Here is a 67306-nt window from a genome sequence, read left to right on the forward strand (position 1 = left end):
GTTTTGTAGAGATGTTTAGTTGAAAGCGTGAGTCAATTGAAGCTAGACTATCATGGAAAATCTGGAAGCACTGGACGGCCGTTTCGTCCTATTGTGGGACTTCTGAGCAGTGCGTATCCACGATCCTGCCCCGTGAGATTCGAACGCAGGACCTATCAGTCTCGCGCGCGAGCGCTTAACCTCTAGATCACTGAGCTGGCTGGAATCCAACGTTGTTAGTGTCTAACTTCAACTAACCCACGAAATTGAGCAACCATTCACCAATGTCTTCAATGAGTTGATATCTCCCAACAGACCTGGTTGAATTCCACTGGTCACCGCTTCTCACTAGAACTCCAGGAAATACATCTTGAAGTCAGTCACTAGTGAGCATATGCTTATTATCAGAGGAGGGTTTTGTGGAGATTTTTTAGTAATTTTATAGTTGAAAACATCAGGTTAAGCGCTCGCGCGCGAGACTGGTAGGTTATGGTTTCGAATCTTTCGAGGCGGGATCGTGGAAGTCAGAAGTCTCACAATAGGACGAAACGGCTGTCCAGTGCTTCCAGGTCTTTCATGGTGGTCTAGCTTCAATTGACTCATGATTTCTAATATAAAATTACTATCATTATTTTCAATATACTTTTTATTTCTTATACATATTTGTAATGACACTTGATTTTCACCTTGACACCAATAAGACGAATAGCTATCCTACTATAATGGTCTACAGGAGATATCAACACAACTCTGATCAGAATTTGAGCGTATCTCTATGTTAACAATCGACTATAGCAATAATAACAAACGAATAGGTAAATATATAACGCATCTAAAATTAAAAACACGAAGTTCAGCGAAAGGATCTCTTTTCAACAAATTTATTATCTCAACTATATGAAATTACTAAAATCTCCACAAAACTCCCTTCTGAAAATTTATTATCAACCTGTACAATTCACTTGGTATTGTTTGTTTGAATCTTCCCATTGATGTTTAGGACTGCAACTGGTCAGTCTCTTATTGGCATATATGCATACTGTTCGTATTGCCTCGATATAGCCTTAATTTACAAACATTTTAAGCGAAGATGGATAGTGGCTATCAGTGGAATCCAGGACGCGCGTTTCGTCCTATTTTGGACTCGTCAGCTGAATGTACCTACATCTCAGAGTTGATGTTCACTCTGGAACTCGAACCCAGTACCTTTCGCTTTAAATGCCATCGCTGAGTGCTTAACGCGATTGATAATAAATTAGTTGAAAAGATATCCCTTTGCTGAACTTCATGTTTTTAATCTTTAACTGAAACATCTATTACTAGTCTGACTAGGCAAATAATCAATTACTATCTTATTTATCCATACATCAATCTATTCAGTATAGTTCGAGAATGCCCCCAAATGCCCTGGTACGGCCGAGAGTGGGGAGAATCTACTCTCCTTCTCAAAATGCTCTCACATGGCCAGCGAATATATAGCCTCTGCCAGGGAAGTCCTACTCACTGCCTTCTCGTGGCGGGAGTGTTGTTTACGAAATTGAGAGGACGAAAAGCGAATGTCCGGCGCTTTAACCGGGTTGGTGGACACGGAGGGTCCACCTAGAGGAGTTGGAAAACCCTGATTCCAAACCAATGGTGCACATGGGCTCCAGTATCCTGATGGAACGAATGGCGGACGAACCTGTCATTGGTCAACGGCTACCATGGGACTGCATCTCCTCATGATGCTCCACTGCCTTGTGGATCAGACCTTTTGGTCAAAGGCTCGGGGTGTGGCCCCCTAAGAAAACCACCTGCTTCGGTTTGGGCACCCGGGCAGTATCACAGCCCACACACACAAATAGTGTGGCGCATATGTACCTGGTGCCCTTTTGTACCAATATATATGTGTTTAAATAAATAATAAAAGTTCGAGAATAATCATTAGTAAGTCATGCATTACGTAGATAAACTGTCCTCTTATTTAGTATTCGGATCTATATTGTATTCACTATTAAGATGACAGAACCATGTGATAGATCAATGATTTTGGTTATTACTGTAATACAAAACGAGAAAAAGCACGATTTTTTATTGTTTAAAAAAAGTATATATAGTTTTATTCAGAATTGTATATGTAAATTTCCAGTTTTGAATATGTCACATTTATGGAATTTTATACAGCTTCTACTGACCACCTTCTTGTGGCGGAGTTGTTGTTTACAAAATTGAGAAGACGAAAAGCGAATGTGCGGCTCTTTAACTGGGTTGATGGATATGGACGATCCATCTAGGGGAGTTGGAAAACCCTGATTCCAAACCAATGGTTCATATGGGCTCCAGGATTCTGAATGAATAAATGGTGTATGAACCAATTGTTGTTCACCGGCTACCATAAGATTGCATCTCCTGACGTCTCTTCACTGCCTTATGGATTAGACCTTTATGTTGAAGGCTTGAGGAGTCGCCCCCTACACAAACCACCTGATTCGGTTTGGAAACCCGTGCAGTATCGCAGCCTTCACACAAAGCAACGATAACTACCACTGAATTCGTTGTTATTGTATGTCGCATATGTATTTGTCGCCCCCTCGTACCAATGTTTATGTGTCCAAATAAATAAATAAATAATTCGAATGCAATATATATTCATGATTGCCATGTACAAAGGCGGTGTTCTTATAACTTGATTATCTTCCAATCTCAGTTTTGGTGTACATTTTAGATTTTCGATCCAAATGTAGAGCTGGGGATAAATTTCACGTTTTCAAATCATCTAAGTGTATTGTATTTAGTAATTATAGTTATGTTTTCGTTTATTTAGGGACTCAATTTTAGACTTTCGCGATGTTGCAATTTTTCTTCCATCATGACTAAGTGCGCTAAACTTTATACGTCCGTAGCATGATGAAGTGGTAGTTTCATCATAGGAAACTTGGTCTTTTTTCATAGAAGTCAGCAAAAATGACAGAAAACGAAACATATCCTCCATCACGGATTACGATAGTGTAAAAAAATAATTCCCGCTTCATTTTAGTTGGTTGCCAGGCACAAGGTTGAAATTTTATTATTTATTTATTTAAACACATAAATATTGGTACAAGGAAGCACCAGATACATATGCGCCGCACAAATCTCATTCGATTTGTGTGAGAGCTGTGATACTGCCCAGGTGCCCAAACTGAGGCAGGTGGTTTTCTTAAGGGGCCACACCCGGAGCCTCTGACCTAAAGGTCTGATCCACAAGACACTGGAGCATCGTGAAGAGATGCAGTCCCATGGTAGCCAGTGACCAACGATTGATTCATACGCAATTTGTTCCCTCAGGATACTGGAATCCATGTGCACCATTGGTTTGGAATGAGGGTTTTCCAACTCCCCTAGGTGAACTTTCCGTGTCCACTAACTCGGTTAAAGCGCCGGACATTCGCTTTTCGTCTTCTCAACTTCGTAAACAACAGTAGTGCCACGAGAAGGCAGTGAGTAGGACTTCCCTGGTAGAGGCTATATACGCGTGGCTGTGTGAGAGCATTTGGAGAGGGAGAGCGAACTCTCCCCACTCTCGACCGTACCAGGGCATTTGGGGGCCGAATAAGAGTATAGTTTATCCTCACCTAAATGTACATTTACAAGGAATTCTTTTCATAGCTATGATAATTATTGTCTGTGTCTTTAAATAAAGAACCGCTTGTTTTTCTTGTATTTCCATAGATGTTCACGTTCATATTTGTAATTTGGCTGCACAAACCGGTGTAACACGCTTTTTAGAAGAAAACAATCAATGGATGTACGTTATAACTGAATATATATACATAATTTTATCAGTATATATGTATTGATCAGTTTACTTATTTGTTGACTTTTTTGAATCAGTGTTTAAAGTTGAATTCAGTAATCAGTTTTAGAAGTGCATAGTGCTGAGGTTTATACATACTGTACTAGGTAAAGATTGTTGGTGAGGTGGTAAATCTTTATCAAGTGAAATGGTTATGACTCATGTTACGTATGCTAAACCACTAAATAACTCGACAGTCGATGTTGTCTGGTGTAAAAGCAGGTTTGAAGAAAGCTGTAGGTAGGCAAACTAAAGAGTGACAGTGGTCGCCCATCAAGTCATCGACAATTAGACTAAGTTATGTAGCTAGGTGCAGACTACCTAGTTTAGGTCCGTATGATCAACGTATTCAATGCTTAGAGACTTTAAACGATATGGCTTAGAACGATTTGTGCTAACATAGGCACATTCACTTTTTGTATCCACTTAGAACTTGAGTGCTAAAATCTTTCTACCTGCCATCCTTTCCTTTACTACCTGGAGATTCGTCTTGATAATTTTCTCTCATTGTGTTATTGTGGTACAATAATTTGAATCGATGGATATATGTGTCAAGTTCTGTGTTACACATGACATAATTAAAATTACATGAGTTTAAACGTTGATTTTTTTGAACTTTTGAACTAAAGTGAGGGCTTTATAGTCTCTTTTTTTAACATTGTAATCACTTCTGCTTTATAGTCTCTTTTTTTAACATTGTAATCACTTCTCACGAAAGTATATTTTTGTGTAATGATTATTTTATTTTGATTAGTATCTGATATATAGATTTTTAGTTAAGATAAGTATGGTATAAATGAAATATTTTCGATAGAAACACCAATTTATAAGCAAAGATGGATAGTGGCTAGCAGTGGAATCCAGGACGCGGGTTTCGTCCTATGTGGGACTCGTCAGCTGGATGTACCTGCATCTCAGAGTTGATGTTTACTTCCGGGACTGGAACCCAGTACCATTCGCTTGAAACGCCATCGCATTATCCACTTAGCTACTGAGTCCTGATAGCCACCTGCTTGTGCAATGGGGTGAAGTTCAAATTCACTTAGTATTGTTTGTTTGAATCTTCCCAAACAAACAATCCCAAGTGGCTATCAGAACTCAGTAGCTAAGTGGATAACGCGATGGCGTTTGAAGCGGACGGTACTGAGTTCGAGCCCCAGAGTGAACATCAACTCTGAGATGTAAGTACATTCGATTGACGAGTCCCAAATAGGACGAAGTGACGGGCTTCGTGGATTCCCTGCTAGCCACTATCCATCTTTTCTTATAATGCTTGTGAATTAAGGCTATATCGAGGCTATGGGCATATGCCAATAAGTGATTGATCAATTGCAGTCCCAAACATCTACAGAATCAATAAATCAGTTTATAATAACGAAAGATATCCATTTTGTCATTGAAAAAGTATATAAGAAAGATATTTTTGTACGCTCTGCATTATATGTGAACAACTCACCATATTATATTATTGTTAAATGGTTAGTTGAAACTTTACAACCAGGTAAAAATCAACTTAATGGGTAGACCATTGATGTATTGTTTGATTTTGTTGTTTCAGTATCGGGCGTCGATGTAACCGGGAAGAAGATGACTTTGTTAGATATTACCTCTCTTTTTACAAATATACTTGTGGAAGTATTGGATGGCCGTTTTGTCTTAGTATAGGACTCCTCAGCAGTGTGCATCCACGATCCCGCCTTAACTATTAAAATACTGAAATCTCCACAAAACCCCTTCTGATTATAATTATATGCTCACTAGTGACTGACTTCAAGATACATGTCATGGAGTTCTAGTGGGAAGCAGTGACCAGTGGAATTCAACCACGTGTGTTGTAGATATATCAACCCATTGAAGACATTGGTGAATGGTTGCTCAATTTCGTGGGTTAGTTGAAGTTAGACATTAACACCGTTGGATGCCGACCGGCTCAGTGGTCTAGTGGTTAAGCGCTCGCTCGTGAGACTGACAGGTCCTGCGTTCGAATCTCACGAGGCGGGATCGTGGATGCGCACTACCACTGAGGAGTCCCACAATATGACGAAACAGCCGTCCAGCGCTTCCAGGTATTCCATGATGATCTAACTTCAATTGACTCATGATCTCTACTTTATAATTATAAAACATACTATAGTTTCTTGTTTGAGATTTATTCGGTTTAGTAGTGTATCTCGTACTTAGATTTCTTAGTCTGTCGCGTAATACTTGAACACTCGAACGCCTGAACCCTCCCAAGTCACAAATCAGAAGACAAGTAGAAGGAATGTTATTCCAAATTGTGTCGATTGTGGTAGAAAATTGTCAGGTATTTATAGTTTTTAGTAGAAACGAAATCATTATTAGTTATCCAATCCGCACATAGGGAGTTTTCAGCATTGTCCAATAGAGAAGCTACACGTAGTGATTCTAGAATATTCTTCCAGGAGCTGATTGGATGGAATATGTCGGGCTCCTTCTAGGCTTCTTGGAGCTTCCTCGACTTCATCTGTGGACCATCCTCACAAGTAGTGACCTTTGACAGAATAAGTAACCTATCGTATTTGTTTATTATTTCAAATTTCTTTCTAAATCATACATCTTTTTTTTATTCATTCAATCTCTTTTTGTTTAGTTATAATAAAACAGAAGGTATAGAAACTAATTTCAATGTATTAAACACATCGAATTTCACCCATATTATATCAGAATTATCCACAGAAATGATCAATGAAAAATTATTATCATTTAAACAAATTGCTCAAATTGATTGTTTCCATGGTATCCATTTTCATTCAAATTGGCTATTTTGGAAAATCATTCATTTCAGTATTAAACCTTGTTTGTTTATTTATGAAAGAAAAACGTTTGTTAATTGATTTCAATTTGTATTAGAATTCGTTTTTTTTAAAATTTAGTCATAAACTATGAATGGTAATCAGGACCAATTATACTTTATAAGTATCAGTTCTCAAATGTCCTGGTATAGGTGAGGGTAGGGAAAGTCAGGTCTCTCTCTCTTAAAATGCCTTCACATGACCACGTGTATACAGTCACTGACAGGGAAGTCCTACTCATTAGCTTCTTACGGCGGGAGGAGGGGTGTCTTTACGAAATTGAGAGAATGAAGGGCGAATGTCCGGCACTTTAACCAGGTTGGTGGATATGGAGGATCGATTTATAGGAGTTGGAAAATCTTGATTCCAAACCAATGGTACACATGGGCTCTAGGATCCTGAGGAGAAACATAATGTATGAACCATTTATTGGTGACCGGCTACCATGGGACTGCATCTCCTAAAGTTGCTCCACTGCCTTATGGATTAGACCTTTAGGTTAAAGATACTGTGGTGTGGTCTACTTATATCCATATAAGTAGTATATGGTGTTGGTCCGACATAGAATGTATTTTGGCAGAAGACCGATGAGGAAAGAACTGAAACAAAGCGCAATCGGTAGGAAAATGCACGAACAATGGAATTAGAGAAGAAACAGTGAAGATCGAGACTGTTGGTTGTTAATTTGCAAATTGACTGTCCATTGTATGGTTTTTAGAATTCATTGAGATAGTCTGTAATGTTTGCTTAAATACATTCGATTGTCCCCAGTCGTGTTCTCATTCACAACAACACGGGGTATGGCCCCCTAAAAAAACCACCTGCTTCATTTTGGGCACCCAGGCAGTATCTTTTACCTTAACACAAATCATATGATTTATGTGGCACACATGTATTTGGTGCCTCCTTGTACCAATGTTTATGTTTAAGTAAATAAATAATTATCAGGGGCGTAGAAGCAGAAATCTTTATTTTGCATGGTTTTGGTACTACTTACATAGATTAACTTGTATGTGCTGCAAAACCAGACGATATTTTGACATACATTTACATTTTGAACTGACACAACTTAATAACCATTTGTAGTTTCGTATACTATGTTTTCAAAAAAGTGTTTTAGTCCTTCCTTATACATTGGGACGGTCGAGACCAGTCAGATTGGAGCACATCTAGCCCCTACACTCTGGATATTATTTCAGCTTCGCTTCTAAGACTGGACATCATCCTTTAAGGTCTACCGAGTCAACCTACTACGTTATTCTGCCCTCTTTTTTAAAGCTACTTATGTTGGAGGACTTGTGTCAGTTAAATCTGTGTACTTTGTTTCGCTAATTTAGGCAGAAAACACAGCAGTACAAAAATATTTGATCTCTTACTTTGGGTGTAAGTTAAGGGTGGCAACCTTACTATTTTATTTTCATTGCTCACTACTGTTCACAATCAATGCATAGACTATCCTCAGCCTTTGATTAAATTGCCTTCGCCCCCCCCCCACTATGTCCAGAGTTTACTAGGACAAGTTTCAGAGGGTTAATTAATTGAGTAGAAACTTCTAAAACTTCCCAATCTCCTGATTCTGTGGTTTTCCTCTCAATTTCAGCGTTTTAACTTATCACGCTGAGCTTTCCCTTTCCAATGGTGGTTTCTTCATCTACCTTCATGATGAATATTCGAGGTCTCAACAACAATATTATTAGTATTTTCCTCAGTAAAAAACACGTTTATAAACCTTTATTAAACCACCGTAGCATATTTCCACAAACTTTTTCTATTGAAGCTCCCCCGAAACTGATAAGATTTTTCCCCAAAATCAGGAGATTGGGTCGCTAGACTTCACAACTGTCTAAATACAATATCAAGCTACTTCGGAATAAACATACCCTTTATGAACGACTAATTACTTAGCTAGTTCTCCCTTAACTATTTATACATGTTAACAATTTTCATTCCATTAGGAAACTAACTGAGCTCAATGGCGATAATTTTAAAAACCATACTACTTACAAGTAGCAAGGGTCATTAAGTGGAAAGCTACGTGTTGACTTGGTGATTGATGACTAAATCAATTACTCGGTTTTTAAATGCAAGACTGTTCCGAGTTGGAATGATGAAGGTTGGTTTAGCTATGACAATTTTAGGTACATTAAATAAATGATCGTCCTGCTTTGCGCTTGACAACTCAGTAGTTGTACATTCTCCCTCGGACATGATGGGATTCGGACTCACTCTGGGATTCGTTTCTGAAACAGTCTCTACTGAATCACTGGAAGGATTAGGTACGACTATTAAATCGGTTAAATTACTGCTTATCAACGATTTGTGTAGCTCTTAACGTATGGATTTATTCAATGTGGAGAAATCTGTACGAAATTTATTTCTTCATCAATTATCACCATTATTGAAGAAAGTGAATGACTCATCAACGCTGAATTTAGTCTTCCTATAAATTTCGACTGATTCTGAATGAACCTCTCTTACATTTGTAACAATATATGCATTATTTCTGAAGTAATAGAGATCACTTTCTGCTGTTGAACTCTTCTTAAATTCTCAGACAACTGATGCGAATTCGAAATAATAGTTTAAAATCTCCTTGAAGCTATCTACTGAATACAGGATTATTCTCCTTCTTACTGCTTTGCCTAACATCAGAAGTTTAGTCTAGTGCTATTATTTCTTTTCTCGAAATTCCCGTCAACAATTTTGTCATGATTTGAGACACTAATCGGTATCATGTGCTAAAGTTACCAGTCGAAATTCTGAATACAATATTTTTTTCTCTCTAGTCTACTATTCTGGTTAAAACCTAGCATCCCAGAGTTGACCAATTATACGTTTCGGCCTGCAAGGTTAACCTTGAGTCAGTCCAAGCCACTTCTATGAATCCGGTGTTCATCTTGTTGTGCTAACGAGGTATGGCAACTTGGACTGATGCATATATATGCCTGGTCCTACGTTGTAGCTGACTGACTGAGTCCAAGCTACACTTTTATCGATGCGCCACCCAAAAGCTTTTTTCTGTCCTCTACATTGAGTCTGGGTCCTACCATAGGTATATTTCAATTATCCAGCTCAGTCAACAACTACCTCAACCACCTACTAACTTATATACACAGATTAGACTGTGTAGAACATCAAACAAGAAACCATACTTTAAATACAATTAGGCCGCAAATGGCAGGGAGTGAAGAGAACAGTACACAAATAGTTGCCAATAATTAAAGAATAGTAAAACTTATAAAGACAGTTAACAGGTCAACTGGAAGCTTACTATGGGAATATATAGATACAATGATACGATTATTTATTAGCTATACACTAAAAATATAAATAGTAATCCGAAAAATAGTTCCGACTTTCCCGATACTCAACCCGTCATAACAAGTCACAGGACTGACACAGTTCCTCGGGCATAGTGTGATATCTTTGATTAGGAGTTTACTAGTTAGAAATTGGGTATGCATACTCAAAAATAAACAAACACTCGAACCTTGCTCTGTAAACTAATTTACTGAAGGGTTACAAGTGTTTCGATTTATTAAGGGTTGCGTCCCAGTGACAGGAATTATAAGTGTAATAGAGAGTAATTTATGAGTTATCAAACTCATACGTACATTAGAAAAGCACGAAGTAAAATAAAGAATTTATTATCAAGCTGTATAACCGTACTTACATGAAATTAAGGCTTCATTTTATGACGAACACGACGATGATAAAACTAATATTATTATTGTAAAGGATAACAAAGTACGTTTGAGCAACTTCCACAAGATATTCGTGAATAAGTTAGCACATCGAGAAATGAGATAGATGGACCTAATTCCCTATCGTGGTTTACAAACATTGAAAGGGTGTTGAACGTCAATCAGGTCAACTTCCTCATAAAAATTTATAAGTATGGTAGTCCAATGTGATTTTTTGTAGAAGTTGAGACGCTTAATGACTACATTATGTCGGTTTCTCAGGCTTAGGTATGAAGTAATCTGTTAAAAAAGAACCTATGATGATCTCAACCCTTTATCAGATTTCTATACCGAAAATAAACTGGAAGTTCAAAGTGCAACGAAATAACAGTCCATTCAACCAAGTAGTTAGCGAACTAGTATCTATGGCGTGTGACTCTAGTGAACAAAGAATATCAAATGAGAATACTATGCTCCCAGAAGTATCAACTTACAACTCCTCGATTTACGTTTGTAAATGCTTTCAATATCAACGTGTTAGTGGGCCATGATAAAAGTATTAAACTTAAGATTAAGCCGACAAAACTAAACTAATATGAATACTAATTGGTGAAATCAAAACACTTAGTCAAGTATTTTCAATTTCTTTTTTAGAACATTGGGTACAGGTATATATTACAGTTTGTCCTTCATCTGCTGAGCGAGTTTGAAGTGTAACATAAGTCATTCTATCATTACCGCAATAGGCACATTCTTTTCTAATAGATGGTCCATCAAATGTTGATTGTGATGTACTGTTTTCAAATTGTGACTCCAAAGCCTCTTTTAAAGCAATTTCTGATCTTAAGATCTTTTTAGCCCCTCTAATCATCGATGGAAAGAATAAAGATGTAGATTCATACTCATCGTTATTAAATTGGCCTATTTTGCTAGATTTGGCTTCAGTATTGAAAGTTGCATCCATATTACTGAACCAATGCATACATGTAGAAGTTTTACATTTACGGCATACTAATAAATCATTAACTTCCAACTTATGTGGAAGAAGAGTTCCACAAACGTAACAAAAATATCGATGAATCCGTTCTAAGCCAAGAGGCGGACCAGAATGTTTCTGAAGCATACTTCTACAAGTAAAATGAAAAAAACTGCAAGTGATAAGTGACAACGTAATTGGTAGTTCAGAGGGATATGAAGACAGAGAACACCAATCGAACGTGACAGTTGTTGAATAATTCACGACATATGTGCATGCCAGTTGTGACTGAATGAAATAACGTTCTATGTTAAAATGGTGAACTTTTACATCGATTAAGACTTAAGTACGTCCAAAATTTCATTTGTAAATCTGATAGGTTATTTAAAAAAGGGGATTAGAAAATCGGCCGAAAGGGATTGGTTTATAGTCAATATAATGCAACGAATCCTGTGAACATAATGCAGAATAGCATTGGGTTAACTGAGATGGTAACAACGATGGTAATCACAATATTAATGATAATAATAGTCACGTGAAGATCACATGTACTAAGTAAAATTCCTCCAAGGTACTTGCACAAAAATGACAAGAAACTAATGTGAATTGAGAAGTATTACTTTTTCTGAATTCATGAGAATTCTGAAAGCATTACTAATAATAATGTTTACTATTTTTGAAAATGATGCTATTTCTAACTATTTCTGGTGTTTCAGAAATCTGGTCACCTTTAATGGGTCTGTTCATACTTGTATTGAGTCAAACCTCCATATATCATAGGAATATTTATTTCATGAATTTAATCTAGATCCCTACAAGTAAGGCTTCATTTTAAGAGATAGCACTTGTTTTTCAGTGTTACACTACTTTGGGTCAGAAATAAACTAGTCCTACAGCCGTTCTAGTAGATTATTGAGTCTAATTTGCAAAATCCTTTGGTGCAAATTCATGATTTGCATCTTCGTCGCCCAAAAGTTTTCATTTAATTACATGAATACCAGGTTAGTTACCTAAAGCACAAACGTTGGCTGTTGAGGACGTCAATCAAACACAGATCACAACCAGAACAGTTTGAAAACGATGAGTCCTTCTGAAGATAGTTTTGTTGTCTTTTGAAGTAACTTGTTTATCAAGTAAAGGTTGGTTTAATCGGTTCTAAGTCATATTTTACGTGGGGACCATATCTGAGGCTGAAATTCACAATTTCGGACTGGAGTGATTTAACTACTAAGCCACTTCCTTGATGATCATTTTAAGTAAATCCCTAAGTAGACATTGCATATGTGCATTGTTGAGTATTAGGATTGATTAATCATTCATAGACTCATCAGAAAAACACGAGCGCATTAATTTCAGAAAGTGTTGCCCCTACCTTTGCTTGGTGCTTATACTTCAACTAATTCATATTCGGTGGACAATAAGCCTATGGCTAGTTGCTCCCTGGGAGCCTTCCCACCTGTACTTTTGCGAGCAGTCTGCTTCGTGAGTGCCATGACTGTGAACAACTATGGACGACACGAGAGGAAACGAAGATGAGAAATGATGTAAATTATAGGCAGCTGACCATACCAGAGTTTAGTGTAGATAATAGTGAAGATGGATAGTGATATTTACTAAAGTGGCATGACATAGTTGTTAATGAACAGTCGTAAAATTCCAGACTATATTCTGTTCATGAGTCCCCAGAGCATGATTAGAAAACTAGTAGGAAAGAGAGCAGATTCTATATTGCTGTAAGTGATAATTCCATATATTGGGAATCCATAACCTGTGCAACTTAAACATCAACAGGAGGTTCAAATATAAGAGAACGACTAGGTAAATCAACACTTTTCACTTACTAATAGCTTATTTAGCAAAGTGTCACTTTAGCTTTGAAAACTATTACCAGTGTCAACCAGACCGTAGGGTTAGCTAACTAATAATCTTAATCCCTAACTTGGTTTTAAACCGGATGAGTGTTTTTGAGCTCACAAGGACATTTTTGAATCAACCATACGAAGGATCGATCTCCAATATCCAATATCTTTGTCACGCGCTTGTTTCTTGTTGTCTCCGTACGTTTCCAGGTGTTTGAAAATGTCCAATGGGTACTAGCCTAGCCAATCGACTGGACTAATTCTAGCCAGCTTAGTAGTTATTTGTGGGGCCATTTATCTCGTAATTTGGGTGCGCTTGTCTCAGATCAATAAGGTTTCTGATTACCAGAAGCTATTGTATTACTAGACTGGAGGTTAATTGATTACAATATGAAGAAAAATGGGATCAAAATTCAAGTGCTAAAAGACGATAATTTCAAGAATAAATAACTGGTATAAAGCTCCATTCTCACTATTTCTGTGACGTGCTAGTATAAACTGATCGTTCTCTTTGCATTCCTTCATGTTATGGTACTAATCATAGTCCTTATTACCATTCAATATGGGCAGTCTCGATACTTGACTCCACTAACCCCATGGAATTCGATTGTTAATTGGAAGTTGATATTCCTTGAGTACGAATAAATGTGTTTTTTCTAAGCCAGTGGGGTTGCTTATTGCATGTGTTCGAGGGACGGCAAGCTATGGATGAATATGTGGTTCAAGTAGTTCAGATAGTTCAAATGATTGTGGAAAGAATAGAAGAAGCTCTCGCTTGACAGACTTCTGTGCCTAATCTCAGAGGATAACCTACTCCTTTATGTTAGGACCCAGATGTGCTTGACAAAGTAAAGAGAAATATTTGTAGTCCGTGGTGAAATGCTGTCCCGAGTCATCAAGAATATGTTAATTTCTTTCCTGAAAGACTACAAATGCGTTGCTTGAAGTGCTTCAGTCGGTAGAAAATTCCCGGAATCGCCTCTAGATATGTGCCAGAGCATCTTTGTTCTTATGGAGCGAAGGAAAAAATAACACATTTCCATACTCTCAATAAGGTCTGATAAAGCCGTCAAAGAATTAGATGGAAAGTTTCGATATGAATTTTGACAAAAATGCACTTCATAGTTGTCAGTTCAAGGTTAGTTTTAGAGCATTTCCGTCATATTTAGCAGGAGACTTTGGATTGTAAGGTGTCAAAACTCCAAGATATTTTATGGCCTGTGGCGCCTCTACAGCGGACTTACCCAAGACGTATTTGTACTCCCTAACATGACTCACATGAACTACTTTACAATGCAGTATTGAAAGTAGGTCGATTGGGATTCGCCTGCATTTGAGGTTCAGGTATATCTTCTCGAAGTCCTAACTTATTGTCCCGTTTGTAAACTTCTCTCCAAGGTTTGACTTCATCGATAAAAAGTAATAACCCAGAGAATACTTACTGACGAAAATTATTTGTCTAGGTAAAAAATAGAAGAGGTCCTAACACTGATCCCAGGAGAATCCCAGTAGGATATTCCGTAGCCTGAGACAATGCGGAGTTTACGCAAACCTTAAAAGGTTCATTACCCTAACAATAGCAGCCACCTTTCTGGAGTGTCTGAGGGTTACTTTTATTAGTCTGGTTCTATTACCCTCATTCTTCTTAGACAGTCTTATCATTTGTCGGGCAAATATATCTTTAAGCCTCAAAAACTTCCTTATTTGACTTTTGCATTTGAACATCATAGACTTCATATTCAAAGTCCGTGTTTTCTGGCATAACTAGCATCACGATATTTCTTTTTCCAGACTTCTTTGGGATGCTCCTTACTAAATTGGACTCTGAATATGGTATATCTGACAGGATCTACAGATTACTTTCAGATTCCAAGAAATGACTGGTCAGTAAAGCATCCTCTACAACACTAGCGTTAGTAAACGTTGGACTAACTAATCCTTAATTAATGGTTGCTTGGTATGTTTCTCTCGAGTAAGTGATATGACCATTTATGGTTCAGTCTTGAGAAGTTTAGGTATCTTATATAACATCTATCAAAGCTTCCTGTCGTTATTTCTTGTAGAACAAGTCAGGGGTCAGAGGAGTCTTTTAGACTCATGACTGCTATGGAATCGTCACGAACCTTGGTCAATGTCATAGGTTTTTGGATACGTAATGGTTGAGGTCCGTTCAATTCGAAAATTTGGATGTTCTTTCGGATCTCCTGTAATTTAGTTAGCCGATTCGGTACTCTTCAGAGTAGATTTTGCTTTCGGTATATTAACTAAGTGTTTTTGGGTTACTGAGCTATTAAACATTTTTGATGGTGATCTTTGGTTGTTTTTACTCAATCTATAGAGCCCAGTCCTCTACCGTAGCTATCTTTTGGGACCACATTTACATTTAGATAGGCTATGCTTGGAGATACCATTTTCCTGCGAGCATATGGGATTCACGATGTTACTGCAGTGCTTATTTCAGAATACCCTTATTGATGTTAACTCGTGGTTCATCACTACTTGTGTAATGGAGAGTTTCTTTTTGTCTCCTGGTGCATCCTCGGTTAGTTATCAATTTTGAGACTTTTTCTCAGTGTAGGTGACAGTTTTTGTATATTCCTGCCCGAGAACTAATGATATTACTCAAAATCTCGTCAATATTTGTGTTGCATGTTCCACACAACCAACTACAACATGAATAACCGAGTTTGTTTCAGTCGGCTGTTGTGAGATATGTGCTTGTTTCACGATACACTATTTGGACTTATCACACTGCATACTGTAGTTGATGGAAAGTGCACATGTGTTTTTAACGACCACGGTAAAGCAAAACCTGTGAATAAAATCGTACATGGAAGTAGGGTAAAAAGTTTACAACTGGGAAGGAAAATGATTAAAATTGATATAAACTGGTGTCTTCCATGCTTAAGAAGTACTGAAAGTAGTCTTATTGTGAATAAGCGTAAACAATGCATAGTAAGCTGAGGTAAAACCTAAGATTACCATTAATCCAAATGAAACTCAAAGGAAGAATGATCTATCGAACATTAAGCTCAGGGTAGATTCTCTGAATAAAATCTGTGTAAATCAGCAGTTGGAGTCCGACTACTAATCTATCTGTTCAACTAGCACCAAACTAGTGTTATCGTTAAAGCATTGGGAGAAATATTTCAGTACTTGTTGTTTCTTCATAAAAAATTACAAAATCTCTTGACTAGAAAATAACATTGATCTCATAGGAGACGTCCATGTCTAAACAGCCCGCCTGATGTGACAGAAGACTGGACAACAGATTGTGAAATTGATCTATCTGTCAATGTAATACTCAGCAGTTTCGGTCAGACATCCAATGAGGTGTTCGACTTAAAACGTATGCAGAATCCTTCTGAATTCTAGATAACAGGTATGATACAAGCTTGAAATAAAAATCTTCCGCTTTCGAAGGAAAAAAATGAAAATGGAAAGTTTCTTGGAAAAATGGAGATCTGTGCGAGTGAGTACCGTAAGTTATCATCCTAGGTCTTTCGCTATTCCTGTTGTTTGTTAACCGGTTTCCGAAAGCGCTTTGATTTCCATCACACCCATTTACGTAAGCGACAAAGGTTAAGAGGATAATAAGTAAAGAGGCTGATAGGTCATAACCAATTAGTTATATAGCCCTTTAAAAATAACCCGTTCCAAAATGTCTTCAATGCAGCACGGTGGTGTCCATCACTACCCTGGTAATAACACGCCACTGCAACAAGTTCTAGAACGAAAACGTTTAGCTTTAACCCAAATCATGATTAAGGAATGTCTCAACTTTTATGTCCCACTGACTCAAAACTCCGTGTAAAATACTGTATCCAAGCCGCCAGTCTGTATATAACAATATATGTGGGTGTTCTTGAGTGCCTCCAAAGTGTTGGTAGTAAGCCCGAAAGTAGGAAGTTGAGGGGTCTGTAACATCATCGCAATGATATGTTGAGTAAAGGCCAAGCAATGGTTGCCTCTGCTAAATGCCAATGGGTTTTCCAACACTAAACAGGGCCATTCTCCAGACCACTCGCTAGTGGTTTACCACGAATGCATCCGCCTGAAGTAGTGAAATCCATTTATTCGATGTGTAACGCGTTTAAATCATAAATGATAAGGCAACTATCAACATTATTTTGTGTGCAGCTATGACTCAAAATGGCCATCTGAGACATTTCGGACTGTAGTGTGTTACCCATGTGGTCATTGAGCTGCATCTGGGCTTCATACTGCTGCCTCCAACTAAAACGTACCTCTTTTGCGCTTGATTACACACTCATGTCATATATGACGTATTCATGTGTCTTCTTCGTTAAAGCTAGTAGCCATGTCGATTCTAAAGTAGATGCGCTCTGTAATAATTCGAATAAAATTCATGTGCGTTGTGGAACACAATTCCTTGGCGGTGGTTATGCTGGATTTTGTTTCTCCCACTGAGTAACTTATCTGGAAGGTCTAGTTTTGTAGAATGTTACTGTTCATTTGGGGAATCTATACCACACTGGCGACTTAAAGAGTCTAATGACTTAATATATCAGTTGTAAAATATTAATGAGCATTTGAAACTCCAATAAGAATAGCTTGTTTTCGGCAATCAAGATTTTGGAAACATTTCGTATTTCGGATGACTTAGGTGATAATGCTATTGTGGATCGCCGGTATAAGAGTTGACGTTTAGGGAACACTGTGTCCTGTGGCAGATGATCTTCAAAGAGTTAAATGGCCCGATAAATAAGGCCATATTGTGGTGCATATAATGTTGATCATCGAAATCTGCGAGAAATGAAACGTTTTCACTAGACAGCCTGGTATCTATAGTAGTAAATAAATCCCCAAGACAAATAGATCCGTAAGTCTTCAACATCGACGCTGGCCTCATTAGCTTTACTGAACACACCATGGCTGAAGGTGATTAGTTACGCATCCATAACAGATCACGGGTGGGTACGCTGTTCTACTCATTCCTTGCAACTACTAGCTGGTTTAGACCAAACGCTCCTCGACCTATGGATGGCCTTTCAAATATATCTTCGAACTTCTTCATTTCTAACTTCTGTTTGACTGGGCTAATGTTTCGTGGCTGTAGGGATACCTCATTGTGCAGACGGAAGAAACCAGGCTAGACGTCAGTATGTCTTTAATCCTGAATCGTAGAAGGTATAGAGCGTGAGGTCACCTTCAGTGTTTGACTTCCAATTGGTGGCGACCAACGTGCTGTCTTCTCCCACAAACTACCACTCATAACTTGCTGAATGCGTCCTCTATATAAGTATCAGAGCTTGTGAGACAGTGGAGGGTAGGCAAATAGAATAAGAATATCTGAGGAAGTGCCATGTGTAAGATCTAAACTAAGGTTTGACTGAAGAATAACTGTCTAGTTAGTTTACACACGCGCTATTGCCTGGTTGAAATCAAAACAAAGTGATTGGGAAAATAACGGTTCGCTCAATTATTAAACCAATAATTGTTCCCTCAATCATCGATCGAATGCAACAAAAATTAAGTGTTATTCTTCCCTTTCTGGATAGATCACGTAAAAACCCATTCAAAAGATAATATTTCGTTGCCTTATAACATAAAGTGCTTTCAATTCTGGATAAGTGCCTCAGTCCAAGTCAAAACGCACAATCCAAATCAACTCAAGCAACACAATCAAAAGGTAGAACAATCAACATGGCTGCCTCCAAGATTAAGTATAAACTAAAACAACATAAATACAGATCCGGAAGAAACATAGGAACTCAGTGAAGGCGAAAAAATGAGAAAACCATAACAAAATAAAATATTGCCGTCCTAAATAGCATCAAAAAGACTAACAAAATGTACAACTAAAGAAGCCCACAGGAACAAGTTGCAAATGTAAACATTTTAAAGATGAAACTTTTTGAAGTCATTCAACAGAAATTCCTTCTCACCTCCCTTGAATTCGTTGTTCATCAGTTGACCGAGGTATGTAAAGAATTAGATATCACACTTAACAAAACTACTGTTATGGATTTAAGCTTGTAGGTTGTTTGATTTTCATTCTGTACAGGTTTTAAAAACATTTTACAAGATGACTTAAGACAGACAACAGTTGGTTCATGAGAAGCTCAATAATCTAACACCCTATAAACAAAATGAATAGAAATCTACCAAATGCAATGAGCGTCCATCTTCTTTAGACCGTTAGGACTGTCTTCATACTTCTAGAGAAGGTAGAATTGTAGATGACAAAGGAAAAATTTTCAACCTCTTCTTCTGTAGTAAACGAGAACACAAGTAGGGACAATCAAATGTAGTTGAACACGAAATTACAGAACATCTCAGTTAAATCAGAGAACTATACAGTTGTAGTAGGCGTGGAGTCGAGGACGGACTATGATCACCACTACAATTCGATTACGCGCCCAGAATCGACTTGGTTCCTTTGATAACTTGCGAGCCAGAAGGCCTTATTCAGTTCAGACAAAGTATATTTATTGGCGATCTCGTGGTATCGAAAGAATACCGAGACGTGCCAACGAGTACAAGCAAAATGAGCAGAGCATAAGAAAGTTCGAACCAAACAAAACGGATAACTGAACCAGAAGTGAGTCTGATACAGTTAAACAAGTACAGTAAAGCAATCGCTGGTACAATTAGTTACAGTAATAATAATTGTTTCTATTATTCCAATCGTGTTCTTATAGAGACAAGCCGGTCACTACACAGTAAACACTTCATTTGCAAAATGTCATTCAATCATCTTAGACTTCATTGTTCCTGAATTTTCATACAAATTGCTTTCTGTTCCCGTTCTTTCCTTCACAATCTTCTCGACCTTTTGGTTCCATATATTCTAATACTGACTATCGTTATATCCTACTCATTTCGATATAAGTAGTAAACACCACACTTCTACTATGGCTTCAACTTGTAATATTCTCAAAAATCTGATAAATACTATGCTAAATATGCCTTAATTAGGAGTATATAGGACTTTTTATTTAAATTGTCAATGATTTATACCTATACACAATCAAGTAGTGTCTGTATAACCTATTCATAATATTATATAGTTGAAATCATGAGTCAATTGAAGCTAAACCACCATGAAAAACCTGGAAGCACTGGATGGCCGTTTCGTCCTATGGTGGGACACATCAGCAATTCAAATCCACGATTCCACCTCGCGAGATTCGAACCCAGGATCTATCAGTCTCTAGACCACTGAGCACGCCGGCATTAAACGGTGTTAATGTCTAACTTCAACCAATCAACGAAATTCAGCAACTATTCACCAATGACTTCAGTGAGTTGATATCTCTCAACAGACCTGGTTGAACTCCACTGATTACTGCTTCTCACCAGAACTCCAGGAAATACCTAATGGAGCCGGTCACTAGTGAGCATATGATCATTATAATCAGGGGGTTTTGTGGAGATTTTAGTAATTTTATATAATTGAAATCATGAGCCAATTGAAGCTAGACCACCATCGAAAACCTGGAAGTACTGGACGGTCGTTTCGTTCTATTGTGGGACTCGTCAGCAGTGCGCATCCACGACCCCCCATCGCGAGATTCGAACCCAGGACCGATCGATAACTATTCATAATAGTATTGATTAGGTTACTAACTCCATGACAATTCAATTCTTTGAAGATGTCAATCTTAATCATAAGTGTCATTGAAACAACCCTTATCAATATAGAACAAATATCATATTTTGGATGGATATATGTATATGTTTATATACATCTATATACGTTTCATTGGGGCAAAAAAGGAGTCAAAGCATATAGATATAGATACATAAACAGAAATGCAAAATGCAGAATGCAAGAAAAGTAACCCATAATAATAAGATAGAATATCTAGCCAATTGAATGATTAAACATTAAAAAAAGTTTGTTTATATTATACATATTACTATCAATTCAGTAAATAAGTAGTTAAAAAGTTCATAAATCAATAGTTAATCAGTAGTAGTAGTAGTAGTAGTAGTAGTAGTAGTAGTAGTAGTAGTAATGGTAGTGGTAGTAGTAGTAGTAGTAATGGTAGTGGTAGTAGTAGTATTACAATTTAGAAAAGTATTTTCCTATTCATTATATGTATAGATAGATATATACTTTGAACTATACAGTACTATATACAATATTGCATAACCTGATTGACTGAATACATCAATTCATGGTTTCTGTCGTTTAGGTTACAAGAAAAATGAAAAAAAAACAAGAAAAGAAAGGACACTTTTGCTTAAAGTAGACATTACATAATGTTATAGAAGTAATGGTACATTCTGATCAAATTATTACATGATCATTTTGAAGAAAGTTAGGATGAGACTAGAATTTATGGACGATCTTTCATAGACGTCCGATTGACCTTGAGAGTGTCCACTTGGTAACTGGGGCTAAATGAACGTTATAAACCAGTTTAAGGAATCAGGATTAGGATTAGGATTTACAGTTGATGGTAAGAGTTCGGGATTAGATTTATGGTTTACATCACGAATTGACCTCAGCTATAATACCAAAGTTGTATTTAGCCAAATGGATGAATGAATGAATTTCGCGCCAAATTCCAAGATGTGTTATCTTCAATCTAATTGATTCATTCATAGATTATAATCTCCTCAAACGTTTTCTGTTTTTTAAAAGAAAATATATATACTATGGAATTTTCATTTTAAATAGTAAGTAGTATATCATCTTGTATTAAAAAAGAAAGAAAACGTTATTCAATGATTGTTTCATGAATGGATTGATTACATAATGAACTTGATCCATTATGATATATAGACGAATTATTAAGGCACATATTGTTGTTATCTTTATCATTGTCAAATTCAATTGCACAAGTTTCGATTGAACTTTGTCCTTCTTTTTGTTTTTCTTCTCTTTCCTCGTTTGCTGCCATAGCAACATGATCCGTTTCACCATTGGATACGGTTTTGGGTTGCATTGACTCGTTTTCTTGTTTAATCTTTTCTCGTCGTTTTTCTTCCCCTTCTTCTTCTTCTTTTTCTGCAATTGGTCCATTTCTATTTATTGTAGATTGTTCTGAATACATCACTGATATAGTTTGAGTTATATTATCATTTTTATTAGATGATATTGATTCACCGTCATATCCATTTATTGAACTTAATGATGGACTTAATTGAGGTATAGATGAAAGGGTATTATCTATAATTGATAAAAAAGAATAAGTAAATGCGTTGATTAATATTGAAACACTTTTTTATGGTATTTTTTATGTTGACATGATATTACTACTTAATTGTTAAATAAGTAGTTTAAAATCATATGGGTAAAAAATTGGTGTGGTTGTACGAAATGATAAATGTTATATAAATATGTTACATTAATTATGAATATTTTAATAGTTGAGATCATGAGTCAATTGAAGCTAGACCATTATGGAAAACCTAAAAGCACTGCACAGCCCTTTCGTCCTATTATGGGACTCATCAACAGTGCACATCCACGATCCCATCTCGCGAGATTCCAAACCGGGACCTAATAGTTTCGCGCGCGAACGCATAACCACTAGACCACTGAACTTGCTGGAATACAGCGGTGTAAATGTCTAACTCCAACTGATTCACGAAATTGAGCGATACATCCATCATTGTCGTCAGTAATTCTTACTTAAGTTAGTACATTAAATTATTTTCTGAAAGGATAGTCCTTTGGTATTTATGTCTTGCGATACTTAAGCTAGCGTTTTAACAGATACTACTATGGTATATGCTACTTATGTTGATAGATATATGTAGTATATAACACCAATGAGAAGTAACATGCCTAGCAACAGAAGTTAAAGAAGATCGAATAGAACAGAACGGGAACATAGAGTGTTTCGTATGGAAGTGAAGGAACAATAAATTATGAGACTATTACTTGACATTTTTCAAATGAAGTACTGAATGTATGGTATTCATATTTCAATAATTAACCCTACAATATTGTGCTCAGAATGTATTTAATTGTCTCCTACCTATGTTCTCATCTATTCCCATGTTCTATATTGAGGCTTATCAGTTGTAAATATAAAAAAGAGAATATGTTCAAGTACATTTCAATAAGAAGAAACAGAACTTTTATTTATTTATTTGAACACATAAATATTGGTACAAGGAAGCACCAGATACTAATATGCGCCACACAAATCTCATTTGATTTGTGTGAGGACTATGATACTACCCGTGTGACCAAACTGAAGCAGGTAGTTTTCTTAGGGGGCCATACCCTAAGCCTTTGACCTAAAGGTCTGATCCACAAGGCAGTAGAGCATCGCGAGTAGATGCACTCTCATTGTAGCCGGTGACCAACGCTTGATTCATACACCATTTGTTCATTCAGGATACTGTAGCCCATGTTCACCATTAGTTTGGAATCAGGGTTTTCCAACTCCCCTAGGTAAACTTTTCGTGTCCACTGGTGCGTTTAAAGCTCCGGACATTCTCTTTTCGTTCTCGCAATTTCATAAACAACACCCTCGCCACGAGAAGGCAGTGAATAGGACAGATTATTAAGGATTCCATCCATATATATACCTCAGTAGCTTTCTTCCTTTTCTTTCCCTAATATTTCAATAGTTCATATATTAAATTTTGTTTTAAATTTCTTTTACATGAAAATTTTTCATGTATGAAATTACCCATAGACAACAATATTGTAATGATTCTTTACTGATAGTTTTATGTATAGTAATAGAAATTAAAATCTTTTATTTCCTTCTTCTTCTTCTTCTTCATCATCATATCCCCTCATCAGTTTAACAGCTTCCATGTAATGTAACCCTAGTAACATAAAGTCTATCATAGTCAAATATTAACATAGAAACATACATGGTTACACACACACACACATTCATACATACCAACATTCATATATACACGTGTACAACGATGTATTCATTCAACACAACTGGAACTATTGTATACAAAATACACAATGGTAATAATGTTAATCTATTAGTTTTGTTACCATGATTATTATTATGATGATTATGATTACTGTTATTTTGACAATTTATGTTGTAATCTCTTGGTGGTATTAACACCATTGTTACTAATAGTATCAATATTTGTGTTTGAAAAAAAAATCCTTATATCCATTGTTGTTGTTCCTTTTTGTTAACATTGATAAGTTGTTGTAGTTTAAAATATGATACAGATGAAACAAAGATGAATAGTGGCGTTTGTTGTTAATACCCTTGAACTATTCACCAACACACTCACACACACACTTACACACTCACACACTCACTCTCTCTCTTTCGCACAACACAAAACATATCATCACCATGAGGAGTAAAAGGAGAAAACCAAAGTAGATAAAGAAAGGAACAATTGTTTGCACAAAAAACGTACACACACATACACAAAAAGTGTAGTACACATAGAAACTATAAAAATGTAACTAAAAGAACAAGGATTATTACTATTATGATGATTATTTAAAAACTTTCAATGTGTTAATCAACATACAAGAAGTGATGTGGAAGTAAAAAATGAAAATTTCAAGAAGAAGCAGGAGAAGAAACAACAACAACAACAACAACAGCAACAAACTTTGCTGAAACCTCCCCCCTTCTGATAACCAACTTTCATAGTTAATAAATTTAATTATATTTTCATATACTACTGTTAAAATTATTATAATTACCATGTTATTATTGATATAAACATAGTTTACTACTACTACTACTACTACTACTACTACTACTACAAGAACAACAACAAGGAGGGGGAAGTGGGAGAAGAAGAAGAAGAAGAAGAAGAAGAAGAGAGACTAACCATGACCATGTAGAATAATGAAGTTAAAAAAAGAACAAGACAATGTTTATTAACAAAAGAAGTGAAGTTGTAAGAAGAAGAACAAAAAAAGAAAAAGAATAAAAAGAATTGAAAGAATGGAACAACTGAATGGGGGTGGTGGTGAAATGTCAGGACTACATGAAATTCATTGCCAAGTTAACCTGCTGTGTAATATAGATAGATGTATGTGTGTGTGTGTGTATGCATGTTTAAATTTTACTTATAAAGATTGTTATGAACAAAAATGAAGGGAAATTGATGTAGAGATTATGCTGTTGTTGCTGATGATGATGATGATGATAATGATGATAATCAAAAACGTTTATTACTTGCCACTAATGTTGTGTGTTTCAGATGCCGATGTCAAAACTATCTTTCATATTGTATCCACTATATAGTGCCCCATCAACCATAGAAACATAAGTATAGGATTATGAGTAGTATATATATATATATATATATATATATATATATATATATTCAAGTTATCATGTAATATTCCGAATAATTAACTTATATCCGATGTAGTTTTTTTTTAAGTAAACCCATTTTCTTTACATCATTTCACAAGTTGAAAAGAACAATACAGACTGAAGGAAAAGGATAGCGGAGAAGGAGGAGGAGGAGGAGAAGGGGGAAAAAAGAGAATAACGGCGAAAAACAACAACAACAACTGAAGAAACAAAAGTTTGTTGAAGTGTCAGTTTGTAATCGGGTTTGTGTTAAATTTTTTTTGAAATAAGAGACAAAACAGTGAGAGAGAGAGAGAGTGTGTGTGTGTGTGGGAGGGGGAGGGAGAGGGAAGATAGATAGAAACAAAATTCCTACATCAAAAGAAGAAACAAATAAAATATCACAGAATGAACCTATTTGTTATTAAACTAAAATTACCACACAGAGATAAACGTGTACGCACACACATACATACATACATACATACATACATACATACATAGATACACACAGAGACATAAGTAATACATGATGTTCACTTCATGTAAGGTTCTTCTTATCGTTATTATTATTATCATTACTACAGAAAATAACAATATGAAGTAAAGCATTATAAGCAAAGATGTATCAGTTAGTCAGTCAGTCAGTCACAACGTAGAACTTCGTACGGACGTACATTAGTTCGAGTTGCTATAAGACAATAGCACAGAAATACAGTTGTCGATTCCAAATCCCATAATGGTTGAAATAGTAAGAGTATAAGTAGTAATCTGAAAGATTAAAGTTTGAAGATGTTATTCAAGGAGTATAATCCAATGAACTAAATTTTGATAGAGAAAAAAGAAAGGCACATGAAGAACATCCACAAAGAGTGGATGCACCTTCGCCATTGTAAATGATTTTGAGCCATGTCATTCAAGGTCTCTAACCATCGATTACTATCATCTCGCGAATCCCAACCAGGTAGTCCACACCTACCAACATGGTTCAGTCCACTTGTCAGTGACTTCATGGATTTGTGCCACGTTTTGTTCTGACCGCCCCTAGCTTTCTTCCAACCTACTCCTACACCATAAAACATTGCACGCCGGGACAGTCGGTGGTTGGGCATACGTAACACGTGTCCCAACCATCTCAACTGATGAAGTTTCACTACTTCATCAATCGATTTGCTATCCTTACCTAGTACCTGTTTCCTAACAACTGCATTACTTACCCGGTGGTCCCAGGATATACGAGTAATGTTTCGAAGACACCTATGGTTGAATACTAGCAGTCTACGAATAACAGTGGAATCTAGTACGCGCGTTTCGTCCTATTTAGGACTCTTCAGTTGGATGTATCTACATTTCAGAGTTGATATTCACTTCAGGATGTATATATACCAATAAGAGACTAATCAATTACAATCTTTAACATCAATGAGAAGATTCAAATAAACAATACAAAATGATTCTATTTGTTTCTGCAAGCATTTTGGTACATGTTCACACACCCTAATTTTCAGATCATGATTGCTCCTCCCTATGTATATGTGACCACACATACATTTAAATTGGTAAAGACAGTGGGATGTGTCACACTCGTTTTCTTGTCTTTTAGGTTTTGAATGAAGCATGGACCTCGTTCTTTCTTTGATTATGACCTTCGCTGCACAATACGTTTTGTTCATGACAAATTTAAGCCTTTGTTTCAATAAAAGGCTGTTTGAATCAACTCTAAATGATAAGGTGATGTAGACAGGCTTTTTCTCTACCAAGGCTACAGTAGGTCTCACTGTGCCATGAGCTTTCCATCTATGGATAAATTTAGGTGAATAACCATTCCTCATTAATGCCTTGTTTATCAACTTAACATCATCATCAATAGCGTCGTTTGTGCAAATAGGATCAAGCCTGTTAAATAGGCACCTTATCAAACCCCTTTTTTATTGCACAGGGCAATAACTATAGTAAGTAAGGTCCATGTCGGTTTTCGAAAAATGGATCGTTTGATTGAGCCTTCTTCTAGTCTACTTATAGGTATATCCAGGAAGGGAAGCTGGTCGTTCTTCACCTCTTCGTATGAGAGACTGAAGTGGTTTTGAATAGTGTTAAGTTTATTCAATAAATAGTTCATATCATCTTTTCTTTCATAGATAACTAAGACATAAAAACGATTGTGTCACATCCCACTGTGTTTACCAATTTAAATGTGTATGTGTGGTCACACATACATATGGGAGGATCAATCATGATCTGAAGATTAAGGTGTGTGAACATACACTAAGTGAATTTTTCATAGTTGAAAGCGTGAGTCAGTTGAAGCTAGACCACCATAGAAAACCTGGAAACACTAGACGGCCGTTCCGTCATATTATGGGACTCTTCAGCAGTGCGCATCCACGAATCCGCACTCGCGAGATTCGAACCCAGGATCTATCAGTCTCGCGCCAAAGCCCTTAACCGATAGACCACCGAGCTGGCACCTCGCGAGTGCGGATTCTTGAATGCGCACTGCTGAGGAGTCCCATAATATGACGAAATGGCTGTCCAGTGCTTCCAGGTTTTCCATGATGGTCTAGCTTCAATTGACTCACGCTTTCAACTATGAAAAATACTAAATCTCAACAAAACCCCTTCTGATAACTAAATGAATTCTTTACTCATCATTTCAAGGACATTCAACTAATAACATCCACAAAAAATGATCATTACATAACCAGTTATTCATATTTCATAGATGTTCATTTTGTAGCTAACTGACTATAGTCATACAAATAAATCAATAAACGTTTCTACAGTAAACAGTATAAAATGACAGACAATAAAAATTTTTTAGGAGGGGGTTTTGTGGAGATTTTAGTAATTTTATATCGTTGAGATCATTAGTCAATTGAAGCTAGACCCCCATGGAAAACTTGGAAGCACTAGATGGCCGTTTCGTCCTGGTAGGTCTTGGGTTCGAATCTCGTGAGGCGGGATCGTGGATGCACACTGCCACTGAGGAGTTCCATACTAGGTCTAAACAGCCGTCCAGTGCTTCTATGTTTTCCATGGTGGTCTAGCTTCAATTGACTCATAATTTCAACTATGAAAAATAATAAAATCTCTTTTTATTATAGCTATGCTCAAATACCTTAATCTCGAAAACCTATTCGGATTGATCTAAAATTTCTTCATTGATTAATAACTTTATTCTCTCCCTCCAAATGCCCTAGTATGGTCGACGGTAGGGAGAGTCAGTTCTCTCTCTTCAAATGCTCTCATATGGCTACGTGCATACAGTCATTGTCAGAGAGGTCCTACTCACTGCCTTCTCGCGGGATTATTGTTGTTTACGAAATTGAGAGGATGATGAGTAAAGGTCCGGCTCTTTAACTGGGTATGTGGATATGGAGGATTGACCTAGGGAATTTAGAAAACCCTGATTCCAAACCAATGGTATACATGGGCTCCAGGGTCGTGAGGGGACAATAGGCGTATAAACCAATTATTTGTGGCCAGATACCATGGACCTGCATCTCCTTACGATGCTCTACTGTCTTGTGGATCAGACCTTTAGGTGAAAGGTTTAGGGTGTGGTCCCCTAAGAAAACCATCCGCTTTGGTTTGAGCACTCAGACAGTATTCCAGCCCTCATACATATCCATTGATCTATGTGACGCATATATATTATGAGCGTTCTTTTACCAGTGTTTATCTGTGTAAACAATAATAATGATAACCATCTACCTGAATTCTTTTATGTATACAATGGAATAAAATATGACAAAAAATTGAATGATACTGTCCTTTATGACATCAATTTTGTGATTAACACTATACTACTAATCGATATTAATTGGAAATTGTTTACTCTAAAATATTGTCTTATTTCTCTATTACAGGGATATATTGATGACAGTCCTACTGTACGGAGCTGAACCGTGGAGAACTACTACATCCAACGTGAATTAGGTACAAGTATTTATAAACAGTTGTTTACGCAAAGTACTCAACGTTCATTAGCCGGATACTATCAGCAACAGCGTTTTATGGTAGAGGACAAACCAGCTTCCAGCTGATGAGGAAATTAGGAAAAGACGTTGGAAGTGGATAGGACATATATTGAGGAAATCACCAAACTATATCACGACTCAATCCCTAACTTGGAATCCAGAAGGGAAGCAGAAAAGAGGAAGGTCAAAGAACACATTACGCCTGGAAATAGAAGCAGTTATTAAAAGGATGAATAACAACTGAAAAGAACTGGAAAGGATTGCCCAGGACAGAGTTGGATGGTCTAGCTTCAATTGACTGACGATCTCAACTATATAAGATCAAATAAGCGTTAATGTTATTGTCTAGCCTTTACTGATCTGCAACTAAGTTAGTTTTGTTTTTTGTATTCTGTGAACACAGGATTAAGAGGAGATTGATAACTAAACAGTTCTGACTCAGTCAATAGGGTTCTTTTCAAAAATGGAATGAATCTATCATACCAGGGTTCTACTCAATAGATTTTAAAAGGGAATAACAATTAAATATGAGAATGAGGATTTGTGTAGAATGTAGTAATTTTATTAATTAAATTCATAAGTCCATCTAAGCTAGACCACCATTGAAAACCTCTAATCACTAGACGGCTATTTAGTCCCGGCATAAATTCAACTATATATAAAATTACAAAACCTCCTTCTGATGCTTGGATCCATTGCGTTTTCCTTTTTGACAGACAAACTGAGTCACTCTTAAGAGTGGGTTTTGAAAGAGCACCATTCTATACAATTTATATAATTTATTGAACTTGAGTATATAATCATTCATTTGTTTATATCATTCATACACGTATAATGATATATCACTGAGTGCTAATGTTTACATTCAATTAAACTAAATGATTAAAATCATTAGTCAATTGAAGCTAGACCACCATGAAAAACCTGGAAGTACTGGACAGCCGTTTCATCCTATTATGGGACTCTTCAGCAGTGCTCATCCAAGACTCTGTCTCACGAGATTCCAACCCAAAACCTATCAGTTTCGCGTGCAAGCGTTTAACCTCTAGATCACTGATCTATCCGGCATTCAACGGTGTTAATTTCTAACTTCAACCAATCCACGAAAAGTGAACAACCATTCACCATTGTCTTCAGTGAGTTACTATCTCCCAACAGACCTGATTGAACTAAATGAACTGATTAGATATAAAAAATTACCCATACAAAGGGGTAAGAATAGGGGGTACATACAATAATAATCTTTTTTTTTGATATGATGATAAACTTAATATTATTACGGTCAAATGTGTACTGCATTATAAAACCTGCTATTATTGCTTTTTATATCAATTTTCACATGTCCCAGATTGATACATTTGTACACAAATACAATCCATTTACATTTACACATATATACACACACACACAACCCCCTCATAACTTTTGTTTAAAATAATACTAAGGTACTGCATTTTCAACAAAAAGAAAGCGGAATATTTGATCTTTTAAAAATAAACAGACAGATTATGACATACCTTCCATAGTAATAGTGGATATAGGAAAAGGTTGGTTTCATCATTTCAATGTTAGTTGCATGGGATATATATACCTCTCAGCACACACACACACACAAAGATCCAAGTCAAACTTATCATTATTATTATTATTACTATTACTATCATTATTATTACCATTACTATCATTACCATTACCATTATTATTGCTATACCTGGTATACTATTGTTGCTATGGCTATCAATATCATTGATTATGGATCAACTTTTAAAGAATCAAAAGAAAGTGTAAAACAGTATTGTGTGACTATACCATTCAGATAGACGTTTACATTTAGAAAACAAAAAAAAAACAAAAAAAGAGGAACGAACTAATAATATCAATCTTCTATAGGTTAGTTTCGGCCTTTACCTATTTCCCCATCCGCCCCCCCCTTAATTCATAATAACTTTGCTTATATTACATCATCATTGATTGAACTTATATATGACTAAGTACTAAGAACCATAAAGGTTTCAAATGTAACTTATCATATGTGCACTCAGTGATAGGGCAAAGGTATGTACATATGTATGTATGTACACAAAACAGAAACAAACACAATCCCATTATAATCAGAAGGGGGGGTATTGTGGAAATGAACTATATAAACCCATTATATAGTTAAGGTAAACGAAATACTGAAGATAACACAAACAAACAACCAAACAAACACCCCAACTCTTAATCATTATTGTTCACATAATTACCATAAACAACAAATAGTAGAATAACAATAACAATAATCATAATAATAATAATCGAAGATACTGGGGAAACTGTGGTGTACTTTAATCTCTTATATTGTTGAATGAATGATAGAAATTGAAATACAGTAGAAAGATTAGGCTTTTGTTTATCTGATGAAGAGAAAGACAATTTTAATAGAAGTGAGAGAGAACTTGAAGGAGAGAAAAAAAGATTGATAGAGAGTGGGATGGGAAATGGTAGAAAGATAAAATCAAAACCAAATGATAATTCATCTTTATTAACGGGAATAGTTGTAATCATTAGAACGTTTGTAGATAATTCAAAGAAATGATATTCAGTGGTTGAATTCATGAGTCAGTCTAAGTGAGATCATCTTTGAAAATCTGGGGGCACTGTACAGTGTAGGACACTTCAGCAGTGTGCATCCATGATCCCGTACTGAAAGGAAGCGAACTCATGATCTACGGTCTTTCGTGCGAACTGTTAGTCTCTAGGCCGCTGATTTGGCATTCAACGGTATTAGTGTCTAACTTCAACCAATCTATGATATTGCGTACCCGTTCATCGTTGTCTTCAATGAGTAACTACCTCACAACAGATATAGTTTGACTCCACTGGTCACATTTACTTACTAAAACTCTTTGAAATATATTTTGAAGCCAGTCACTAGTGAGCACATGATGATTATTATCAGAATAAGGGCTTGTTGGATTTGTAGTAATTTAAGTGTTGAATACATGAGTCGATTTAAGCTAGACCAGTTTGGAAAACCTAGAAGCACTGGACGGCTGTTTCGTCCCAGTACTGGACTCGCCAACAGTGTGCATCCATAATCGCACACACGGGATTCGAACCGAAGGCCCTCGGTCTCATTTTATGTATATGTTAAATAGAAAGTGTGAATGATACTTTCATACAATTAAGTCTGTGTGTACTAAAGTAACTTATAGTTCATATAGCATCACTATAGTGATCGATTCATTTGGTAATCGTTTCTCTCACTCATCTCCTTCTTTTTTCCCCAGAAATATTTAAAATTTTAATTTGTTTGTTTGAATTATAAACAGTAATAAACATCATGAACAAAGTTGGATAGTGGATGGTAGTGGAATCCAGGATGAGCGTTTCGTCTTATTTCGGATTCATCAGCCGGATGTATTTACACTTCAGAGTTGATATTCACTTCGGAACTCGAACCCAGTACCGTTCACTTCAAATGTCATCACGTCCCGGAGTGAAACTGAACTCTGGGATGCAGGTATATCCAGCTGACGAGTCCTAAATAGAAAAAAGTGTCACGCGTCGAACTGGATTCCACTACTAGACACCATCCATCTTTGTTTATAATGCTTATGAATTAAGGCTATATCGAGGCAGTCTGTAGAGGATGAACATATGCCAGTAAGAGACTGAACAATTGTGGTCCGAAACATCAATGAGAAGATACAAGTAAACAACACCAAGTGAATTTAAACTTCACAAGAAGGTGGCTATCAGGACTCAGTAGCTGAGTAGATAACTAGATGGCGTTTGAAGTGAGCTGTACTGGGTTCGATTCCCAAAGTGAACATCAACTACGAGATGCAAGTACATTCAGCTGATGAATCCCAAATAGGACGAAACGCGCTTCTAACTGGATTCCACTTCTAGCCGCTATTCATAATTTGAAGAAAGTTTTACAAAACAAAATCATATCACCTAGAAGACTATCAGAACCACAATGGTTTCTATTAAGCTTTTCCATCAAGTTGAATATCATTCAGTACTTTATATTTGTATGGAATGTCAAGAAAAGAATTTGAAATTCGACAGGGTTTCAATTCGATAATAACTTGGAATTCATTAGTTTTGATGTTTTAGTCAGCTTATTGTAATAATACCGTACATAAGTAGAGTTTATTCAATTTACATTATATGATTGCTTTTTATTGGATATACATGGATACTTATAACTTTATATCACTTGATCATTAGGTAGTAATCAATTTCATACTGTCTAATTCTTGGACTTGACTGAACTCTATCGATCAGATATCCCTTAGTTTAAATTGTTAGATAATATTAGAATGGGTTTTGTGGATATTATAGTAATTTTAATAGTTAAGATCATGAGTCAATTGAAGCTAGATTACCATGGAAAACCTGGAAGCAATGGACGGCCGTTTCATCCTATTCTGGGACTTCTTAGCAGTGAGCATTATTATTATTATTATTATTATTATTATTATTAGCTTTATTCAATATTATATTATTTGGTACAAAATCGAATTCTCAGCATAAAGTATTTCAACATGTTTACGTTTCTTATTTCTTCGTTGCTTCTGATGATAAACATTCAGTGATCGCCAGTTGGATGTCAGCAGTTCAGTCAATCGACATATGAATAATGTATATTCTTTTTGCTGCATGTTCCCAGCAAACACGATATCTCTGATTAGGCCTTTTGTAACCTTTACAGCGAAAGGTTGTACAGTTTTCAGAAACGCACCGGAATAGGTTGTGTGCTTAATAGCCATAATGATGTATTAAAACAAACAATATTAGATAACTTGTTGAAATATATAGATGACAGGAACAGGTAGCCCAGATGTTTAAGCAGGCCGCCCTATTTAGCATCCACGATCCCACGGTCCTAATGGACCTCGATATAGCCTTAATTCGCAAGCATTGTAAGCAAAGATGGATAGTGGCTAGTAGTGGAATCCAAGACGCGCATTCCGTCCTATTTGGGACTCGTCAGCTGGATGTACCTGCATCTCAGAGTTGATGTTCACCCCGGGACTCGAACCCTATACCTTTCATTGTCCACTCGGCCACTGAGTCCTGATAGCCACTTGCTTATAATGCTTGTGAATTAAGGCTATATCGAGGCAATACGCACAGTATGCACATGCGCCAATAAGAGACTGACCAGTTTCACTCCTAAACATCAATGGGAAGATTCAAACAAATAATACTAAGTTAATTTAAATACAATACTCTTAACATAGAACTTTAAACCGTTATATGTGTAAACGAAAATCATAAAGTTATGTTTAAATACTTGAGTAATTTGAATATTTGAAAGTGTTTGCGATTTCTAGTAATTGTGTGTTGCGTGCTACTAATGTCGATATAAGTAGTATATAATGTTAATCAGTAATAGAATACCTGGCAGCAGAAGATTGACAAGATCGAGGAGAAAAGGACGAGAACAGAGAATGATTGGTATGGAAATACAGGAACAATCAAGTCTAGGACAATTAATGACTATTTTGCAAATGATGTATAGGAGTATGATCTTTGTATTTTATCATGTAACTCTGTAATTCGGTGCTAAGCATCATCGGGTGGCCTCATCTGTGTCTTGTTTAACTACAAGGGTATTTTCCTTTGAGTTTAATATGAACTCTAAAATATACACTTACCTAAAATATCTTCCACAATTTTTTGAGCTTGTTCATCTGTTGAACTAATCCATTGTCTACGTGTAGAATCTCCTCTTGAACGCATTAATTCTTTATATTCAGATATACGTAATTTTCTACCATCTACAATACATGTACGTTTTGGACGTGGTCTATAACGATAAGCCGGGTGTTCTTCCATATGTTGACGACTTAATCTAGCTTGTTCTTCATAATATGGTTGTTTAACTTCAGCACTCATAGATTTCCATTTAGCTCCAAGAAATTTCGATATACTACTATTGTGCATATCAGGGCATGCCTATTTAAAATAAGGAGAAAAGAAGATTGAAATACCAAAAAAAAACAGTTTTGACTTATTCATTAATTTTTCTCCTTGAGAGGTTTTGTGGAGATTTTAATAATTTTATATAGTTTAGATTATGAGTCAATTGAAGCTAGACCACTTTGGAAAACTTGGAAGCACTGAACGGCCGTTCCGTCCTAGTACGAGACTCCTCAGCAATGAGCATCCACGATCCCATCTCGCGGGATTCAAACACAGGACCTACCAGTCACGCGCCAGAGCACTTAATCGATAGACCACTGAGCCTTCTGGCATCCAACGGTGTTAATGTCTAGCCTTAACCAATCCACGAAATTGCGCGACCAACTTCCATTGTACTGAGGTAGATACCTTTCTCTACCTGACATGGATTAGCTCCACTGGCCACGACTTCTCACTAGAACTCCAGGAATTACTTCATGGAGCCAGTCACTAGTGAGCATATGATCATTATCGCAAAGGGGTTTTGTGGAGATTTTAATAATTTTATATAGTTAAGATCATGAGTCAATTGAAGCTAGACCAACATAGAAAACCTGGAAGCACTGGATGGATATTTCTTCCTATTGTGATACTCCTCAGTGTCAGTGCGCATCCACAATCCCGCCTCGCTAGATTCCAACCCAGGACCTATCAGTCCTGGGTAGTAGCCATAGTAGTTCTTTTCAATAAAGTCAATGTTTAAGATTTTAAGCTTCAAGGTTTAAGCATTTATTGCTATGTCAGTTACTTTCTCTTAACCGATAATTTAGTTTGTTTATATATACATGAGGGGGGTACAAAAGTACAAAAACAAAACAGCTGTCCATTACATTACATAATTATTCAATGACATTGTTTGTTTTCTAACAAGAGATAACTATTGAAACTAGTCAGATATTTTTCACCTCAATTAATCAAAACAATAATACTTGAATTTATCAATCTCCCCCCCCTATCCCCTCTCTTCCTCCCTCTCTCTCTCGCTAGCCTGTTTATTATCATTAGTACAAAAGTAAATAGAGAAAATCAAAACAAAAAATACCAAAATATATAAAAAAATATATATATCTGTGTAAAGGTCAAACTTAATAGACACAAGAAAAAGAAGAAGAAGCAGAGGGGGGGGGAGGAGGAGGGGGACGAAGCTTGCACCCAATTCAATCAAGGTTAACTACATAATCGGTGACCTATTGTTAATTTTATTATTATTATTATAATTATTTATTACAACTGATTCATGCTGTTTATTATTTCTATGTAACATAATCCCGTCGAGTTTTCCTTCATCTTGTTCTTCTTTTTCGGGTTATTGAATACCACAACAACAACAAGAAGAAGAAGAAGAAACAATCATGTAACCATTAAGGGTATTTACTTTATCCGTTGAAGAGATATTCGATGAGACGAAAAAAACAAAAATAAACAAACAAATTTTGTTTTGATGAATAAATACATGTAATGCAATACAATAGAATAGGATAATCATAGTTTACATTTACTACTACTACTACTACTACATTACCTAGATTCTATGGTATATGTCAATTTCAAAAAATAAATAAATAAATAAAATAATGGTACTGTATGTTTACTATTATAATGATGATGGTGATTGTTTACCAAGTCAATTAGGGGTCTGACATGAGAAGAAGAGGAAGAAGAAGAAGAAGAAGAAGAGGAGGAGGAGGGAGAGGAGAAGGAAAAGAAAGGGGATGAAGAAAACACACACACACACACTCGCTGTTGTTGTGATTATCTTGAATTTATAATTAATGAGGTATTTTAACGACTGTTCATAGAATATCAAAAAGAAAAAGAGAAAGTACTTAAAAGTAAATAAAATTCAGGAGAAGCAAGAGGAATGAAAGAATAAGGAAATGGAGACAACTGAAAGTTCTAGCTTTTGTTTTTCTATTTATATTTTGATATGACGAGATGAAAAGGTAAAGAGTAGATTCTTTTATTCATTGTGATTTGTAAGAAGTAGTGATCAGTGGAGTTCAACCAGGTCTGTTGGGAGATATCAACCCACTGTAAACATTGGCGACTGGATGCTCAACTTCGTGGATTGGTTGAAGTTAGGCATCAATACCGTTGTATTCCGGCCAAATCAGTGGTCTAGAGGTTAAGCGAGACTGATAGGTCTTGTGTTGGAATCTCCTGAGGCGGGATGGTGGATGCGCACTGCTGAGGAGTCCCACAATAGGACGAAACGACCGTCCAGTACTTCCAGGTTTTCCATGGTGGTCTAAACTCAGTTGACTCAAGAATTCAACTATAAAATACCTAAAATCTCCACAAATTTCCTTCTGATCATCGTGATTTGTGTTTAACATTACTTCCGTTTTTAGTTCAATGTGATGGGAAGCACGGAATACAATGAACAGCTTGGATGTAAGTAGACGATTTAAACTTTGCAGCTGACCTAGCTCATCTATCCTATACACACCGATTAACAAACATAAAGATAGTCAGTGTAGCAGAAGCCTCAGCATCAGTCGGCCTTAACATACACAAGAGAAAAACCAAGATCCTCAAATACAACATGGAGAATACCAACTCAATCACACTTGCAGAAGAAACTCTGTAAGAGGTGGAAACATACACGTATCTGCGTAGCATCATTGATGAACAAGGATGATCTGATGCAGACGTAAATTCAAGGATAAGCAAAACAAAGGCCGCATTCCTACAGGTGAAGAATATATGGAATTTAAAACAATTGTCAACCAACATGAAAGTCAGAATATTCAACACTAAAGTCAAGACAATTCTATTGTATGAAGCTGAAACGTGAAGAACTACCACAACCATCATCAAAAAGGTACAAGTATTCATAAACAATTGTCTACACAAGATACTCAATGTTCGTTGGTCGGATACCATCAGCAAAAACCCACTATGGGAGAGAACAAGCTACCCTCTACCTGAACAGGAAATTAGGGGAAGACGCCAGAGGTGGATAGACATACATTGCGGAAATCACCAAACGGCATCACTAAGCAAATGCTAACCCGGAATCCTGGAGGGAAACAGAAAAGATGAAGACCAAAGAACACACTACGCCGAGAATTGGAAGAAGACATGGAAACGATGAATACAAACTGGAAACGATTTCCCATGACAGAGTTGGATGGAGAACGTTAGACGTCGGCATATATTCCTCGAGGTTGAGTAACAGGCATAAAAAGTAACTAAGTGCCTTAACTGGTAACATAAATCGACAACAATCTACAATCAGAACTTCAGGAGATTTATTTCAGATGTCTTAAACAAATGCTTAAGTGGTCTGAGTTAATATGACACTATGAATTTTCAAGGTATAGCCTTATAGATATCAGTCTCATTTGAACGTCAAAACTGAGATAGAGGTATATCCATCTGACAAATTCAAAAGAGAAAGAATTATGAGTTTTGGATTTGACGACTAACCGTATGAAAAATTTATTAACAGTTGTACCGACAGGATATCGAAGCAATCCCTCATTATGTATATATGCTTATAGAGACTTATCAAATGCAGTCCTCAATATCAATTACGTGACAATTCAAATTAATGAAATCTAGGAATAGGATGTATAAAATAAAATCATGCTGCAACTTAAAGGTCCCAAAATGCCCTGGTATGGCCGACATTGGGGAGAATCCGCCCACCCTCTCCAAATGCTCTCACATGGCCACGCTTATATAGCTTCTGCCAGGGAAGTCCTACTCACTACCTTCTCGTACCACGGGTGTTGTTTGCGAAATAGGGATGAAGAAAAGTGAATGTCCGGCGATTTAACAGGATCGGTGGACACGGTAAGTTCACTTAGGGGAGTTGGAAAACCTTGATTCCAAACCAATGATACACATGGGTTCCAGTATCCTGAGGAAGCAAATGGTGTATGAACCTATTGTTTGTCAGTGACTGCCATGGGACTACATTTCCTTACGTTGCTCCACTGCTTTATGGATCAGACCTTCAGGTCAAAGGTTCGGTGATTGGTCCCCTAAGAAAACCACCTACTTCGGTTTGGGCACACGAGTAGTAACCCCAACCCTTACACAAATCGAATGATTTATGTGATGCATATGTACTCGGTACTCCTGTGTACCAATATTTATATGTTCAAATAATTTATCCTGGTAATTAAAAGCAATTTCTCTTTATTATAGTCTCATTTTTGTACATATACAAAGTTAACTGAACATAAACCATCCTATCTTAATGATCCTTTCATATTTAAGAATAATGTAACCATCTTTTGTTTGTTATCATTTATATACATAATAAGAAGTTACCTATTCATTGTGTCATAAATCATTTGGCCAGGCAAATAGTAATATAGAACTTACTAGAACTACTACTAATGTACTTATTAGTGACATGTATATTTATATTACATATAGTTACTATGATACAAAATGTCAAATACATTTTGATCTCTCCTCCCCTACCCCCTACCCTCTCCCCCCCTCGTTAAAAGGACTTTATTTAGAATGTTTACACTTGTTATTGTTTATTATAATAATTGATTGACAAATGCTTATACTGATATTTATCTCTTTGATTTATGTCAAGTTTTAATGTTTACTCTAATCAAATATTTACTAAACAATATAAATTAAGGTATAATACAATACAGATTTGATGTCCAGCTTCCAGCTGAAGAGGAAAGTAGGAAAAGACGTTGGAAGTGGATAGGACATACATTAAGGAAATTACCAATGTGCATTATAAGGCAATCCCTAACTTGAAATGGTGAAGGGAAGCGGAAAAGAGGAATGCCAAAGAACACATTACGCTGGGAAATAGAAGCAGATATGAAAAGGATGAATGTTAACTGGAAAGAACTGGAAAGGAAGGCTCATGACAGAGTTGGATGGAGAATGCTGGTGAGTGGCCTATGCTCCTCGACGAGGGTTAACAGGCATAAATAAGTAAGTAAGTATGTCCATGTACCATTTCTTTTTAATATGGGATTTAAATACTTTACAGAGTGATTTAGTTCACTTCTAAAGTTGAGTTGGTTGAAGTTAGATATTAACGCCATTGTATTCCGGCCAGCTCCTGGAAGTTGAACGTTCGCGTTCAAGACTAGAGGTAATGGTTTCGAATCCTGTGAGCGGAATCGTGAATGTACACTCTTGAAGAGTCTCATACTAGGATGAAACGATCGTCCAGTACTTCCAGGCTTTCCATAGTGATTCAGCTTTAATCGATTCATGAATTCAACTATTTAAATATAATAAGTTGTTAGATCATACTTAATATTTCAAAAGTTGGTATATGTATCTAATAAATTATGGTTGATTATCCGATTATTCTTATCTTTGTAGCAAAATCATGGAGTCATCTTTTCTCAGTTTCAGATGTTCTTCAGTTGTAAATATACTGCTGACCCGCGCCTTCACATCTGCATCAGATCCACTGTGTTCATCAATGATGCTGCCCAGATATGTAAAGGTTTTCACATTCTTCAGAGTTTCTCCGTCTTGTGTAATTCGATGGGTGCATGCTGTATTGTTTCGGAGAATCTTGCTTTTCCCTTTGTTTATATTGAGACCTACCGCTGCTGAGGCTGCTACTACACTGGTTGTCTTCTCTTGCATTTGTTATTGCGTGTGTGATAGGAGAGCCAGATCATCTGCAAAGTCTAAATCGTCCAACTGCATCCTAGCTATCCATTCTATCACCTACTTCCCTCCAGATGTTGAAGTCTTCATGATCCAGTCGATCATCAGGAGAAAGAGAAAGGGTCAGAGTAAGTAACCTTGCCTGACATCGGTCTCAATCTGATTGGTTTGTCCATAAATTATAGTCACGCCCACACATTAAAAGAAATGATACAGATTTCACATTTCTTTTATTTGATTATAAACCAATATTTATACTATTACCATTATTAATAGATAATAAGTATACTCAGTGACCGAGTGGATAACACGATGGCGTTTGAAGCGACAGGTACTGAGGTCGAGTACCTAAGTGAACATCAACTCACAGATGCAGGTACATGCAGCTGACGAATCCCAAATAGGACAAAACGCGCTTCTAACTGTATTCCACTGTTAGCCACTATCCATTTTTGCTTACAATGCTTATGAACTTAGGCTATATCAAGGCAATACGCACAGTATGCACATATGTCAATAAGAGGCTGACCAGTTGCAGTCCTAAAACATCAATGGGAAGTATTCAAACAAACAATACTAAGTAAATTAAATAAGTATACTCACTTTTAAAATTTTTCTCCTTTCATCTCTTGCCCATATCATGAAAGCATTCATTGGTCGTTTAATATGAGATGAAGATTTATCATTACGTTGATCAAGATTTGATTTAGTTGTACGTTGGGATTTCATTTGTGTCTACAATAAAGTAATAAAGTAAATATTATATATAGGAAGAATGGAATAATAATGTCAAGTTAGATAAACTTTATAACTCCGCTTGTAGCTCCTCCGGGGGCTACTGCCGGTCCCAAGCCCCGGTAAAGGAGGAGGGTTGAGCATGGGGTTAGCGATCCTATCCTGTAGAAAACCAACTAGCTAAAAAAACGCTAACTATAAAAAAATTATTCAAACCATTTAAACTCTGCCTTGAGAGTTGAAAGAATAATTATGACGTCTCATGATGAAAGCCGAATTCCTTCGGAAGTTCTGAGGCCGATTCACCTTCTAACAAGATAAACTTTGTCCTTCAGAATGTATACTAATTATGTTTAACATAGTTATAGATAGTGATTGACTTAAAGATGATGGTCAATATAAACTACTACCAATTAAACAGCCATGAAAGTGGTAATCTACTGAACAATGAACTTATTCTATATTCAAAGTTCTCAGTTATGATCATTATGGGGAAGAGACTTCGGATTCATATGAAGTACTTGGATCCTTGATCAATTGGATGTTATTTTCATCATATACATTTTGACTTATTTTCAATCAGTGACTTTTCTAGCCTAGTGGAAATCAAATAATCATCTTCTTTCAGGATAATCCATTTAAGTATACTACTATTCTTCTTTAGTGAAAGAAACTTAATGGATTCTATGAATAGTTTAGAGAGGTTCTAGACTCAGAGTGAACATCAACTCTGAGATGCAGGCACATCCAATTGATGAGTCTCAAATAGGACAAAGCTCGGATCAAACTGGATTCCACTGCTAACCACTATCAATCCAGTCTTATAATGCTTGCAACTTAAGGCAGTCCTCCGCTCTACCAACTGAGCTATCGCCGGACATGACTTAAGGTAATATAGAGGTAATCTGTACAGGATGTACAAATGCCAATAAGAGACTGACCAATTGTAGTCTTAAACAACAATGGGAAGATACAAGTAAAGAACACCAAGGGACTTTGAAACTAAACAGAGCTACTGGAATTATATTACCGTTTATTACTTCGGAGTAATAAGATTTACTTAGTATACAAAACCTTTGATATCATATTTGATATCAACTTGATTTAGTCACTAGGATATTTGGTTACGATACCCCCCTCTTGATCAACAAACCATCAGATGTATACATCTGATCGAAACACTAGTCCTCATTTTTGTATCTAACTTAAGTCCTATGGTAGGTATGTTATACTTTAAACTGTTGACCATGATTTCGTCCAGAGTTAGAATCCATTCTAGTTAATAATCCGGCATGCACTGTATATTCATGAATTGACCTTGTGATTCACAAATTTTGCAGTGAGTTTATTAAAAACCCGCCTAGTTATCTAATATTTAAGTATACAGTTAGACAGATAAAACATTTGACTTCAGGCTCTTCTGAACACAGATCAACATAGTACTTAGTAAACTTTTGAAGTATACTTATTAACCAATTGGATTAACCAACTGGATAACATGGTGGGGTTTGAAGTGAACGGTACTGGATTCGAGTCCCAGAGTGGACATCCAGCTGACGAGTCGCAAATAGGACGAAACGCTCGTCCTAGATTCCATAACTATCCACTATCCAGCTCTGTTTATTACAAAATTATTGTTTAAGAGAGGTACATGGTGACGTTATAGCTTTTCATTCATCTTCAATAACATTTAACAGTGAGTTTATTAAAAACCCGCCTAGTTATCTAATATTTAAGTATACAGTTAGGTAGATAAAACATTTGACTTCAGGCTCTTCTGAACACAGATCAACATAGTACTTAGTAAACTTTTGAAGTATACTTATTAACTAATTGGATCGTATGATGGAACTAAAAAATATATCTAAGAAATTAAAAGAAAATTATTAAATTCACTTGGTGTTATTTACTTGTATCTTCCCACTGTTGCTTAGGACTGCAAGTCTGTTGTTGGCAATATGTATATACTGTGTGTATTGCTTATAATACTCGTGAATTGATGCAGTATCAAGGCAGTCCGTACATGATGCACATATGTCAATAAGAGACTGATCAATTGCAGTCCTAAATAACAATGGGAAGATTCAAGTATACAATACGAAGTGAATATAACTTCACCCCATCGCACAATCAAGTGGCTATCAGGACTTAGTAGCTAAGTGGATAAAATGATGGCGTTTGAAGTGAACGGTACTGGGTTCGAGTCCCAGAGTGGACATCCAGCTGACGAGTCGCAAATAGGACAACACACTCGTCCTAGATTCCACTATTAGCCCCTATACATCTTTGTTTATTACAAAATTATTGTATAAGAGAGGTACAAGGTGATGTTATTGGCTTTGATTCATCCTCCATAACATAAACAATATCCTACATACTTGATATTGTTGAATAGATTGAGTCTTTTGAATGATTTCATAATCAAATTCATTTCCTTCTCCTTCTTCTTCATCTTCTCCTTCTTGTTCTTCTTCCCCTTCTATATTCTCATTTCGATGATAATAAGATGTTTTTAATCTCTTTAATTGTTCTAGATTTTTCTTTTTTATTGATTGATTAGTATATGGATATTGATTTATTGAATAATGATAATGTTTTTCATGATTATCAATATCATTATAAGTAGTAGATATAGATAATTTATGATTAAAAATTTCATCATTTTCATTCAGACTATCATTATCTTCATTTATATTAGTAGTACTAGTTGTATTTGGATTAGTTCTAGGATGTTGGTGATCTTGATGATGTTGAGGATGATGATCGGGATCATTTGAAGGAAGAACAGTATTGATTAAATTTAAATTAACATTAATAGGATCTGATATATTAGTTAAATTATAATTTGTTAGCTTTGATAATGATGTAATATGTTGATTACATAATTCATTAGAATTCTGTGTTAAATAGAATGGATCATTATTACTAACATGATCATTGTTAGTAGTATTGATAGTAGGATTATAAAATATTGATTGATGATAGGTTATTCCATTAGATAATGATATATTACTATGATTATTATGATTAGGATCATCATTTAATAGGGGATCATCTTTTTCAATCAATTTTGAATGGTTACTAACCAATGATGTAATATTATTGATTGGTGGTTGTATAGTAGATAACTTAGTATCCATTAAAAGGATACCCCCTGGATTATTATGATGATTATTATAAATAGATTGTATAGGAAAACCATATTGATTATTGTTTGTTTCAGAGATAGACTTTAATTTTTCATTGAATGATACAAAACTACTACTATTATTGGTAGTAGTATTAGCTTGATTTGAATGTTGATATTCCATAGATGATGAAAGTCCTAACACTGCTGATGCTGCTACCGCTGCAGCAGCAGCTGCTGCAGCTGCTGATGCTCCTGCTGATACTGATGATGATGATGATGATAAATACGTTGATAATGACTGATTATCACCATCATTCTTATTGAATATCGATCCATTTAATGAAATATTATCAGATATCATATTTTCTGATGTTTGTGTTGTCATGGTTACCGGTATTGTTTGATCTTTGCTAAATATACATTTTGTTTGATCAATAATTTCATGTAACTGATTAATTGTATTCGATATCAATGATTTTTGTATTATTGATTTCTTATCAATAGGATCAATGTCATTACGTAATAGTTGATGATTATCATCATTGTTTATAAGTAGTTTATTATTAGTAGTATATTCTTGATTAGATAATTTTATAAATTTTTTCATTTGGGTTAAATATTCATTTTCTAATTGAATTTGTTGTTGAGATAGATGATGATTCTGATGATGATGATGAGGAGGAGGAGGAGGATGAGGTTGATGATGAGGATCATATGGACTTTCATGAGTTGAAAGTTTTGAATAATAAAATTTTAAATAATTTAACATTGTCTCAGTAATTACATCATTTGATTGTGATATTGAATGAATTTTCATCTAAAGTAATAAATTAAAGGTAAATGATGAAGGAAGATAAAAGTCATATTCAATATCATTCCAGTTTTCAGAGCGGATTAAAGCCAAATGTTTGGGGGAGGGGGTTTTGGAGTCCCGCTAGCGGGATCGTGAATGCGCACTGCCCCTAAATGCCCTGGTACGGCAGAGAGTGAGGAGAGTCCGCTCTCCCTCTACAAATGCTTTCACATGGCCACGCGTATATAGCCTCTGAAAAGGAAGTCCTACTCACTGTCTTCTCGTGGTGGGGTGTTTTTTACGAAATCGAGAGGACGGAATGCGAATGTTCGGCACTTTAACCGGGTTGGTGGATGTGAAGGATCCACCTAGGGGAGTTGGAAAACCATGATTCTAAACCAATGGTGCACATGGGCTCCAGTATTCTGAGAGAACAAATGTCGTATGAACCAGTTGTTGGTGACCGTCTACTATGGGACTGCATCTCCTCACGATGCTCCACTGCCTTCTAGGTTAGACTCAGTGTCAAGTTAAACAGGTATATGTTTTAAAAGAGAGGCAGGCATCGGAAATATAGTGATTGTCTTTAATTGTATAACAGTAAGTGTATATGGTTTACGCAGTGAATTATTCTTAAGAATTGGCTGTTACTTCCGATAAATTGTTGGTAGACAAATGTATTTTTTAAGCTTACATATTTTAATTATTACTGAATGTGCATAGTCAGTGAAAAGTATCCATTGTCAGTGTAATTCAGCAAGGTATCTAGATGGTATGATCAATAAATAAATTCATTGAAGTTAGACATAAACACCATTGGATTCCTGCTGGCTCAGTTGTCTAGAGGTTAAGCGTTCGTGCGAGCGACCAACAAGTTCTATGTTCGATTCCAGCGAGCGGAGTCACTAAAGTAAAGGCTTTCTAGTGCTTTCGGGTTTTCCAGGGTGATCTGGCCGAAATGTGTATGAAAATATCGGGATATATTCATTTAAAGGCTTACACTTTTACAATTTAACAGTCATCCTTCAGAAACAAAAGGATATTCATTGAACAGTGATATACTTAGAGCGTCTAATGATTTACTTTCCTTATGTACTTACCTTTTCACTAGTTGGTATAATCTGTTCTAATAACCAATTTGGTAATTCTTTACCATCTGAAAATAATGATAACCAATTAAATGATGAAGTTAGATTACTTTCAGAAAGTGTTACATCAGTATTGCCATTTGAAGTACAAGTTAATCCATTTGACAATGGATCTGATTTTTGTAACCATGGTATAGACTGTGGTATTTGATTGATTAAATTGATTGAAATATTACTGTCTGGTGTTGATGATAAAAATGATTGTTTTGAAGATTTGATTGATTGATCAGGAGAATTTTGTTGATTGAAATGATAAAGGAATGAAGAAGATTCAGAAGAAGATACATTGTTATTTGTTTCTTTGTTCAACATTTTTGGTTGTGTAAGATTCAATGGAGTTTCATGATCTTGCTACAAATATATAATTGTAAATTAAGTAAGTGTATGTAAGTTGATTAAGTCAAATGTGATGATATATAGACAACCACTTCAGCCCATCTATGAAGTATAGAAGACTCACTATTAGTTTTACAAAAATATCGAATGATTACGATAGAGGATTTATAAGGCGCGGCGTTATTTTTATTAGCGACGGGCACTGTAGTCAGGAGGAGGCGCTATTTGGTGAGGAGAAGTGACATCGAGTGGAGTTTACTGGCTGATCGGCGTCGGATGTAGCAACTGCTGTCGATGAAGAGAGGCAGTGAAACGAACAGCTGCTCGGCAGACATCGTATTTAGATGACCTGGCAGGTGGAAATTGCTATGAAGATCGGAACACTGGCCGACTCAACATGGAGCGTGACACAGACTGCAGAAAAGAGGGTCGCACGGCAAGCAAAACAATCACAAGAGCGACAGTTTAAAGAGGAGATGAGTGTGATGAAAGATACCATGAAAAACTGTCTTTTATGCAAGTTATAAATACAGCGAATGAATTAACTTTCAAATTCACAAGGAAATAACATAGGAGCTGATACTATGTCAAACCAGCATAGGTTATTCTAGCCTCTGGACAGACCAATCTATTCATTCTTCACAAGCCACGTTTTTACCCTGCCGCTTATTCGCTTATTAATCCTGACTGTTTTGTTATATGGTCATATGTGTACTAATTACTCACCCTATTCATCATATGTCTGTAATTTGTTTTTACTTACTTACTTACTTACTTACTTACTTACTTACTTACTTACTTACTTACTTACTTACGTCTGTTACCCCTCGTCGAGGAACATAGGCCTCACACCAGCATTTTACATCCAACCCTGTCCTGGACAATCCTTCACGGTTCCTTCCAGTTACCATTCATCCTTTTCATATCTGCTTCTATTTCCCGGTGTATTGTGTTCTTTGGCCTTCCTCTTTTCCGCTTCCCTTCCGGATTCCATGTTATGGATTGCCTTGTGATGCAGTTTGGTAATTTTCTCAAAATATGTCCTATCCACTTCCAATGTCTTTTCCTAATTTCCTCTTTAGCTGGAAGCTGGTTTGTCCTCTGCCAGGGAAGTATATAGCCTCTGCCAGGGAAGTTATATAGCCTCTGCCAGGGAAGTCCTACTCACTGCCTTCTCGTGATGGGGGTGTTGTTTACGAAATTGAGAGGACGAAAAGCGAATGTCCGTTGCTTTAACCGGGTTGGTGGATACAGAAAGTTCACCTAGAGGAGTTGGAAAACCCTGATTCCAAACCAATGGTGCACATGGGCTCCAGTATCCTGAAGGAACGAATAGCGTATGAACCAACTGTTGGTCACCGGCTACCATGGGACTGCATCTCCTTACGACGCTCCACTGCCTTGTGGACTAGACCTTTAGGTCAAAGGCCCCGGGTGTGGCCCTCTAAGAAAACCACCTGCTTCAGTCTGGGCACCTGGGCAGTATCACAGCCCTCACACAAATCGAATGAGATTTGTGAGGCGCATATTTATCTGGTGCTTCTTTGTACCAATATTTATGTGTTTAAATAAAATAAAATAAACTAAATTGTCCTCTTCCATAAAACGCTGTTGCTGATAGTATCCGACCAGTGAATGTTGAGTGTTTTGCGTAAACAACTGTTTATAAATAGTTGTACCTTCTTGACGATGAATGTAGTCGTTCTTCACGTTTCAGCTCCGTACAGTAGGACTGTCTTGACGTTCGTATTAAAGATTTTCACTTTGAAATTAGCTGACAGTTGTTTTGGGTTCCATATGTTCTTCAATTGTAGGGATGTGGTCATTGCTTCGCCAATCCTTGCCTTTACGTCTGCATTAGATCCTGCTTGCTCATCAATGATGCTTCCTAGGTACGCAAATGTTTCCACCTCTTCCAGAGTTTCTCTATCAAGTGTGACTGGGTTAGTGTTCTCCATGATGTATTTGAGAATCTTGCTTTTTCCTTTGTGTATGTTTAGGCCTATTGAACTTGTCTTTGCTTGACTTTAAATATCGATTCACTGTTGGTTAAATGTAGTCGGCTCACATGCCTTCTCCGATCCTTTTCATTTCGCCCTCTGCTTTCTGTTTCGTTTTCCTGAGTGTCTATCCAGATGAATGAGTGTGCGAAACATACGTATTCAAACTTCAACCTCTTATTTGACTTGTTTAATTCCGTCATTCTCTAACGTGATTTAAGTCGATGATTATATATGAGGATAACCAGGATTTTTTAATAACAAATCATCATACGATTTGATTGGACTCAGATTTAAGGCCACTAAAGTGGTACGCCAATCGATAACATCATCTTCTGATCTAATTGGAGTCAAAAAAGGGGGGCACTAAAATAGTTATAGATTATTGAGTTGAAATTCACTTAATAAATCATCAAAGCTCGTAGTTGAATCTGGGTCGTGCGGTCGCATGTCGTTACTTGTTCACGGTTTTGATTACGATCAGGACCAGTGCTCAGCTCAGTGTAGTGGCTGTGCAGCCTTTCAGTCGTGTCTGTATTAAACGGGTACTGGTGGGTTAATGAGTTCATCTTGTTGACTTATCGGCATGCTTCTGAATGCCTTTAAATGAGTGTCGGGAGCGGACGGCATCTCAAAGTAGGCTTGTGTACCTGAAAATTCTTGTATGGAATAATGAAAAAGGACTTCGGTTCTATTTTGTTGGTTTTCGGATCCGAAGTAATGGTTAAGAGCGATAGACAGGGGCATTTGTATGGCTGTGCTAAGAGTGAAATTCTGGGATCGCCGCCAGACAAACTACAGTGAAAGCATTTGCCAAGAATGTTTTCATTGATCAGAAGCGAAAGTCTGAGTTTCGAAGACGATCAGATACTTTCGTAGTTCTGACCATAAACGATGCCAACTGACGATTCGCGTTGGTTCTATAAATCACCAATACGTTTTATTCACCATGAGAAAATTCATTCACAGTAGAATTGTTTCTTTTTTTGTTTAAAAACATATTATTAAGCCTTGCTTATAAAAAACTATTCATTATTACGAGCTGTTAAGATAATAATAATAATATATAATGGAGCGAATAGTAATAGGCTCGAGTCTCACAGTGAACATCAACTCTGGGTTGCAGGTACATCCAACTGACCATTCCTAAATAGAATGAGACGCGCGTCAAACTGGATTCCAGTGGTAGCCACTATCCATCTTTGCTTAAAACGCTTGTTACTTCAAGCAATATCGAGGCAATCTGTACAGGATATACATGTACCAATAAGAGACTACCCAACTGTAGTCCTAAACAACAATGGGAAGATTCAAGCAAAACAATATTAAGTGAATTTAAACTTCACCTCATTGTACAAGTTGGTGGCTATCAGGACTTAGTAGCTAAGTGGATAACATGACGGTGTTTGAAGTGAACGGTACTGGGTTCGAGTCTCACAGTGAACATCAACTCTGCGATGCAGGTACATTCAACTGACGAGTCCCAAATAAGACGAAACGTGCGTCAAACTGGATTCCACTACTAGTTACTATCCATCTTTGCTTAGAATGCTTGTCAGTTGAAGCAATATCGAGGCAATCTATACAAGATATACATATACCAATAAGAGACTGCCCAATATATGATGAAACTTACTGAAAAGGTATAAGTAGTATCTGAATGAGTTAAATATTCATAAAATTTAATAACATATTCAGCTATATTCATAAGAATTTTTAGCTTTTCTTCAAATGATAGATGCTTAGATCGACAAATAGTTTCCAGCAAATCAAAAATCTTGGTCATAATTGTTGATGATGTATCATTTAGGGTTAATGTTGTTGCTGATGTTACCGTCGGTGAAATGAAAGAAGAATTCGAAGATGTACAATAGATAGAAGAAAAGTTTGATGTATATGTGGATGGTGTTGATAGTTCACCAAGTATTGATGTACAATTTGGTGTTGGTGTTGTTGTGGTTGTTGTTGCTGTGGTTGCTACTGTTGCTGTTGTTGTTGTTGTTGTTATAGTAACTCCATTACAAGTCAATGGCTTTAAATCTTTATAGATATCAGATAAGAATAGATTTCCTGAATTTGGTATATTTGAACTAAATGCTAACATTGGATTAGGATAAATAGGACATGGGGAAAGAAGATCTATATATGATGGATCAGCTTTCATGTTAATGATTGATTATGTAACAGATTTAAAGGTAGATGATAATCTATTTACACAATTGTGAACTAGTCTAAAATGAAAGAGAAAAAGAGAATAGATAACAGAAACAAATTATTTAAAACTACTTAAATGAAAATAATAGTAGTACAAATGAGAAAGTGGGGTTTTGTTGGAGATTATAATAATTTAATAGTTGAATTCATGAGTCAATTGAAGCTAGATCACCATGAAAAACCTAGAAGCACTGGACGGCCGTTTCGTCTTATTGCAGGACGCCTCAGCAGTGTACATTAAAACTAATACCGTTGGATGACGGCTCAGTGGTCTATAGGTTAAGTGCTTTGGTGCAAGACTAGTAGATCTTGGGTTCAAATCTCACGAGGCGAGATCGTGGATGTGCACTACTGAGGAGTCCCACGATAGGACGAAACGGCCGTCCAGTGCTCTCAGGTTTTTCATGGTGGACTAGCTTCAATTGACTCATGATCTCAACTAAAATCTCCACAAAACCCCCTTCAGATAATTATTAAATTACTGAAAAGTCAAAGAAAACTATATAGACTAAAAGCAATAACAAATCTATTTAAATAGATAAGTACATTGATAAAATGATGGATAATTGTATGAATAAGTGGTTAAATATATAAATAGATAGATGGTTAACTGAATAGATGAATAGGTAGATGGACGGATGGATGAATGGATAGATGGATGGATAGGTAGATAGATAGATAGATAGATAGATAGAATAGAATATAGAAAAATAATTCCTTCTTACTGAAAACAATTCATTTCTTCATTCTTTGGTGTAAATGCCAAATTTTCAAAACTGTTAGTAACAATACTGAACAAACAAAACATATACATAAAGGGAGAGAGTGAGAGTGAGGGGGACAGGGTGAAAGAATGAGTGAGAAGGAGAGAGAAAGAGAAAGAATGGATGGTAGGAGATTTATTCATAGAATAACTGCTAATAACAATACTGAACAAATAAAACATATACATAAAGGGAGAGAGTGAGAGTGAGGGGGATAGGGAGAAAGAGTGCGAGAGAGAGAGAGTGGTTGGTAGAAGATTTCTTCAATAACCCTCAAAAATGATCTGAAGAGAAACCTTAATTATTATTATTATTATCACTATAAAAGACAAGTCCTTGTCAAGTTCATTATTTATACAAATCTATTCTATACATACCTTAGGTTTTTCTTTATTACAAGAGAAAGTACGTTTACTGTAATGTACACAATACACATTCATTTGTACTTAGAAGGGTATATTGTCTGTACTAAAACAAAATTCTGTAAACCTACATACATTTAGATATATGTAAGCTTTGTTTGTATGTTCAAATCTATGTAAGTATATATCTATGTAAATGTGTGAATAATTGCTGAATTCGTAACTATAACTGGGCACATCAATGAACAAAGAATGATCAGATCATTCTTTTCTTCTAAAATAGTGATTGAAGATAGTCGACAGGAAAGCTTGAAACTAGATTTCATACTACTTGGTATTCGTCAGAAAGGTATACCTGTAATCTTGAGGGAACTGGTACTCCTTGACGGATTCGACCTCACGACAATCAGCCTCACAGTCAGAGACGTTACCACTGTGCTATTCGGGCCGCGACCGACCTCCTGTAGGACTGAGATGTATTCACTTGACACGCATGATATTGATCACCACCCAGTGATCAATCAATTGTGAGGTGTACTTGAAATTTGAGGGAACTGATGTTCCCTGACGGATTCGATCTCGTATCAGTCAGCTTCATAGTCAGAGACATTAACATTGGGATATTCGGGCTGTGAGTGACCCCCTGTATAATTGAGATGTATTTACATTTGACTGAGTACTGAGTGGTGATCAATGTCATATATATCAGGTCCTTCTTAGTGTAGATCGAATCCTATCCAACTACCAACTTATTTCAACATAGTGCACACCATGTCAAGTCACTTAGACTAGTAGCCACATTGTAAATTGGTCGACTGGATTCAATCTACACTAAGAAAGACTTGACATACATGACATTGATCACCACCTAATGATCCATCCTTTTATATCGATAGCTAAAAGTGAAGGATAGAAAAATAATTTATAGCATTTCGACTGACATTATGTATTACGATGTAGATAGATTCAGTTTTATGTGTTGTCATTACTGACCTTTATCAATAGTACACTAAATTATCATTATCAATATCCTGATATCAAGGAGATATATTGAAGAAATAGCAAGTTGAATAAGGAAACTAGACATTTCATATCAATAAGCATCATTCAACAACTCGTATAGTGCTGACATTCTCTTTGCCTCTAATGAACTTGGCAAAAGATGGTTATAGATCAGAGGGGGGTTTTGTGGAGAATATAGTATTTTCACAGTTGAAATCATGAGTCAATCATGGGCTCTGGCTCGAGACCGGTGGGTCCTGAGTTCGAATCCCGTGGGCGGGATCGTGGATGTGCACTGTTGAAGAGTCCCATAATAGGACGAAACGGCCTTCCAGTGCTTCCAGGTTTTCGATGGTGGTCAAGGTTCAATTGACTCATGATTTCAACTGTGAAAAAAGATGGTTATGTTGAAGTATTAACAGGTTGAATAATGGATCTTGTAGTGGTTGTAGATAGACAAATGAAATTTGAAGCAAAGCTAATAAGTGTCACTTCAACCAATACTAACAACATTCTTTGTTGTCTATCTTTTATCAGTACAGGTTAAAAGGAAATTTCAGTAAATTCATGCAAATCTAAGTAGTACTAGGAACATACCAGATTTCAGTAGAGGTAGAAATAAGGAAGAAGCGCTGGAAGTGGATAGGACACACATTGAGAAAAGCACCCAACTGCGTCACAAGACAAGCCCTCACATATAATCCTGAAGGCCAAAGGAGAAGAGGAAGACCAAAGGACACATTATGTCGAGAATTAGAGACAGACATGAAAAGAATGGACAAAAACTGGATAGAACTAGAAAAGAAAGCCCAGAACAGAGTGGGTTGGAGAATGCTGGTCGGCGGCCTATGCTCCATTGGGAGTAACAGGCGTAAGTAAGTAAATAGTACTAGAGATCTGTAACATCTTGTACAACATACTTATAGAGAACTACCTAACTGATAATTTTGATATTTAAAGTGAATAGATATTAATCATCTATGTAAAAGCATTATATATACACAGATATTTGCATCTAGCTAAAGTGTAGAACATGAAGAAATTTAATATTAACACAAAATTAGAATGGGGTTTTGTGGAGATTTTAGTAATTTTATAGTTGACATCATGAGTCAATTGATGCTAGATCACCATGGAAAACCTGGAAGCACTGTACGACCGTTTCGTCTTTTTGTGGGACTCCTTAGCAGTGCGCATCTACGATTCCGCCTCGCGATATTCTAACCCAAGATCTATCAGAGTCGCCCGCGAGAGCTTAACCTCTAGATTACTGAGCCTACCGGAATTCAACGTTGTCAAAATCTAACTTCAACCGCTTCACTAAAGTGAGTAACACATCCACCATTGTCTTTTATATTTTCGGAATATGAATCTACTACAGAATGGGTTTTTAATCTTATAGGTCTGATGATATTGAGTTCGTCATGAGGTTTGAATTCATTAGGTTCGATTGCATCTGAGTTTATTAGTAATCACTACTGACGGGCTATCAAGGAATAGCTGTTTAAGTCCTCGTAGTTAACAATGATTTTCCATTTGATTTAAATTCACTTAGTATTGTTTGTTTGAATCTTCCCATTGATGTGTTAGGACTGCAACTGGCCAGTCTCTAATTGGTATATGTGCATACTGTGTGTATTGCCTTAATATAGCCATAATTCACAAGCATAATAAGCAAAGGTAGATAGTGGCTGGCAACTGATACTGGGTTCGAGTTCCACAGTGAACCTCAACTCTGAGATGCAGGTAAATGCAGTTGACGAGTCCAAACTAGGACGAAGTGACGCTCGTCCTGGATTCTACTGCTAGTCACTATTCACCTTTGCTTACCATTTGATTTAAGTTCATCAGAGAACAAACCTCAAAAACGATTTACTATTTAAAGCAATTAGTACCTTTGATAAATTTCGATAGTGTAGTAATAAGAAGACAAAGATTATCAGAACTATGTGATGAGATATGAGCGCAATACATTTCGAACAATCTGATCATACATAATATACTTGTTAAGAACATTTATATATAAAAATAAAGGGTCGACTAGACTAGATATGGGGGGTGAGAGGAGACAAGGATAATACTACTACTAATAATAATGTGAAAACAGTATGAAACCTAATCACTCTGGATAATAAGCTAATATGACCGGGGTAGGTTTAAGATAAGAACAAACTCGTTTTTGAATACACAAAGGGGATTTGAATTTTCGTTTGGCTAAGGCTTCAATAAACCTTAGTATACGCCCTGCTGAGGAGTCCCACAATAGGACGAAACAGCTTTCCAGTGCTTCCAGGTTTTCCATAGTTATCTAGCTTCAATTAACTAATGATTCCAACTGTAAAATTACTGAAATCTCCACAAAAACCCTTCTGATAACAGAACAAAAGCCGAGTTAAGATCAATCTTATGACCTGTTTCGATTATATGTTTAGAAATATAGGATAATGGATGTTTATCCTCTACTTTTATCGGGTCATTTGATTCTGATAATCTTCGTCTTCTTATTACACTATCCAGATCTATTATTTGTCATCATATTCTATTCTGAGAAATAAGATCTCAATGAATATCCTAATATTTCATTGAATAACTGTGATATGTAAAGATTAATTCACTTGTCAAAAAAGCCTTAATGACATTGTCGTTCTGAAATTGATTAAATGTTGGCAATTTTTAACATTCACTTATTTAAATAGAACTATTCTCATAGTTGAAATCATGAGTCAATTGAAGCTAGACCATCATGGAAAACCTGGAAGCACTGAACGACCCGTTTCGTCCTATTATGGAACTCCTCAGTGGCAGTGCGCATCCATGATCCCGTCTCGCGAGATTCGAACCCAGGACCTGCCAGTCTATGAAAATACTGAAATCTCCACAAAACCCCTTCTGATAGAAATATTCATCAATGAATGACTTATAATTGTAATCTAGAATGTTTAGTTGAAACTTATATTAAATCTAAAGAAGGAACCCTCAATTTCCAACGGTATAAAAGATGTAATTTATATTTCTGATTGGAAATACTTAAATATTTGTAACTATATTAGTATAATACAAAATTTCTGAACAAAAGTGACTAAATAATTTACTTTAGAGACAATAAGCTACTTATAAAACATCAGTAGTATTGAAGTCACTTGGTATTGTTTACTTGAATCTTCCCATCGAGACAATATGCACAGTATGCATATATGGATAATAAGAGACTGATCAATTGCAGTCCTAAGCATCAGTGGAAAGATACAAGTAAACAAAACCAATTGAATTTAAACTTCACCCCATTACACAAGCAATTGGCTATCAGGACTCAATAAATGAGTGGATAACATGATGGCGTTTGAAGCGAACGGTACTGGATTCGAGTCCCAGAGCGAACATCAACTATGAGATCTAGGTACATCCAATTGGCGAGTTCCAACTAGGACGAAGTGACGCGCGTCCTGGATTCCACTACTAGCCACTGTCCATCTTTGCATCAGTATTATTATTGTCAGAAAATATAGAGAAATAAATTCATATTTTTTTCAATAATAGAAATAATACTATATAGTTGAAATCATGAGTCATTTGAAGGTGGATCAACATGGGAAACCTGAAAGCACTGCACGGCCATTTCGTCCTATTGTCAGACTCCTCAGTGCCAGTGCGCATCCACGATCTCGCCTCGCGAGATTCCAATCCAGGACCTTGGTTGGGGTTCGCGTGACCATCGTACCAATGGTTGGAGACTCTAGGTGACATGGCTGAGAATCGATCACAATGGCGTAGGTGTATACACTCTTTATCTTCCCTTAAACCTTGAGATTAAAATTGCTTCGTATCTGTCTTCCTTCCTGCACTATATCTTTATATACAATCTTTTTTTTGTATATTACCACCACTAAATTAACTACTATGAATTCGGTGTTCATCTTCCTGCGCTAACGAGGTATGGCAACTTGGACCGATGCATATATGTGCCTAGTCCTAAGTTGTATCTGACTGACTGAACCCAGGACCTATCAGTCTCACGAGCGAGCGCTTAACCACTAGACCACTGATCTGGCCATCATCCAACGGTGTTAATATCTAAATTCAACTAATCCACGAAATGGAGCAACCATTTACCAATGTCTCCCAAAAGACCTCGTTGAACTTCACTGGATACTGATTCTCACTAGAGCTCCAGGAATTATCTCATGGAGCCAGTCACTAGTGAGCATATGTTCAATATTATTATTATTTTCAGTTTATTACTTTCACTGTTGCACACCATATATAAATAACAATCAAAATATTTAAAAAAAGATGTTTCCTAACTATCCATAACAATCATAACGGGAAAGAGTAGAAAGTAGTTCCTTTGTGCATTCAACACCACCACCACCAACAACAACAACAACGAAAAAACAATCTACCCCCCAACTAAATCGATTTCATGACAGGCATCTCTAATATGAAAATAATATTTCAAATGTTATTTTGATTCTATAATAATGTCTATGACAATAATTCTATTAATGATGATATATACTACTGATAATTATACATTTTAAGTAGTATATTGACAGTCAAAATAATAATACTAATACTATTAATATATGAGTATAATTAGTTTTACCGCTGTCAATTAGACATGATGCCGCTCATAATTCAAGTTGTCGGTGATGCCGCTCATAATTCAAGTTGTCGGTCAATTTTTGGATTAATTCTATATTGTACAGTCATTCATGCATGCATATATACATCTATACATATATATATATATATATGGTAAAAGATTCCTGAATGATAACTTAATATAGATGTATATAAGTAGTATATGCATTTGATTTACAAATAAAAATGGCAATACCATTGTTGATTTAAACAAAACTAATCAGCTAATCATATATCTATTGTTAGATAGTTGCAAGGGTGAGTCGAATCTCGTGAGGTGAGGTCGTGGATTCGCAATGTTACTAAGGAGTCCCATAATAGGACGAAACAACCATCCAGTGCTTCCAGGTTTTTCATGTTAGTCTAGCTTTAATTGACTGACGCTTTCAATTATGTTAATACTATTGTTCATTTAAACAAAACGAATCATCCAATCATATATTTATTGTTTAATAGTCAACCTGCTTACATTTATGAATAATATACTCTTGTATATATATGGATATATTGTTGCCAGGCAATTTACAGTACAACTTGATTGAATGTACAATCCAGAATTACGTAATACGTATCCTATTTAAATAATTTAGAATAAATGTTATTGTTATCGATGAACAAACTACTTAGTTCGGAATGAATCGAGAGAATCTTTATATTCAAAGATGGATAGTGGTTAGCAGTGGAATACAGTTAGAAGCGCGTCACTTCTTCCTATTTGGGACTCGTCAACTGGATGTACCTGCATCCCACAGTTGATGTTCACCCTGGGACTCGAACCCAGTACCGTTCACTTTAAATGCCATCACGTTATCCACTTAGCTCCTGAGTCATCATATGCCCTTGCTTGTGCAATCGGGTGAAGTTTAAATTCATTTGGTATTGTTTGTTTGAATCTTCCCATTGATGTTTAGGACTGCAACTTGTCATTTTTAAGCGAAAGCTACTGGATTTGAGTCCCAGAGTCAATATCGACTATGAAATGCAGGTACATCTAATTGACGAGTCCCAACTGGGACGAAACGCGCGTCAAACTGGATTCCACTACTAGCCACTATCCATCTTTACTTATAATGCTTGTGAATTAAGGCTATGTCAAGGTAATATGCACAGTATGCACATATGGAAAATAAGAGACTGACCAGTTGCAGTCGTAAACATCAATGGGAAGTATTCAAACAAACAATACCCAAGTGAATTTAATCTTTATATTCGTTTAATTCTCATATAGTTAGATATTCTTTACACCTTTACATTCCTTCATTTTCATACTAATCATTGTTTGTTCTTGTTCTCTTCACTTAGATTTTCTTAATCTTCTATTGTCATACATTTCACTTTTGATTGATGATATATACTACTTATATCTGTCGAAATCAGTAGCACACACACTGTATACTTCGATAATAGTGAGAATATGAACAACTACTGTTCATTGATGACGGACCTATTAATGAGTACTAATTCTCTTATAGTATAGTTATGTTGTTATAATAATTTGGTCAAGATTTTGCTTTAGTTTACTATACACGTTTTAAGTTATGATTTAATTGAATATGGCATAGAATTGATATAATTAGGAAAAGACTTTGGAATTGGATAGGACATACATTAAGGAAATCACCAAACTACATCACGAAGCAAACCCTAACTTGGAATCCGGAAGAGAAGCGGAAAACAGGAGGGCCAAAGAACACATTACGTCGGGAAATAGAAGCAGATATGAAAAGGATGAATGTTAACTGGAAAGAACTGTAAAGGATTTCCCAGGACAGAGTTAGATGGAAGATGCTGATGTGCGGCCTACGCTCCTCCACGAGGGGTAACAAGCGTTAGTAAGTACGTAATAGAATTGATATGATGTGTTAAAAGAAGTTTAAGGACCAACATTGTAAACGTATAAGTTGTTATTCACTGGTTGGTGTATAAATTGGTAAATAGAGGGTCAGCGGTTTTACTGACACTATTGGTCAACTAATCAATAATCGGATAAGAGTGATAAGTCATACAAATCCCACCCAACCATTACAGTCTGATCACATGTGGTCTAATTCAACCATCACCAACAACAACAAAGCAACAACAATCTATTATTACTTTCTTTCGGTCTAATGGGTACATTTGAAAACTGGCTAATGAATATAGACTTTTGAGTACTATAACCGGTTATCCTCATCTGTGTTCTCCATCACAACAACAAACTAAAAACTAGGATAAGATGAATCATTTTTACTGGTAATTTGTTATTTTTAATTAATTATTCATTTGTAACTAGGTTGAGATACAAAGAAGTACTCATATTTTGATTACTCATATATATATTCATACATACATATATTCTTGATTGAGATCATGAATTGATCAATGTTAGACTACTATTGATAACTTGGAAGCACTGGATGACCGTTTCGTCCTAGTATAGGAATCCTCAACAGTGCGCATCCATAACCCTGCTCACAGGACTCGAACCTAGGACCTTCGGTCTAGCGCGCGAATGTTTAACCTCTAGAAACATATATTCGTCTTTTTACTACGTAATTCTTGATAACTTTTGAAAATGATTTAAATCAATCAGAATTTTTTCCGTGTTATATAGTTTCCCCAATTGTGTTGCGATGTGTGCTACTTATATTGACAGATATAAGTAGTATGTATCACCAATTGTAGAGAAGAGAAGAGAACGAGAAAGATCAGATCAATGAGGATGGGAACAGATGGTAATTGTTATAGGAATGAAGGAACAATAAAAATTGAGACAAATGATGGAGTATTTGCAAATGAAGTATTGAATGTATAGTTTCCACGTTTTACCAAAGAACTCTGTAATTTTATATTAAAATACATTGGTAGCCTCCACGTGTGTTCTCGTTCATAACAGTATGAATGATATGAGTGTAACCTTAAAATGAGTCGAATTATTCCTAAGGCCCATTAGTTCTTTGATGAATCTTTAGTAAACATTTTATACAGTAGTGATTTATGGAACTTTGCATATAATCTGGCTCTTCTATCACATACGCAACAACAAATGCAGGAGAAGGCAACCAGTGTAGCGGCAGCCTCAGCAGCAGTAGGTCTCAATATACACAAAGTGAAAAGCAAGATTCTCCGATACAATACAGCATGCACCCATCGAATTACACTTGACGGAGAAGCTCTGGAGGATGCGGAAATCTTTCATATCTGGGCAGCATCAATGATGAACATGGTGGATCTGATGCAGATGTGAGAGTGAGGATATGTTGCAAGAGCAACATATTTACAACTGAAGAACATTTGAAACTCGAAACAACTGTCAACCAACACCAAAGTCAGAATTTTCAATACAAATGTGAAGACAGTTCTACTGTATGGAGCGGAAGCTTAGAGAACTATGAAAGTTATCATCCAGGAGATACAGGTGTTTATTAACAGTTGTCTACGCGAAATACTTCGAATTCGTAGGCCAGACACTATCAGCAACATTCTAATGTGGGAGAGAACAAACCAGGTCCGTCTCCACATCTGGTTCCAGGTTTTCCATGGTGGTCTAGCTAGCTTCAATTGACTCATGATTTCAACTATGTAAATTGATAAGATAAATAAGGTTTTTTTCATAATATTATTTGTTCCGGTTTTCGTTACCTCTTCTTTGTTTAAAGGATAGGAAAGGTAAATGAACTCATGTTCAAATATAGAATATAGTCAATGTATAACATCCGTTTTATAAAAGAATAATCAGTCTCACCCTAATGTGTTTTTCAGTTTTCGTTAGGCTGATTTGAGATATTTAAATTATCCCTCTCTTTTTTTCACAATCCCCCTGTCATTTTCTCTTAGTTTACTTTCTTTCCAACCACCCCCCCCCATTCTACTAAGGGTTTTTTTATATTTACTTTGGATGATCCAACTCTAAACAAACCAAATGGTATCGTCTATACGTAAATATGTTTGTGTAATGATGATAAAATGATCAATAAGAACAAGCTGTATCCATGATAATCTTCCTAAAGAAACCTGGACCAAACTGTTGAATGAAACGTTGAAGTTATTTATCATTTATCAGAAAGGGATTTTTCTGAATATTATGGTAATTTAATAGTTGAGATCATAAGTCGATTGAAGCTAGACCATCATGAAAAACCAGGGAGCACTGGACGACTGTTTCATCCTATTGTGAGACTTCTCAACAGTGTGCATCCATGATCCTGTCCCGTGGGATTTGAACCCGCAACCTGCTGGTCTCGTGTGCGAACGCTTAACCGCTAAACCACTGAGCCGGCCAAAATCCAACGATGTTCATGTCTAACTTCAAATAATCTACGAAGGTGGGCGACACATCAACCATTGTATTCAGTGAGTTAATATTTCAGAACACACAGAAATTTTTTTATTTTACAAACATGATTTCCCCTTATATAATACTCAACATTCACTGGGCAGGATACTATCAGCAATAGCATTTTATGGGAGAGGACAAACCAGCATCCAGCTGAAGAGGAAATTAAGAAAAGACGTTGGAATTGGATCAGATATACATTAGGAAAATTACCAAACTGCATCATGAGGCAAGCCCTAACATGGAATCCTGAGTGGAAGCGAAAAAGCGGAAGGGCAAAGAACATACTATGTCGGGAAATAGAAGCAGATATGAAAAGGATGAATGTTGACTGGAAAGGATTGTTAAGGACATGGTTGGATGGAGAATGCTGGTGGGTTGCCTATGCTCCTCGACGAGAGGTAATAGGCGTAAGTAAGTAAGTGATTAAGTAATATTTTGTAATCAATACTAATTAAGGAAAAGCATAAATGACACGCTATAAAGTGAAAAGGAAAATGAATTTTATGGATGGTATACAATAATAGACGAATAAGGAGTACATGAAGAATCTTTATTGTTGAATAGTCTAGTAGGTAGACTAGTATACTAGTCTCAATACTTAAACATAGATATATACATACTTGTATAAGTTATATTATGATACTAGAGTATTGTAGACATACAAAGTAATGTGTTTGATTGATTCTTTACTTAGTGATTAATTCCTCCTCTCCCCCCCCAAAAAAAACAAAATTGATCATTAGTTTTTGTTGTTAGATTAAGAGTTCAAAGGAATCATAAAAGCTTTTACTTGGATATGCCTGTAATTTCCTTCTTATTATCTAGTCAATATGTATGTAGGTATATGTTAATTTCAATGAATGAATAGTAAGAATCAAATGAATTCATAAAAGGTTCATCTTAATCTAACATATAGAATTGAGATCATGAATGGATCAATTTTAGACCATTATTGAATACCCGGAAGCACTAGACGGTCATTCCGTCAGAGTATGAGACTCCTTAACAGTACTTATCAATGATCTCAAACATGGAGTTCAAATTCAGAATTTTTGGTCTCTCACGTGAACGTTTAATCTCTAGACCACTGGAGTTGGTCAGTATCCAATGGCGTTAATGTCTAACTTCAAGAAATTTACGAAATTGCGTAACCATCCTCCATTGTCTGAGGTAAATACCTGTCTCTATCTAACACAGATTAACGACACTGATCACGACCGTCCAGTTTTTCAAGGTTTTTAATGGTAGTCTAACATTGATCGATTCATGATCTTAATCAAAAACTTAACAATCTCCACAGCTTCATACTGATAGTTTTCTTCTTCATTATTTCCAATTAAGTCTAATTCAAGATCAGTACCAAATTCATACATCATATATACCATATATTTCAGTCTTCCATAAACCTTAATTCACTTTTAAATATTTAAGCATTGGTCACTTATTCTCAAGAAGATCAATAGCTTAGTGATTAAAGCAATTGGTTTGTAATTTAAACTATGGTAAACCTACAAGCGAAGATGGATATCGGCTAGCAGTGGTATCCAGGATACGCGTCACCTCATCCTAGTTGGGACTCGTCAACTGGATGTACCTGCATCTCAGAGTTGATGTTCACTCTAGGACTCAAACGCAGTACCGTTCACTTCAAACGCCATCACGTTATTCACTCAGCTACTGAGTCCTGATAGCCACTTGCTTGTGCAATGGGGTGAAGTTTAAATTCCCTTGGTATTGTTTGGTTGAGTCTTCCCATTTATGTTTAAGACTGCAACTGGTCGGTCTCTTATTTGCATATGTGCATACTATGCGTGTTACCTTGATATAGCCTTAATTCACAAGTATTATAAGTAAAGATGGATAGTGGCTAGTAGTGGAATCCAGTTTGACGCGCGTTTCGTCCCCGTTGGAATTCGTCAATCGGATGTACCTGCATCTCAGAGTCGATATTGACTCTGGGACTTAAATCCAGTAGCTTTCGCTTAAAAATGACAAGTTGCAGTCCTAAACATCATTGGGAAGATTCAAACAAACAATACCAAGTGAATTTAAACTTCACCCCATTGCACAAGCAAGTGGTTATCAGGACTCTGTGACCAGGTGGATAACGAGATGGTTTTTGAAGTGAACGGTACTGCGTTGGAGTCCTAGAGTGAACATCAACTGTGGGATGCAAGTACATCCAGCTGACGAGTCCCAAATAGGACAAAACGCGCGTGCTAGATTCCACTACTAGTCACCTTAAGGTTGATACTTTAGTAAAACAATAATGATAATATTATAAGTAAAGATGGATGGTAACTAGCAGTGGAATCCAGGAAATATGTTTCGTCTTATATCGAGACAGTCTCTATAGGATGCATATATGCTAATAAGAGATTGATCAACTGCAGTCCTAAACATCAATTAGAAGATTCAAACAAACAATACAAAATGAGTTTAATAATGATAAGTTTAATTATCTTATATAATAGTTGGGTTGTTTAGAAATCTATTGAAATTGCCAGGTATTACCAGAAATCACATTTTAAGCATGTTTACTCTGTGTACTTTTAGTTGGTAACTAACGGAAGTAAAAGGAACGGCCGTTTCGACCTAGTATTAAACTCTTCAACAATGCTCATCCATGATCCCTCAGACGGCACTCTAACCCAGGATCGTAGATGTGCACTGTTGAGGAGTTCTATACTGAGACGAAATGGCCGTCAAATGCCTCCAATTTTTCAATGGTGGTTTAACATTGATCAATTCATGATACCAATCTAAAGACAACAATCTCCACAACTCTATATTGACAACTTATTAAACACTTTGTTTCAAGAAAAGAAAAAAAACGTGAAATTCGGGAACGATATGAAGTTGATGATGCCGTTCAGAAGAATGACGAAAGCTCCACAACCAAACCATCCAGCTCACAGAACAAAACTTCATCAAAATGAAGTAATCTATTGGATAGGGATACTTTTGACACATAGCACTTAAAGGGAACATTTGTTTTTTTTATTGAGATTTTTTTCAATCAATATATAATGATAGATAGAGATTGTTCAAGATTTTTAAAGACATATGAACTAAGAAATGAACAGATGAAAATATCAATTATTAACATTTCTAATATAGGTCCTAGGATCGAATCCCGTGAGGCGGGATCGTGGATGCACACTGCCACTGAGGAGTCTCACAATGGGACGAAACAGCCATCCATATTTGTCTAGTTGATAAATTTTATCCATGTATTCTATGATAACTGGTCAGATATAAGAATAAGGTTATTAGATTTCGATTTTTTTTATTTGTAAAGTTTCAATAAAATTTTAAACTCAAATAACTTTTTCACCTAACTGTTCGTGAAAATGGTGGTTTAGTAGCCCTGGATCTGACTCCGATTGGATTATATCGTGATTGTCATCGAAATACACATGTCAACTATCCTCTTATGTAATCATCTACTTAACTCGCGTTGGTAAATAACGGAATTAAATAAGCCAAATACGAGAACGGATTTTTGAATACATATATTCTGTACACTCATTGATCTGGACAGGAAATGAGAGGGATGGAGCGAATAGAGAAGGTATGTAAGCCAACTCCAGTTAATCAACGTTTAATCAATATTGATAGCCAGATAAAAAATAAGTTACAGACATGTAATGAATAGGATAATAAGTGCGCACTGATACCCTCATATAAAAACAGTGAAAGTTGATAAGTGAATAGTTCACAAGGTCAAAACATGGCCTATTCAGAAGCTAGAATAAGTTATATTGGGTTTAACATAGCAACAAACACTACAGTGCTAATATCTATTCATTCCCTCAAATACAAATAATTCATAGGAAATTATTCTATATAAAAGTATGTTCAATCATAAAGTGACATACATCAATGAACTGGACAAAGTCATCATTCAATGAACAGCTAGTCTTCACATCTTTTCTATCATAGATAGATATATGTATTTAATGTATATCTTAATGATCAGGATATACTATGATTCAAATCAATAGTGAAATATATGTTTATTGAATAGTCTATAATCATCAAAGTAACATCTAATGAATTCCAAGAGATCAACATGATAATCTTATTTTGATGAAGTTTTGTTCTCTGAGCTGAATGGTTTGGTCTTGAAGCTTTCATTATTCTTCTGAACGACATCATCAGCAGCACAAACTCTGGGTAGAAGTGTGCTGATCCCAGTTACATAACTTGACACAAATGACATAATAAACACTAATAGATTTTACTTTCATTAACATTAGAAATATAGGATGTTGCAGATCAGTGATCTAGAGGCTAAGTATTCGCGCATAAGGCCAATAAGTCCTAGGTTCGAATCTTGAGAGGCAGGATCGTAGATGTTCACTGCTACTGAGGAATCTCACGATAGGATGAAACAGTCTTCTAAATCAAATTCACTCATGATTATTATAAGTAAACAATTTACTAATGTTTTAAGATTAGTAATATTATAACTAATGAAATTGGATGTAAAGCAACTAATAAACTACTGATTTAAATAGTTTATTTATCAGTAGTAGAGATTGTTTAGTTTTAATTGAGATCATAAATTTATCCATGTTAGACTACGATTAAAAAAAAACCAAAAACACTTGATGATTGTTTTTTCTTAGTATGAGATTCCTTAACAGTACACATTCATTACTCTGTACATGAGGTTCAAAGCTAGAATCTTCTCTCTATCTCTCTCTCTGGCATATGAACACTTAACCTCTAAGATCACTAAGTTGACCAGTATCCAATAATATCCATGTTTAACTTTTATCAATCTTAGGATGAAACAGTTACCATGGTTTCAAAGGTGGTCTAGCTTAGATTGATAAATGAATTAATTTATAGATCAGAAAGGGTTTTGTAGAGAATTTAGTATTTTCATAGTTGAAATCATGAGTCAATTGAAGCTAGACCACCATAGAAAACCT

At 36.1% G+C, this 67306-nt stretch overlaps 3 protein-coding genes and 1 non-coding gene across 4 annotated transcripts in view; 2 read left to right on the top strand and 2 right to left on the bottom strand.

The window, feature by feature from the left end:
• The window catches only part of Smp_161590 (glycosyltransferase, putative), a gene marked incomplete at its 5' end in the record, with an annotated part of 13743 nt that extends 7081 nt beyond the window's left edge, over window positions 1-6662 (top strand). The window contains 2 exons of the mRNA XM_018791390.1: window positions 3670-3745; window positions 6405-6662. Of these exons, the coding sequence (XP_018645447.1) occupies window positions 3670-3745; window positions 6405-6648 (320 nt within the window). The 3' untranslated portion in view covers window positions 6649-6662. The remainder of the gene's footprint in view (window positions 1-3669; window positions 3746-6404) is intronic.
• A 4255-nt stretch (window positions 6663-10917) lies between these two features.
• Smp_072800 (DNA-directed RNA polymerase I, putative) lies at window positions 10918-13254 on the bottom strand (the record flags this gene model as incomplete). Its single annotated transcript, XM_018791391.1, has 2 exons — window positions 13107-13254; window positions 10918-11416 (listed from the first exon to the last, which is right to left on the bottom strand). Exon 2 carries the CDS (start codon window positions 11410-11412, stop codon window positions 10918-10920), a length of 495 nt encoding a protein of 164 aa, XP_018645448.1. The 5' UTR covers window positions 11413-11416; window positions 13107-13254.
• A 10551-nt stretch (window positions 13255-23805) lies between these two features.
• Smp_161600 (sox transcription factor) lies at window positions 23806-50961 on the bottom strand (the record flags this gene model as incomplete). Its single annotated transcript, XM_018791392.1, has 8 exons — window positions 50699-50961; window positions 46675-47077; window positions 45206-45412; window positions 44330-44941; window positions 42888-42952; window positions 41524-41655; window positions 34995-35295; window positions 23806-23888 (listed from the first exon to the last, which is right to left on the bottom strand). The coding sequence occupies exons 1-8, from the start codon at window positions 50846-50848 to the stop codon at window positions 23806-23808; spliced, it is 1953 nt and encodes a 650-aa protein (XP_018645449.1). The 5' UTR covers window positions 50849-50961.
• On the top strand, window positions 43802-43873 carry Smp_tRNA_00679_Pseudo_TTG.1.1. Its single transcript has one exon. It is a non-coding gene (tRNA).
• Window positions 50962-67306: the final 16345 nt, after the last annotated feature.

The sequence above is a fragment of the Schistosoma mansoni genome (assembly GCF_000237925.1).
Source record: "Schistosoma mansoni, WGS project CABG00000000 data, chromosome 3 unplaced supercontig 0077, strain Puerto Rico, whole genome shotgun sequence".
NCBI lineage: Eukaryota > Metazoa > Platyhelminthes > Trematoda > Strigeidida > Schistosomatidae > Schistosoma > Schistosoma mansoni.